General features: G+C 39.1%; 4 protein-coding genes across 5 annotated transcripts in view; 3 read left to right on the forward strand and 1 right to left on the reverse strand.

Moving 5' to 3' along the window:
• Positions 1-13,172: 13,172 nt before the first annotated feature.
• On the forward strand, positions 13,173-38,324 carry LOC141799470 (pleckstrin homology domain-containing family G member 4B-like). 2 transcript variants are annotated; one of them, XM_074681713.1, is made up of 25 exons: positions 13,173-13,516; positions 22,007-22,204; positions 22,391-24,662; positions 24,782-24,979; positions 26,095-26,215; positions 26,361-26,454; positions 26,696-26,782; positions 27,003-27,119; positions 27,243-27,341; positions 27,543-27,694; positions 28,101-28,239; positions 28,656-28,778; positions 28,872-29,069; positions 29,289-30,004; positions 30,615-31,061; positions 31,644-31,893; positions 32,289-32,378; positions 32,783-33,106; positions 33,187-33,357; positions 33,527-33,704; positions 33,797-33,913; positions 34,538-34,819; positions 35,802-36,040; positions 36,252-36,310; positions 36,706-38,324. In XM_074681713.1, exons 1-24 carry the CDS (start codon positions 13,514-13,516, stop codon positions 36,288-36,290), a joined length of 6,654 nt encoding a protein of 2,217 aa, XP_074537814.1. In that variant the 5' UTR covers positions 13,173-13,513; the 3' UTR covers positions 36,291-36,310; positions 36,706-38,324. The 2 variants fall into 2 exon arrangements, with proteins under 2 accessions (XP_074537814.1, XP_074537815.1); XM_074681714.1 differs by lacking the exons at positions 35,802-36,040; positions 36,252-36,310; positions 36,706-38,324 and having other exon boundaries at positions 34,563-34,681.
• Positions 38,325-39,104: 780 nt separating this feature from the next.
• Positions 39,105-46,860, forward strand: LOC141799347 (protein-glutamine gamma-glutamyltransferase 2-like). Its single transcript, XM_074681566.1, has 15 exons — positions 39,105-39,238; positions 39,625-39,810; positions 39,938-40,171; positions 40,403-40,521; positions 40,637-40,765; positions 41,839-42,007; positions 42,186-42,318; positions 42,660-42,763; positions 43,660-43,748; positions 44,096-44,249; positions 44,401-44,489; positions 45,191-45,374; positions 45,457-45,617; positions 46,011-46,147; positions 46,385-46,860. The coding sequence occupies exons 1-15, from the start codon at positions 39,229-39,231 to the stop codon at positions 46,530-46,532; spliced, it is 2,046 nt and encodes a 681-aa protein (XP_074537667.1). The 5' UTR covers positions 39,105-39,228; the 3' UTR covers positions 46,533-46,860.
• Positions 46,861-47,401: 541 nt separating this feature from the next.
• On the reverse strand, positions 47,402-52,800 carry rprd1b (regulation of nuclear pre-mRNA domain containing 1B). The gene is made up of 7 exons (XM_074682479.1): positions 52,093-52,800; positions 51,138-51,267; positions 50,631-50,764; positions 50,312-50,430; positions 49,955-50,081; positions 49,413-49,588; positions 47,402-48,982 (listed from the first exon to the last, which is right to left on the reverse strand). Exons 1-7 carry the CDS (start codon positions 52,241-52,243, stop codon positions 48,833-48,835), a joined length of 987 nt encoding a protein of 328 aa, XP_074538580.1. The 5' UTR covers positions 52,244-52,800; the 3' UTR covers positions 47,402-48,832.
• Positions 52,801-71,448: 18,648 nt separating this feature from the next.
• tas1r1 (taste receptor, type 1, member 1) overlaps positions 71,449-71,624 on the forward strand; it is a 5,965-nt gene continuing 5,789 nt past the window's right edge. Inside the window, exon 1 of the mRNA XM_074681923.1 lies at positions 71,449-71,624. This exon is cut by the window's right edge and continues 9 nt beyond it. Coding sequence (XP_074538024.1) covers positions 71,449-71,624 — 176 coding nt within the window.

The following is a 71,624-nucleotide window of genomic DNA, read 5'->3' on the forward strand; positions in this document are numbered from 1 at the left end:
GACTGGCTGGGGAGCAGTCCAGGGTGTAAGACAGTTGGGGAAGGCTCCAGCCGCCAACCAATAGAAGATGAACAGGAAAAGTTAAAATATGGCCAAACTCAGGTATGTTCAAGTTTTTTGTTTGTTTCTTTAAATAAGTTATGTCCAATCTTCTGTTTATGAGAATAGATCAAATGTGCATGTTTGTCACATGAAGGGAGGGAGCTAAAACCCAAGAGGTCTGTGACTTCAAACCTTCTCTATCTGTAGGGGAGAACAGGCTTAGTTGTCACACAGATTGGTTGCCACACTCATTAGATCTCACCACCAGGGGGTGCTGTCTCTCAAATTGTGGTATGGAATTGGGATCAGAGCCATAGACTGTAAAAAAAAATGGACGTCCGCTTGCTCCGCTCGAAGTGAGGTCTCCACAAAAACTGCTCCCTCTAGTGGCTGGCTGCAGTGTTGGCTAAAAAAATCAGTCCTTCCAGTCATTCCAGATGGGCTGTGGTCAAACTCTAAAAAATTAATACACCTCGTAGAAATGTTTCTCACGTCTGATTGTTGTGGTGATTTGAAGATATCATTTGGCTGTCTTGTATTCAAGTCCTCTTTTTTTCTGAAAAGTTTTGTTTTCATTAGTTATACAAGGTTAAAAACGAGGTTTTACGTAACGTTTAACGATGAATGACAGCTGCCATTCTCGTGTATTTTTTTCAGGGATTGTAAAATATGTCGGGAGGTAGAGTCAAGAAGTGATTTGACTCTCGAAAGGAAAAAATAAATAATATTTTTGTCACCCAGCTTCACTCACATTCTCCCAGAATCCCTCACAGTCTCTACTGCGCAGACTCTGGTTGCAAACTGCTACAATGGTGGCGCCTGTGACGGGGGAATTTTGGCTTCAAAACCGTACAATGATAAATGGCGGAGCCATGCTGTCCACTCTATATACAGTCTATGGTTGTTACACAACTGTTAGCCTTGATGCTAGCAGGCAATACTGGTTGGGGTTGGACGTCACATCTCTTTTGAGTTGGTTGTCACATTAATATGTTATATAGAGTGGGCTGGCCTAAAGATGTGTTGCCAGTTATGTTCCTTGCTCGTTTTGCGATAAGATACATTAAGTTATCAACTTGTCCATGCAATCAAAACTTTAAATTTAGTGTGACAACCAGCCAAGTGATAGGGTTGGTTGTAAAAAAAAAAAAGTGTCAGTGTCCTAGATAGTTATTTACCTTGTTTTCTGGGACATTTCAAGCCAACACCTTAAGAGACAGATGTATCAAATGATGTATTGAATGACTTTTTGATGATGAGCAATTCACACTGGAGTAAAAAGTGTGACAACTAACCCCATTGTCCCCAACAGCAGTTTCCAAACTCTATTAAAGGGGTTAAATACGGTTTAAGTGAGAGACTTCCTCTGTGCCCTCTGATATTATTGTAAGCTGCTCTCTATCTTCCCACGAGAAAGGAAGCAGTGATGTAAACAGCAGAGGCATGTGAAGCATCTTTATATGGTGCGTGCTTTGTCTCTGTGCTGGGGACGCTGCATGTCCGGCCTGTCTCAAAATGTCTGTTCGGTTCATAAAAGACTATAAGCTTGTTAAGATTCTTTTTTGCAATTATAATATAATTTTGAATGGGTTTTTGGTCAAGTTTTGCAAAAAAGATATCTAAAACATTTTATGGGCCTACTTTTATCTGACTTTAGGGGTAGTTTACATTTCTGAGTACAATTGAAAGGGGGCTGATATTAATTGTGTCTATTATCTTTTTTCTCTCTTACATAGAAAAAGAAGAAAGATGGAAGTTAAAGCTTTGTATTATACTCAGATGAAGTAGGCCTACTTAAATTTAATTCCATTATTCACTGAATTATCAGTTCGCTAGACAATAGTCCAATTCGCAGACTTTCCTTTTCTTTTCTTTTCTTTTCTTTTCTTTTCTTTTCTTTTCTTTTCTTTTCTTTTCTTTTCTTTTCTTTTCTTTTCTTTTCTTTTTGTTTTTTTTCCACCGCCCACTCAAACAGTCCATTGATTTCCATTCAGTCTGACCGCGCATGCCCGCCGCGCGCTCCCGCGGTAGGATCCGCGGATGGATCAAACTTCGGAGACTCTGCGGCACCAGGAGGACGCAGCACCTCCGACCCAAATCAAAGGGCGCGACTGGCTTCCTCAGCGGCTGCAGCTTTCCAGCTCCAACTCTGCTCATAATCTGGATTTGAGGAGCGACAAGCAAGGTAGCACACCACACTCATAAGTTTCAGTTTGTTAATGATGTGCCGAACAGGTTTGCTCTTTGAAACAAGGTACGCTGTGAGACTTTGCTGTTCATCAGATACTTCTGATGACGCGTTTTATTGGGAGCGAATACGGCAGATGAAAGGTATGGCTGACATGTGGCAAGTTGATGTCAAGCTAAAGCGGTCTGTCCGTTTTCTTGTCACTCTGATTGAGGGCGCGGGTGAATTAAACTCAGAAAGAAAGCAGTTACGGTTTTAACTGATGCTTCGTTACATGTTATACTTGTTACATGTGGTTCCATGATGCTGTCTATAGAACATGCAGTAGATGAAGGATCTGTGAGAAAATGCATGCTCAGAGAGACCCGTGTTTATTTTGACAGTGCTGTAACTGTAGAGGCGCATAAGCCTTTACATTATGCATGTACTGGCACTGCAGTATGTTAATGCTGCAGATCCACGATCAATACAGAGTCTTGCTTAGAGTGGAGAAGATGGTTTTCTTGAGACAATCTCCTTTATTCACCAGAGCAGTTAGTTAGCTGACAATATCTGATGTCAAGAAGTTTTTACTGCACTGTCACTGTGGCACTGCAGCATTCACACTTGTTTGTGTAAGAGAGGGAGCAGCCAAAGTCACAATAATAGCCAATTTACTTTCAACACACACACACACACACACACACACACACACACACACACACACACACACACACACACACACACACACACACATACACACACACCACCACCACCACCACCACCACCACCACCAGTTCATGTTTTTTTTTCCAATTAATATCAAGACTACAAATGAATCCATGAAGACATTCTTTTGATCAGAAGCCGAGGAAGTGATAATCTTCAAAAGTATGCACTCTGCTGACAGTCAGTTATATAAATGTAAGACTGATGATGCGATCAGATGAATTAAATGATTTAAGACTTATATTCCTTCAAATAATTTTTACTTATTCTCATCATTTTATGAAAAGGAATCTCGGCATCATATTTTGCCAAACTGTCTGTATCATAGAATCAGCTCGACAATTGTTGTGGCACATTTTCTTCTGACTAATACACACGAGACACAAGAGTTTGAGGTAAAGAAAACTTTTTTATCATCTCAGGAATAAAGTACACCAGCTGTAATTTTTCATCTTGAATTTTAGAATTATTTCATGATCAGATTCATTTTTGTCACTCACTTTGAATTGAAGATGACAGTATTAATTGCAGTCTAATAAGAATTAAGTGAGACAAGTGTTGTTCAGGTTGCTTTATATATGTTATATTTAACATTCTTTAAGTACTGGCTCCATCACAAGTCAAAAGGTATTTGAAAGTTGATTAATGGTAGAAAAAATGTATTGCACTCTAATTGGCCACTTTTTGTTATTCTACACCTAATGTTAAATGTTCCTCCTGTGGGACTCGAACACTTTGGCTGCAGTAACCAGCTGTTACTGTCTGTCTGTGGGACTGTGTCTTGCCTGCTTCCAGGGCTTCTTCTCTGCTGTGTGGCCCAGGTTATAAATAAGAGGCTGGAAGAGATTTTTTGCTTCTGTGTGTGTGTGTGTGTGTGTGTGTGTGTGTGTGTGTGTGTGTGTGTGTGTGTGTGTGTGTGTGTGTGTGTGTGTGTGTGTGTGTTGTTTAACCAGCTGCTTGGGGGTTTGTTTGTCTACCCTGAGTGCAGGTGTACTGGTTGGCCTCTAGATGTTGTTCTCGGGCCTGTTTTAGCTCTTTCCCCCTGACCGGCACCTACCACCCTGCTCTGGAATCTGTTTTGATGAACCAGCATCACCTGTCTCCTTTATGAAACTGTGTGAGACTATACATAACTTGTTTAAAGTGTAGATATGAGGAAATACAGTCCTTTGAAGGAGCATAATAATTTACAATACAGGACAGATTTATTTTTCCATTATATTCAAGAAATATCTTTTTTTTAATTGTTTTTTTTTACCATATGTTGCTGGGTATTTTTCTCCATTACATCAAATTTACGAATCATAAAAAAGGCAATCAGAAGTTGTATAGATAGGAGAATGTGATAGAATTGATTTATATTACTAAAACAAACTCAGATATAATATTTGAGGCTGTTTTCACCAACATTTTGAGGTTTTACTGTGATTTTCAACCCTGCTCTCTTAAGATTCATTACAGCTATGTGTGTATGTATGTTTGTGTGTATGTGTTTGTCAGCTTGTGTGTTTGAGTGTGTGTGCATGTGTGAATGTGTGTAGGTGTGTGAGAGAGTGTGTGTGTGTGTTCCCGTCTAGACAGAAAGGAGCATGGGAAAATGGCCCTGCCTTTGCGTGACAGACCACCAGAAGTGACAGTCATATATATAGATTCAAATATTGGCAATTATTCACAGTATAGAAAAAAAGTTTCTGGTATTCAAGTGCATATAGAGTACATTTTTAGTGACCAGTGTGAATTGTCCATAGTGTTAATAACATGAGTTTTGTCTTAAGTTGTACGTTCTTCTTGAGATAAAAATTCATAACAACAAGACACATGATGGAAAATTAACCTTCAATCACCTGAGAAATGACACAGATTAAGTCCATTAGACATCCAATCCAAAGATCAGTTTTATTTTATTACTTTTCTAAGTAAGAGTTTCATTTATTTCAGTCCAAGAAAGTGAAAAAACTCTCAATGATTTGTCTGAAGACATATGGCAGGCACGTTCGATTTATAGGAAGTGACTTTGTGCTGGTATGTTAACAATCTATGTCTACAAAAGCTTATCTCTGGTGCTGACTGATATTCAGTTTATCATTTTACACGACTTTTGAGATTTGGTCCAATTTTCCAGTTTTTCTAACAGTTTCTTTTTTGCTTTAATGGCTGAAGAAACATCATAAGCTTGAAAGTGTTATCAGTGTGTGTGTGTGTGTGTGTGTGTGTGTGTGTGTGTGTGTGTGTGTGTGTGTGTGTGTGTGTGTGTGTGTGTGTGTGTGTGTCTGGAGTCCTCACTAAGACCAAGAAAGTGGATCACATCAGTCCAGTTCTGAGGTCTTTACACTGGCTCCCTGTTTGTCAGAGGATAGACTTTAAAACACTCCTGTTGGTTTACAAAGCTCTGAATGGATTAGAGCCAAAATATTTCAAAGATGTTTTAATCCAGTATGAACCATCAGGACCACTTAGGTTGTCCGGATCAGGTCTGCTTTCAATCCCTAGATTCAGAACCAAACATGGAGAGGCAGCATTCAGCTTCTGTGCTCCAAATATCTGGAACAAACTGCCAGAAAATATCAAGTCTGCTGAAACGCTCTGCCCCTTTGAATCCAGGTTGAAGACTCATCTTTTTACAGCTGCCTTTAATTAGAGCATTTTAACAAATAATTTTAACAACTTTTTTAACCACACAACTCTGCTGCTCTGTACTGCGACTTTTGTGCTTATATCTCAAAATCTGCTTTAACTTTTTGTTTTGTTTTGTTTTATTGTATCATATAATTTTTAATCTGCTTTAACTGAATTTTGTTTCCTTTTAAAATGTTTTCTCAGTAAAGCACTTTGAATTGCCTTGCTAAAATGTGCTATATAAATGAACTTGCCTTATACCACTTAAATTTGCTCCTAAATTTGATTTGGCTGTACTAAAAAAAAAAAAAAAAAAAAAATCAGTATGCTGAACACCTGCCAAAAGTTTTGATCAGGTTAAGTTTACTTGTCTAAGACAAGATTAGCATTGTCTACATGAGTGTGCCTATGTCAGCATTCAGCAAAAAGCGGGCTGTGCGAAAGCAACTTCACAGAGCTGCCATCCTATTTTTTTTCCCCTCCATCCTGCTGTGAATTGACACTCAAAGCCACAACTTAATGTGGATTTTACAGGTGTCATTTTATTAGAGCCCAGGTATATGAATACATAAGTCTGACAGAAAGGTTCATAAGACTTAGGCCAGAACTTTTTCATTAGTAGAGAGGACTTTGTCACAGTAACATTTAGAGCCCGGCCGATTAATCAGGCCGATTATAAAAATTTTTGCTCCGCAGAGATTCTGTGTGTTAATTAATATAAGGCTACTACACAGCGTCTCACTTCATAACGCCACGCAGGATTATCCTGGGCTTATAAATTCACAAGTTATTGTTTTGGTTGAACTCATTTTTGAAAATGTTTCAATGTATTTTGTTGTAATTTTATTTATTGCATGTTTTGAAAGCAGCTACATTGTTACTTAAAATCTAGTTTAGTCCCATGCATTAAATGGAAGATGGAACTTTTCAATAGCTAGTCATAATTTGTGTTCATAAACAGTATTTATTCTGTGTATATAAATGAATTTATTACATATGTCAGCTGATATATCGAATGTTGGCCTATATATCAGATATCGGCTTCTTTTTGCCCCCAATATCGGTCTCGACATCGGCCCCAAAAATCCCATATCGGTCGGGCTCTAGTAACATTCTTCAAAAATCAAGCTACTTTAGATCTTATATTTTAGACAAACATAAACAAACAAGCAGACACTTTGAGAACATTGTTTTTTGAATATTGCAGGTTCTGAGTGTCCTAAACAGCTTGTGGTAATTTAGGTCCCGCAGGGTTAGCTTTAGAGGAGACTGTCTGGGGTCACACAGTGAGTTGGAAGGCCAAAATAGACATCACCCCTTCACTCCCCCACTGGGTCAATTTGTCACTCTTAACCCAGAGCTGTCACTGAAGAGCAAGTGTTGAATCACCCAGCCTTAATCTGGGTCAGTCTGGAGAAGACCTCAACTGTCCAAGGTTTGTTAAAGCTCCCTGTTGTGCCTCTGCTGGGTTCAGCATTAGTGAGGTATAATATTAGCAACCAGTGAGATACCGAACAGTTTTGTATGTCGCACGGCTGTCTGCACTTTTGCAAAGTGGGTCAGTAAAATGGTGCTCATTATTACGCAGTATCTTTGAAGTGTTGCTGTACCAATATTAGTTTGGATTCATTTCTACAAAGTTTAGAAACTGAGTTTTGTTCAATAGCTTATAGCCTGCGTAGAGACGCGGTGGGTCTGAATGTGGTTTGAATACAGTTATGGTTGAAATGTTCAGACTCTTGGTTAGGAAAAAAGCTCCAGTTAGAGACCTTATGACAAAAGTATTAAAAAAATTCAACCCAGAAACCAAAAAGGAAAAAAAAAAAACATTTTTTTTTTTTGTGGAGTGATCGTGAATTGTCAAATGAAGACCTTTGACCTCCACACACAGATTGTTTGAAAGGTACCATCTAGTGGCTTTTGGTGGAACTGCATCCTTAGGCATGTGCACTTTAAGTTGTCAAGTCCCAGCTGTGGTTTGTTGTCGCTTGGGTGAAAACCAGTGTGGTTACAGCAAAGTGTACTTCTATGACAGAGAAACTGTCAGTTTTTGGTCATATTTCTCACACAGGCTTCTGATTATAGATCGAGTGATATAGACAGTACAAGGTGAAAAGCTTAGGATAGAATCTGTGTCTTATTTTGCCATGAAGTTTGAGCTTTATTTTTTATATATATTTTTAATCTAACTATGCATTATGTTACTGATTTGTGTGTGTGACAGCAGGTCCTGCATGGTGCTGTATCCTATGTTTCCACCCATTTGAATAATACTTTTTCCATGCAACATGAAATAAACTGCTAAACAAACTGTCAATAATCTCAACTTCCTCTGTTGTCCCACTGGACTCATGTGTACTCACTTGTGAGAATGCCTCCGCGGCCATGTTAACTGCTTTACAGAATGGTAATGAGGTGCTAGCTGCTTAAGCCAGAGATTGGGACGATGCATTCTTCAAGTGCTGGGGATGCTGGAGACCAAAATAGAAGGCAAATATCCAATCCAGTTTCCATCCCTGGCTGGGATCAGAAGATACTAAACACTTTATTCCATCAGGTTTCTTGTAACAAAGTAAACCAACCCATAAATACACAAGGCCGTTTTAAATCTGTTGTAAGTCCGTGCAACAATGGCACCAGTGCTCTGGAGAATGCTGCAGTATTTATCCATCCAGAGTGGCAGGTCTGTATTTTTGGCTTTTTAACATGTATGGAGGTTTACACACAAACAATAGTAGGCTGACCTTAGATTCATGCTAGATATTTTTAAAAGGAAGTTATATTAAAATTATTATACCATATTGCCTTAAAATAAGTAAAATAAGTATGGCTGCTGAATTGTGTCCTTCCTATCACTAAAACTTCCACTAGGCGCTACCCAAGTAGCTGCCTGTTGCAGCAGCTCTCTCGTCTTTGTCCGTTTCTTGTAATTTTTTTTTGTCTCTTTTTCGTAATCTTTGTATTTGGAGTGGATCATCACTTTGTATGGTTCATTGTCGGTCACGGACACCAAACTTTTTGTGGCTTCGGCGATATTTTTGACTACTTTTCTCCTGTGTTTGTCTGGAGATCCCACATGTAACCATGGCTGCATTGTTTACACGTGAACTCAGCTGTTAGCAGCCTGTAGCATGTCAATGCTAACTAGTGTAGGGCTTGATGATTTCCCTCGAGCTGAGGAGGAGGAGGTGAGGACGACGTGCTGGTTCTCGGGTGTGAGCTGGGAGATGACAACGTGGACCTGTCCTTCCATCCATCGTTGTTGGGAACGTGGGATCCAGCTCCGGGGGATGGACGAGCTAGCCGTGCTAACCCAGAGGCATCGTGCTGTTCACGGACGTGGCTGACAGAGCTGACATCGGACGCCGGCGACACATCGGAGGAGCTTCGCCTGCTGTGAGCAGACAGGATCCAGGAGACAGAGACTGAACAGACTGCTGGGGAGGCTCAGTCCTGGACCCTGTGGAGGTGGAGACTGGCTGGGCTGGAGAGTGGTGGACGAGTGGTGGACGGGATGTCGTCATCTAATTTCTTATGGACCTTTTTGCACTTTCTATACTCTTTCTTACTTTTGTTTTCTTAAATGCTGCTGTGACTCCTGAATTTCCCCTCGGGGATAAATAAAGTATACTCTATTCTATTCTACTTTAGCCGTGCTGGTCTTGTGTCTTCACACACTGTTGTCACTGTTAACTGGCAAACATATGTTGACATCTTGAAGTCAGCTTGTAATTGCACGTTAGGAGTGTTGTGATGATTGCATGATCCTTTAGGAGCACTTTTGGTCATAGCAGCTTCAAAACTGCAGCTCCTTTGGACATGTGGCCTAAGGGAGGGACTTTAGTGAACCAACTGCGGGCTGATGAGATAGGGAGAAAGAGCTAATGAAGCTCAGTGTGCAAGGAGAGTTCATCCTGAACCTGACAGGATAGTACACATCACAGAGACTGGTCAGGGTGCCTTTGTTGACACCTTCCTGCCTTCTTGTACAATGAGTTCAAGTTGTTGTTGTTGACTTAGCCTTCAACATCCCAGATCTTGATCCATGAGCATCAGGATTTGCCCGTAAAGTAAGTCAAAGTCATGCAAGCTCCAGCTCAAAATGTACAGAACTTTTAGGATCTGCTGCAAGGGGATGTTTGGTATAACATTTTTAAAAACAAATAGACCACTGACACTCAAGTTTTGGTAGTCTGTCAGAAAAAGAATTAGTGCTATTTCAACCAAGTCTGTTTTTTCCACTGATTTAAGCTATTCCTTGTTCTAAGGTAAAATGATGTATGCAATTGTATAAAAATGCATTTTTTTCCAACATGTGGCCCACAGCCTATAAAAACATTTCTGTATTTGTATGTTATTTTTTTATTTTATTTTTTTGTTGTTGATTTTGCTCATTTATAACTTATATTCAGTAACAACCATGTTTATGTCTTACAACATGTTTACATTCAGTTCTCAATTCTAGTTTGATAGTTTCTTGTTAAAGGCCTACCTACCTACCTACACACACACACACACACACACACACACACACACACACACACACACACACACACACACACGTATTTTGATTGACTTGTTTGTGTTTTAAATCTGTTCAGAGTGTATTTTACAATGATGACCTGATTTGGGATTAGGTACAGTGTCCTTTTCATAATATGCAAAGAGAGATTGTTGTGGTGGTGCATGGTGTCGTGGGGTAGTCAGTGGGGCTGGATTTTCAGAGCGTGAGAGATAGAGAGATGAGGACAAGGGCGACAAGGCCTTGGCTGCGACCAGTTGAATCAAGGGATAGCCTCCTCTGGCGAGGACACGCTCCCTCTGCTTAAACCTTATACCACAGACGTGCTGTCACACACACAAACATGCGCCCACACAAACATTCAGTTTACTCATCCCCCCTCCCTTTGTGACTTTTGCACATTTGCCTTGCCTTGTCAGTGCATTAACAGGGCCGGGAGGATAACCAGATAGAGGGAGGAAGGGAGGGAAGAGGAGAGAGGGAAGGACACGAGGACGGCAATGCTAGCTCCAGTGGACGACTCACACAACATCAACACATATGTTTGCCTTCAGGCTTGTTCTCAACTGCAGAAGCCAAGGCAAAAGGCACACGACCGTCCAATATATTAAGAAAGAATTAGTTGATATGTGGCTGAGTGTAAATCAGCTGATTTCCCTCCTTATCATTTTGTGGTTTTGTTTCTCCTTAGAACATTTATTTTTACAGTCCCTGTTTTATGCTCCACATCAATGCAATTTTTTTTTAAATCAATCCTGATTTGCTGTAACAGTAGGTTTTCTTGATTTAACATGAAGATTTCAGCATCCATTGCCTACCTGATTTTCTGTATTGTTTAAAAATTCCTGTTGATTATCACTGTTGCACAAACTGCAATCCACATAGAACTCGAAATGGTTGTTTTGTGGTATAAATGTGGTTTTACAGCTTATTCCTAAAAAATAGACAAAATTAAATTCAACTCATAAATCCAATTAATTGTATTCATACTATAAAATACTGATGTTTAAAAAAAACTAAATTTTTTGATGCTGAAGAACTTTTGAAGAAGTGTATTAGTTTTTTTGAAAACACAGAGAGCGATATTGTACCTCACTGTCAATTTATACGTGGCTGTCACTGCGCTCACTTTGACACAACCAGGTCAAACGTACAGAGAGGAGATATTCTCGTAACCATTTTACAGGAGCTTCCATCAGTATAATGTTTCACATAGTGCGACTGCCTCTTCTGTTTTGAACTTTTCTTCTCCCTCTCACGTCTTCACCTCCTTCTCACCACCTGTTATATTTCACCACAACACGCCAAATATCATTTTGTTTGTTTTTTTCTAGATCAACTATTCAACGATGTTTTGTGGATTCAAGTTTGAGTCTAGAGCAAGAATAGATAATATCAGCATTACTTTAAAATATGAAATCCATAATTTTCTCTGGATATTGTTTGCATCATGTACTAATACCCGCTTTAATTTCCCCAAAACAGTTTACCTTCAGACCTCTTCTGAAAAAAGAATAGTCTTTTTTTCTGTTTTTTTTTTCTCATGTTTGTATCTGCCTCTTCATTTAGATAAACAAGTATTTTTTTCATTGAAAGCCATTTAGTAGCTTGAATGCCTTTTCGACTTTTACCCATAACTAACTCTTCCTGAAAAACACAAGAAAGGAAATTATTTATTGGGCAACAGTCAAGTTCTTAGAAAAGCTCAAATAAATTGAGGCTCCATTAATCCATTGATGACATTCTGTTTCCACTTCTGTTTGACACTTATTTTTCATGTAACAGTTATTTTACATTAATGCCATGAATACAACTCTTCTTTGTGTAGTTTTAGGCCATGTCCACACGAAGCCCTGTATTTGGGAAACTGCATATATTTTACACGTTTACGCCTGTCGTCCACACGAAACAGCTTTACATCACTGAAAACGATTTTTTCTGAAAACTCTGGCCAAAGTGAAGACTTTGGAAAGTCGCTGAGTTTTCAGTTCTCAAACGTCACAGCTGAATGACGGGGGCTCTTTCTGACACTGCCCATTATGGGTTTGACGTGATTGGAGCTGCACTCACCGGCGGATTTACCCACTGCGTGTGGACGAAAGTATGTTTTAAAACGAACGAGGGGGTGGATACTTGTTTTTGAAAATACCTGGCTACGTGTGGACATGGCCATAGTTGTGCACTCTTTTTCACCATTCAGACCCTTTTACATGAACCAAGCAGCATCTGAATTTTTACAGCAAAAATAAACATGTTTACAGCCTGGTACAAAAAAATAACTTCAGTTTGAATATCTGGGATATATTTTTTTAACTCACATTTCAGACTTCAGATGACAGGAGAACTTAGAAGTTTTGAAGATTTTAAGATCACATTTGCCCAATTGGAGGCACAGCTCAGCTGACTGACAGGCGGGCACCCAGTAGCTAATAGAGTGAACAATTTGCTTTAAAACTCAGTATCAGGAACAGATGGGGACTTCACAGATACTATCACACTATATCATAAAATGAAATATATACCCTGAGCCTGCCTGTCACTTAACCAGAAACACCCTCTAACATAATTATCAAAATGAAATTCACTCGATTTTAACCATTAACAGTTCATGCCTATCTCAGATGTTATCATCAAATCTCAAGGTCTCATTCGAAGAGACCAGTGCCAGCTTTTTGGTCAGAACTAAAATTCAACAGTTGAGCAAATTTGTGAAACAACAGGAATGATTCCAGGACATATAAAAACATCCCCTAAATCTGCATGCATAGTTAATTTATTTATTCTTTTATTTATTTATTTATTTTGGGCTTGCCAGGGCTTTTTGATACCAGGGATTATCTTTTTTGGCCTTACACTGAAATTATAACCACATTATTGATCCCCTGTGTTTGGTTGGTTGTGCATGTTTGCAAGTGTGAGTGTGTGTATGCAGTGTTGGGGGGCTCAGGGGGTGGGGGAGTGTAAGAAGATGCCACAGAGAAATACCCAAGAATTTTCACTTGCACATACTTGGATTTAATGCCACGCTTCTCTCGCTCTGTCTCCGTCTCTCGCCTCTCCTCATACCCCTCTCACTCAAACACGCGCCCAGCTCTTGAGTCACTGCGTGAGGGAGGGAGAGCACACACAGAAGGCAGAGCTGCAGATACAGAAGCAAAGAGAGCAGTAAATCAGAGACATGGCGTGAGAGGACACAGGATCACGAAACCAGCGACTCTGCGTCTTCAGGGGAACCTTACGAATGCTCATCCAGCTGGCTCCTGGTTGTCTTCACTTGCTCGGCTGTAAGCGTGCATCTGGCCAGAATGGATTTTATTTTGGTCAAACAGCCACGGAGCCGGCAGCGGCAGCTCTGCAGATTATTATAATTCCACCTGGATTATTGCAGCGACTTCTGCTGTTGTGATGAATGGAAATGAGAGCTTGCAGAAAAGAAAATGGTAATTTGAGAATACATTCTGTTTACTCTGACATGCTTTTATATTTTGGTCTTTGGTAATGTCTCTGTTGGATGATCTCCTTGGTCTTATGCAGTAACACAGTAATCAGTGAGTCATAATTAAACTTTAACTTACCTCAGTGTTTTTTTTTCTCACACTGAAAAATTCAAGGCACTAAAGAAACTTTGAATTAAAATTCATTTTTGTTTACTCACAGACGCTGTTTCTAACAGGGAGATAGATGTATTAATATCACTGCTAATCTGTGTAAAAGAGGCTGGATTTAAAGATTGAGCTAACTGGATTTCAGTATAGTATTTCTCTGTTATATTCTTCATCTCAGTGAAATGACAGTGTATGGTGTGAGCTTTTCAAGCTTAAGACGTTTATCTCATTGTCTTTAACATCATTTTGATTTAAAGGCAAATTACTGAACACAAGCTGTTTCTCCTGTACTAAAATCTTCAGATGACGAGCTGTTTGTCCGACAAACAAATGGAAATGCGACTTCATACTCTGAGAAAACTAAATGACATCATTAGCTACTTCTTAAATAGCCCTCAGTATGTGAAAACACTTTTATTCACGTTGTAGACTTGTTGTCACAGCTATTCTCTTTCTAAATTGTACTGCAGGCTTGTTTATTGCTCACTCACAAGGAGCCTTATATTACCGACCATGTTAGTGCTCTGACGGTGTGTGTGTGACATAGCTCCCATAGCTTCCTGTAGCCGCTGCTCTCAGCTGAAGTGTTTTGACTCAAGGTGAAGGTCTCAGGTTACAGAGCATTAAGGCAGATTTCACAAACCAGCCACTGTATCTGCCTCCTTCCTGGATTGCTGTTTACTGGTATGTGAGTAATGCAGGAGGCAGAACAGACCCAAAACATTAAGTGAGTGGAAATCATCTCTGTCTGACATTTTAGCATTAATGTAAAAGTCCAATTTATTTATTTAATTTTAATAATTTCTGCGTGGGGAGAATCTCAGCTGCGCATAGTGTTGAGACCATTTCTAAATCACTCCATGTAAGGCTGTGCTTTAGTTACAGTGAGGTTGTGTTGATCATATATAATGTAGATTCTGTTTGGCACTCATGTCTGGGAGGATGTTGTGTATGGAGATGAATTTTAAAAAGCCCGCCCAGCTTTCTCTAGATTCAATTTAGCTGTGAAATGCACATCTATATGTGTGTGCGTGTGTGTGTGTAGCTGTGATTTTTCAGCCAGTCTCCAGCATATTTGCCATCTCATTGAAGCCAGAGTCCATTAACCAGCTATTCCTGCTTTGGGAGTGACCTCAATGTTTGAGTATTTGTTCCTGTGTTGAGCAGGTTACACAGAGCATCCTTTTACTCTCAGCAGAAGGACTTCTTGTTCTGTTCTGGTGATTCAATGGAAATACGCAATAGTCAGCTCAACATTTCTGTTTGCAGAGCTACAAATCATCATTTTGCTTTCAGCTCAAGCTCTTTCCTTTACACTGCTTTGGTCGTGATCAAGGAGGCTTCTAGATTCAGTGTAGAAGCAAAACACTTCAATGACAGTTACTCTGGGCTGATGCGCTTTAAGACGTGTCTCTGAAACAGGGGTTCAGTGTGTTGGGTCAACAGCAATACTTTTTATTCTTTGTTTCTTTCTGGAAAAAAAAAGCTTTTATTCACCTGGAATTTAGTTGAGCTGCACTAATACTCTCAAAACTGTGTCTGAGCTAGCCTGATCATTTTCTGTTTCTGTCTACTTTGAGGCTTGAACAGGACACATTTTGTGAGTGGAGCTTACATACTAGAGTTATTGTGATGCAGGTCTGATGAGAAGGACTGAGTTAAGTTAATCTGTGTTGTCACTTGTTTTTCCCGTATCATAGTGATTGTTTCTGGTTGCTTGCTATTAAATCTTCCAGTATAAGTACCATTAAGCACAGCTGTGTGCTAATTACAGAGGAGTGTGTCAGTGAAAGCGAAGCCACACTTTGGTTTAATAACACTCCTCAAACGCACGGTGCAGATATGTCAACTCACTTGTGATGAGTTTAAGACGTGTCTAAAGTCCTGGCTCATTCATAATTCCCTGACGTGTTTTTAATGACTTAAACACAGGCTCTGCTGCTTCTTGACTGCTAGTTTACAGCCACCTTCAAACTGTCCTGCTGATCAAGGACGCCATGATGAGTGTTTGCCCTCCACAAGCCCAGATTTGCTGATCCCCGTGAAGCTACTAAATATACCGTCTGGCCATCATGGTGCCTCAGTGGTCATGCTCAAGAGCTCCTCAGCCTGTGTTTAAGTCAAACCTCAGAGTTATTTGGTTACTGCTTGTGCTGGGGAGTTAGTGTCCAGTTAGAAACCAACAAGATGTAGGAAGTGTATAAAGAGCAAGAGGTACATCTGACAATCAATGTTACAGCCTTTAGTTTTAAGTTTAAAAGGTTTAATAGGTATGGCACTGGTACATCTACAGCTCGTGTTTTTTCTTGCTGTGGATCATGAAGATATAAACAGCACAGATCAAAAATAGTTTGCTTTTAGATATTCAAAAAGGAACAGCAGTTATTATTTTGCCCCCACATCTTTGTCCTGATAAATTAGTGAAATGATATATATATGTATATTTAGTTCAAGTTTATTCTTAATATTTATTAGATAATTTCCTTCATTGCTGCTATGAAAACAGGAAGTAATGTTATGATACTGGAGAAGTCACCATGTCTGGTGTGATGCACTACTTGTCTCTGTCCATTGTTCTGTGATTTGTCACCGCATCGCTTGGGCGTCAGTGCTAATCTGTTCACTGGATAATTGGATTTTCCTCAGGTTTACAAAATGTTTTGGATTGTCTGTCACTGTCTGTTTTTCCTGGTCACGACTGTTTCTCATTGAAAAAGCTGTTATTTCACTGAATGGGTGACTAAAGCTAGCAACTCACCAAAGTGCATAATGCAGGATAAAATACACAAGTGTTTCCTCTAAAGAAAAAGAGAGTTAATGGAAAAATGCTCCCTGTGATAACTTGTTGACTTGTTCATAGTTCATACCTTAAAAGTCATAGTATCGTAAATGTATGTTCAAGCTTTCAAAGAGTATAAAGTGCTAGAGTTTCATATGTCTTTAGTAGGGATGGGAATCAAAACCAGTTCCTGTTGAGAATCGATAAGAAATGTTTCAATCCATTGATATCGTTAGCCTATGTACTTAACCATTCCCTTATCAATTCTTCACATTGTGCCAGAGCCATCAGGCCTTACTTCGATTAGTCTGCTGCAGCTATCTTAGCTTAGCAGTTAGATAACATTTCCCAAGAAAACTCTGATTCAGGATTTTCAGCTTGAAGTTTTGCTGAAGAACTGACTTCATAAAGAAATGTACATTACTCTCTCTCAGGAGATTTATATTCAGTACATTCAAAATGGTATAAATCACCTTATTTACCAAAATAACAAAACAGCACAAGCTTGATGCTAACGTACATGGGAAACTGCATTGATATGCTAGCAGTTAGCATACATCAGTATCACTTCAGCTTCAGAATAGAATTTCAACTTTCATCACAGAAACATATCACATCAACTCTTTGTAAAAAATACTGAGAATTTCAAATGTCTAAAGCTAACAGGCAATTGAAAGGCTCATGGCTGACTTCATAACTATGGAAAGCTTCCAAACAACTTAAACCATTGCTATAACAACTTTGAGACACTAGATGGCCTACTTGAATTATTAATATATTACAACACAGTACATTAATGTCACATTGTGTGCAATTTTTACCTGTTTCTGTATAATTTTGCCCAGAAATATCCAGACTCAGGGACCAATTACTTTTTATTCACTTACAGTATGAACTCAATAAATGTTGTTGACACGGAAAACCTTTAAAGCTACTTTTTGTACCAAGAAAATTCACAACAGGAATTGATAAGGGAATCGATACAGGATCAGATTGATAAGCAGAATCGATATGGGCATCGGTATTGACAAAATCTTATCAATTCCCATCCCAATTAACAAAGGACTGTTTGGACACAGCTGTCAGTTTGTAATATACCAGAAAACGAACACATTTCAGCCGAAGGAAAGAAATTTCTTCATATTTAAAAGTCTAGACTAATAAAACATAATCCTATCACTAACAGTGGATAACAAAATAATTAACCTCAACAAAATGCATAAAACAAAGCACTTATCACTTATAAATACAGTCATACTGCACATTAGATTAAACAGAAGAAACTCAGCTACAAACACTATCAAGTCATACTTTAACCAAAGTTTCTGTTTGTTTGAGTAATACTTGAGTCTGAGCTAGTGACATAAATACAAATACTGAAACCTCTGAACAAGTTTCACAAGTCTTCCCTTTAATATGACACCAGAATGATTCAAAGAGACCTTGTAGATGCAGAGATATACTCTTTTCAATTTGGGTTTGTCATTTTTTTTTTAGCAGAAACCCCCCGAAAAGACCAGGGCTTAAGAGGTTAAAAAAGATAGAAAACTCTTCTCCACATAACTTCTGGTGCTGCCTGAAGCTCTTCATTATGTGGACAACAGAAAAATCATTTTTAAGTAGACAGTATGATCCTGATGGGAGTTGGTGCATTTGAGTTCTTCTTTTTTTCTCTCCAAGATGCAAAACCATAAATAAAAACACAGGAAATGGATTCTTATCATGCTTATTTACAGACAGTATCAGTGTCTGGGGCTTTGAAGTGTAGCCAATTTGTATCATCTTTGCTTATGTGATTCAGACATTTCTCAAACATCTCATAAACATGAGGCACATACTTTTAGGAATGCATAACTGGACTCATAGTTAAAGAGGATGCACGTATTTTGCTGTTGAAGTGGGGAAAAAAATGCTTTACAACCACCCTTTTACTATCTGTTTTCTAATTCTTAATGTCTGCAGTTAATGAATTACTGATGAGTTTTTCTTTCCAGAGTTATTTTTTAATCTATTCATTTATTTTAGTTTGAGGTTTTTCCAAACTTTTAACTTTAATTGTAATTGATAAATGATTCTGAAAACAATAAAGCTGTCATCTGATGGCCCAGTGGGAGTTGCTTGCCAAGTTAATTATCTAAAACACTCAACATAGCTAAATTCTTGGGTAAGATCAGGCAGCTATTACCGCACATTGACCTCTCGCTAACGTATTTCAAACCACACTCTACCACATACTAAATAGCAAAACGATCTGCCAACACAATAAGTGGAGGTTAGCTTTTACTGGGCTGTGACTGTCCCGTAAGTATTTAATCATCCTGGATTCTTTTCTCACCGGGAATTATTTCGTTCTTGTCCAGGCAGGAACTTGTTTGACACCAGGAATGTACAGAGACTATTTCTGTTTCATAATGATACTAGACAGAGATATCCAAACTGTCCTGAGACATCTTATCCACCGTTATGCAAGTGTCGTCGTTTATTTCAGTGACTGAGTGAGAGAGATCGGAGTGTTTATATAGAGCACTGTGAGTCTACAGCAACAGTAATCTGGACAAAGCAGGTGGCCAGGTTTATACAGTTTACTCATACACATCATACTAAAGACAGACACGTTAATAAACACATAGATTTTACATGAAACAAGCACCCGGAATAGTCTTGTTGGAGTCTTGCTTCCCACATCTGACTCATTACTAAAGGGGCTACACTTACACTTCGACTATAATCAATATCTTTGGTTTGGCATTGAGTCCACATTCATGTTTATTTCTGACATTTTCAAGCTCTGTTTACCAAGAAACCCAGACCTCCCAGACTGTTCACATCGAAAAAAAAATGCAGACATTATTTAAGATTTAATGGAGAGAGGCCTCATGTCTTCAGGATGGTAGCACACTTCATTTAAAATTTACAGGCTGGAACAAAATTTTCTGTGTGCTTGGGCCAGCCACTGATGTTATTGACAACATTCCTGCACTAGTTTCCCCCTCTTCAATTTCCTTCATGATAAAACAATTCCCATCATTGTGATTTGTGCTGGAGGTGCAGCAGGGCTGACCTGAATGCTCTGAGTCATTGTGCTGTTCCAGAAATTGTGGGGGTTGCTGACTGACCTAGAGTCCAGCGTTTTCAGATCATAATGTAAGAGGATAAGACAGGAAGACTGGATGACCAATGTTGCTTGAGAGGAAAAAAAGAATACAGGCAAACACAAAAAAAAACAAACAAATAAACTGTTTTTCCCAGAGAATGAAAGAAAGTGAAAGCCTGTTTGTTAAGAAACGCAGATCCTGGATGTTAAGGCTCTTTGAAGCAGAGAGCAACAATTTTACTTTCCAGAGGTGCAGAAATGGAGATGTATAATGGATAGCAGAGCTTAACAGGCAGAGTTCATCAGAGAATTACAATTTAAAAACTCCCCTTTCTGTTTTTATCCCCCTTAATCCATATCTGTCTTCCCTTGTTGGAAACCCTTTGGTTTAGTGAAACCACTTGGATCAACAGATATGAGGCTGAAATGATCTGTGACCTAGCACTCTGCTAGAAAGGAAGTTCATTGACTTTCTCTTTATGTTCCAAATAATTCATTCAGTTCAAGACAGGGAGGTTTTGAAGAGAGCATTTTCCAGTTTAAGCTACCTCTTAAAGTAAACTGGGCATGTGCAAGGGAAGGGGAGATTGCAACATGCATGCTATGTGTCCACATTCACACATTAGGCTTCCTGATGGCATACACCTCCCCACAGAGCCTGAGCCATGCATATATACATTAACCCTGAGGTCTGCTGCTGTGGCCTTTCCTGAGCTAAATAAAGCAGGGCCTAAAAGAGGGTAGGCCCTGGGTTCAGGTCAAAGGGAATGTGAAACCATAAACCTGGAGGCTAGCTAGCCTTGAGACCAGTAATTACACACTTTGTTTACTTGGATGCTTTCTGTCAGGCAGGCTGGCTACATTAAATGACGAGCACGGAGTGTTTGTGTTTGTGTGGCTATTCTTTCAGAAGGTCGTAAGGTTGAGGACACAGCCTGTGTAATTTACAGTCAGCCCCCAATGAGATGAAAGTGACTGAGTCCATGTTTCCTGTTGTTTGGCTATTCTATTCCTTACAGAGGATTCCAATTAAATCATCTGAGACAAGTAATGACGAGCTGAAATATTAAACCCAGAAAAAATAACTGGAAATAGTTTCCATTATAATGTAAAAATTGGAATTAAAGTTGTTTTTTGTGTTTGTTTTTAAACATTTCCTTTCACCAGGTATTATTAGGCAAACAGCTCTTTGCCTTTCTTTCTGACAAGAGCTTTTTGCTACTTTATTTGAAATGTTGCCTCCCATGCACTTGTTTTTTTGCTGCATTACCAGTCAACAGGGTGTAAAAGTTTACATTTAGAAAGAACTTGTGTACATTCTGAAGAATTGTTTTGATAATAAACATTTAAATATTTTGCAGTTTAAATAACTTCTAACTTTAGTAATTCCATATACCCATTTTTTTCCTTTTACCCAAAATATTTCCGGTCTTATTCCACAGTAGGGCATGCAGGTTATTATTTAACACTGATACTAGATCGGTATAGGAACCAGAAAAGTTGAATCGTGCATCCCAAGTTATTATTGTCACAATAGAATTAGTTATTGTTAATTCTAATAAATGTGTTTAAAAACTAATGTATGCAGTATTCTCAAGTATGTTCTATCAAGTGACAAAGCTTTGGAAAGCCATTCTAATTGTAAACATTTGTACCCCACACGCAACACAGAGACAAAAGCACCTGTACAGAGAGTGTTAACAACAGAGAATTATACAAAACTAAAGTCAAATAATTGAGGAAGACTATTGCTAAAATTGTACCTGATAAACATGAAAAATAGAAAAAAAGACTTAAGTGAGCAGAGAGATTTAAAAAAATACAAGACTCGAGAAAATCAGAATCTCTGCTTCATGAAATAATTTCGTAGTGCAGCTTTTTTGCCAGTGCTCTTGTTGGCTTGTGTAGACAGGGGTAGTGTTGAATACTGTTCAGAATACTGTTCAAGTTTTCCCAAGATTTCTCAACAGTTGCGGAACCCAACCTTTCAAACCCTGTCATTTAAATGTTTTCATTAATATTATATCTATACAATAAAATTGTGGACGCGAATAACAAGAAATTGAAAGGTTTTGTTTCAAGCTTGTTCTTCAGCTTCTGTTTCTTTCATCAATATTTAATCTTTGTTAATAAAATATTAATCTGCCAAAGATGGTTGCAGACCTAGCAGAGGTATATCTTCATCTCAACTGGCTTGTTATTTTCTTTTGGGGCTAAGGAGTTAAATGTGATGGTTTTTAAAGAAATGCGATTTACGTTACACCCCATTCAGTGTGTTGAATTAATGGTTTTAAATCCAATCTTAGAAATTACTGACAACTTTGATGTGGATGATCAACTATTAATCCAAGTCCTACATTTCTGTTAATCACAAACAGATGGTGACACACCTACCTGGTGAATGATATTGCATGAACTAATAATGAATTTTTCGTTTTTCCTTACTCCTCAGAACCTTGATTCTTTGGAGGACTCGATCCAGAACCTGCTGTCAGTGCTGTATCCACCCTTTGAGGCCACTGCTCCCACTCTCCTCAGCCAGCTCTTCCAAGTCATTGAAAGTCGATACCAGGGAGATGCCCTTCGGTGCCTGCTGGACTTTCTGGTCCCGGCAAAGCACATTTTAGACACTGTGCAGCAGGCTGCATGTGTAAGTCACATTTTGTTATCCATGATATTTAATCTGTAAAGTGTCCACAGACATTCCCTGACTACATTTGTTGATTTAGAGTTTGATCTTGCTGGACATTATATTACAATAGAACGGACAAATATTTAATGTGATCTGATCTTATAAATTTCTCATCTCATCCTGGCATTCCTGTGCCCCCTTCAGGCTCCATACCCTGATGCTCTGTTCTTGTATGAGGGCTGGCCTCTTTGTTTACGTGACCAAGTTGTTGTGCACCTCGCTCCCATCAGCCCCCTACAGCTTCAGCCTGGCGACTTCTACCTCCAGGTGGCCCCATTCTGTGACCAATCAGCCCGTATCGTGGTCTGCAGCCTCCTGGAAGAGGAGGAGCTCATCATAGAAGTAGTTGAGGAGACTCCAATACCCGAAACTTCTTATCCTTGTATATTCAGCTGTGACTGGTTAGAGGAGATCAACCGAGGCCGCCATGGAACACCTCTCAGCCAATGCCTTCTTGCCACTGAGAGAGGTGTAGTGAGGTTACCATGGGAACAGGTGGCCTTGCCTAATTTAGTGGATGTGCCACTGTGTGCTGGGAGTAGCATGGCCTCGGTTCCTCCTGCACGTCCTCTTTTAGCTTCTTTGCTCCCTCTTCAAGCACCTCTTCCTCAGACCGATAGCTCTCCTTCTAATCTGTCTTTACCCGTTTCTCCCTTAAAAGAATCTGCACCCAAAGATTATCCTGTGACCATTAAAAATCCTATTTCAACCTCTTCTTCACATCCCTCTGCCTTCTCTGTGGAGACTAGAATATGTCCAGCAAAGCACGGCATTGCAGTCTCACTCTGCCTCGTGGATTCTAGGACTGCTTCTTCATCCAGGCTGGTCAAAGTACAAGCAACTGGATCAGAGCCCAAGACTACTGGGGTAACTCACAGCTGGGACAGCTGCTCAACTGAAAGTGGTCCAAATACAGCAACAAAAGCATGCACAACTTTAGGTCTTTGCTCTCCTGTAGCTGTAGATGATGACAAGTGTAAAGGTGATATAGAGCAAGACAAAAATACAGAAACAAATAGTAGATGGTCAGCGGGTCAAGTTCCTGCAGAGGGGGAATATATTGATATTCTGCAAGCAACTATGCTTTTCAGTAGAGCTCAGACAGTCAAGGAAGAAAAGGAGAAATTTGAGATGCAGATGCAATCAAATGTTAAAATCAAACCACACATGCAAAGATATCCACAAAAATGCACACAAATGCAACCACAAGCACCAATGCTGACATTCAGGTCAACACAAAGACAGCCAAGCGCACAGATGTCATCAGAAACGCAGACACAGGCACACTTGAAGTTTCCTGCAGAAACACAACTACAAAAGCTACAAAGTCCCTGTAGATCAGAGGCAGCTGCACCCACAAGGCTTGTTACATCCACAGAAGAGCGGACTCCTTTTGCTCCCCATCATTCCCAGTCCTGGTCCCATCACCCTCTCCCAAATACCCAGGATACCTCTCAGTGTATCCGCACTGTCCGATTCTCTGAAAAACCCTGCACCCCTTGCATGAGAAGGAGACAAGGTGGAAAGGGTTCAAGAGCTCAAGAGCTAAGGTGTCGATACAGAGACTCTTACCAGGCTGCTATCCAAAACCCTGTGACCTTTGGACAGAAGAAAGATAAAGACAATATATCAGCTGTGGTGGAGGAGGATGGTGAGTTCTCACAGTGTGATGACAGACTGAAACTGCAAGATACTAACATGAGGGATCCATGGTGTAATGTTCAGGGGAAGTGGTTTGACCCTGGGATTCAACACCAGTTTGCTTCATCTGCCAGTGGAGGCATATGTGAGGAGTCAGGGGAGAAGAATACTGCCCCCTGTTGGAAAGCAGGGGATACGACCACTCTTCCCTGTATTAATTACAGAGAAACTAACGTATTAAAGACTGGTACAATGCCTGAAAAGAAATCTGAAAGGATCGCTGTGCCATTCAGCCGTTTTCCCAGCGACAATGTGAATGGGTCAAACTTAGCATTAGGAACCAGTTTCAATACAACCAGAGCTCTTTCAAGCTCAAATGTCCCTCAACAGTCTGATGTTATCACTGCTGAACACCAAATGCTACCATCTGGTACTAGTCATGGTTCGGACACCAAAATGAACCTTAAACCTCATAAAAGACATCAGAGCAGGAATGAATCCATGGGAGCAGATCCAAGTGTTTTGAAGTCTCCGTCAGCTCCTGCTACCAGACCAGAATCCATGTCAGATGGCAGATGTTCCTCCCTCTCCACAGCTGTGGTAGACACTTCGGAGAAGTGTGAGCTAGTCATCGTTGAAGGTCAAAATTGTCGAAGGAGAGAAGCCAAAGACTTCTGTTCAGAGCTTCCTCAGCTGCATGTGGTGAAATGCAAACACAGCACAGCGTTTCGACTGGTGTCACCCAAGGTCAACAGGAAGAACAAAGTCAGCGCAGGTACAGAGGAATTATAAACAAAAATTGAGTTTAACCTTTATTTTTCAACCCTTTTAAACCATGATGTGAATGTTTACATCTAGATATCCACCCCAAAAAAATGTATCCAATTTCTACAGATGGTGCTCAGCAAGGGTTCATGACCACAACCAACGACCCCCAGATTACGAACCTGTCACAGACGCATAAACAGCTAGAAACAGAGACCTCAAATATCTCTCAGCCTGTCTCTGCTCGCCCAAGACCTGACCACCTCCACCTGGGATCCCCAGACCCCAAAGCCCACCCCCTTTATGTAGGCGTGGCTTCTCTCACAGGTAAGTCGATTGCTGGAACAGTATATGATTTTAAAAATAGTGCTGTCAGGCGATTAAAAAAAATTAATCTGATTAATTACAGGATTTGTAATTAATTAATCTAATTAATTACATTTTAATCTCATATCTGCTTAAGGTCCCAAAATAAAGAATTTGAATTCCAGGACATTAAAATTACATTAAAAGATATTAAAAAAACATTTAAAAATAAGGTGGGAATATATACAACACATTTTTTAGGTACCCTGAGGTATAAGGAACACACGAATAAAGTTTTATTTTTCTATCTTTACAAAATCTACACAGTCCTGCACCTAAGATAAGCTGATTTGATTTTTAGGACGTTTTTTGCTTCTGTCACATTTTTACTCACTGTGGACTCAATTTTCACTGCAAAATGAACTTCTATACTTCTATGAGGTCAGGAGAACCAGGGCTAAAGGCTAAAAACTGTGAGGAACTATGTACAAAACACTTAATTCAAGTCTTGGATCAAAGAAGAGTGAAGTATTTTCAGTTTTACATGCTCTGAACACGCAAACTGTTGCTGATTGGTGCAGAGCACCCCCAAGCTGAAACATGACACCAGGAAGATGGAAGCAAATTTCAAAGAATTCTTTAGATTTAGATACAGGACAAATATTGATCATTCAGGGCTTGTTTAATGCAGTAAAGAGTTTAGAATTATCTGTTTTTTACAGAATTGAGTTAGAGCAAACAGTTGATTTTCTGCAGATTTTCAAAAAGGACATGTGAAGACCGGGACCGTCGGAAATTTGAAAATCTGACGAGAACACCACTTTTTCCAAGTAGGACAAATGGTTTGTAAATGCCAGACATTTGAAAATAAGTGCGTCTTTAAACGCCACGCAGGTTTGGGATCCAAATTAATCTGCGTTAATTTTCATAACGCGTTAATTTGCGGTGTAATTATTTAATCTAATTAACGCGTTAAAATGACAGCCCTAATTAAAACACAAAAACAGAGTCATTATGTTTTCAAGCTTTTTTTCATTCCAGTAAAAATCCTAAATGTTTTGAAGTATCTTTTATTAACCTGTTTTCACAATGTACCTTCTTCATACTTTCAACTTCTCTTACTCTAACCCTCCTAGGCGGAAGAGACAGGACGGGCAGAGCCATAGTTGAGCTCTATGGAAACCACCAAGGATGGAAATCAGCTGTTACAAGCCAGGAGCTCTTCAAAATGCTGCTCTACTTTCACTCTATCACCAGGTTACATCTGCATGCCAAATAAAGAATGAATGAGGATTTTTTTTTTTTTTACCTCATTAGGTTTGAAACAGGCAAACTATATTCCAGCTCATGTTTATACTTGGGCTTTATGAATAATACATGATGTTTTTTTATCGATATCCAGGAGAGAAATCAGAGAAGCTGGAATGACGCTCATATTTGATGCAAGGAGGACAAACCCTCAACCACAGCTCTATAAGGCCTTGATGACACTTCAGGTTAAAACTTTCTGCATTACACTCAGCAAAGCAGTTTTTTCATGCTGAAGAGGCTTGCTCATGCTCATGCTGATGATGTTGCTAAATAATGAATACGCTCCTGAGTGGAAACAATAACCAACATCCTGAGGGGTTTGGTTATGTGGCAAAAAGTGCTTCCCTTCAGTTTTTTTGATTGAAGGTACAACTAGTTATAAAAAAAGATCTATGAATATGTTTTGAAAGTGTTTGATTGTTGCAGGAGCAGACTCACCATGCCATACACAGTTTTGTGCTGCTCATCAACAAGGACGTCAGCCCTCGGCCAGAGCACTGCCCAGGGATCCAGGTCTTCTTTTCACAATCTATTTCACTGCTTATGACATTGCACCATTTTCCCCAGGTTTTTATAAATATCATAATCCCTGAGAAGTGTCAATAACGAATAACCAAGACGTCACCTGTAATTCCCCAGTTTTCAGAAGCAATGTCAAATGAAAGAAAAGATTCAATTTAATTAAATGAGACGTTTTAAAAGCTAGTTGATTAACAATCTTTTCTTTAAGCAGACTGAAATGGTGACCTCAGTGAAAGCCTTGTTCAAGCATGTGGAGGTGACTCAGCTGAGCATCCACCTGGATGGCACACTGCCTCACAGTACCTGTGACTGGATGGAGCTGCACCAGGTGAGACTGTCCAACAAAGCATGACATGATTATCTGTCCTCCACTGCCTCTCCTTTTTCACTATCAGGTTGTTTCTATTTTCACTGCTCAATAATACTTATTTACATACCTTTTGTCCTCTAGAAACTTTTCCCATTTGTGTCTGATCTTCATGAGGCGTCCAGCCTCCTGTTGAGAGCGATCAGTAAGCAAGAGGAGCCACACAGGACAGACAGTGTGCAGGTACATTACTATCTGCTGGTTTCTTGTCATACTAAGTGGTTCTTTTGGCTCAGGTTTTACGGGATGTGACTTTAATCTAAAAAAGTTTCTTTGGCTTGATTAAAGTACAGTCACATCTACAAATACATTAGCATTAACACTAAAACTAGAATGAGTTCATTCATCATTTGCTGATCCTCAGAGTTTAGTTTTGTCTAAAAGACTGTACAGCAGTGCATTATGGACCAGAGGACACTGATGCAAGACGTTCTGGAGGACAGCCGATTGGTCAGCCTACAGAGGGAGGGCGGGGCAATGCTGGCAAGACTGAGGAAGGAGAGTGACCTCAAGTACCCTGACTGCGAAGACCTCAGGTACACACAAAATTAACAATTTATTACCATGTACACATCAGCCCAAGTACATTTTAACCACACACAGTCAGATATACTTATGAAGAAAAAAAAACAGGATTAAACACAAACTTTGCCACAAATAAAAATCATCTGGTAAAATATCTACTTTAAAACAACAACAAACTTTCAGGCTTGTTTTTACAGATTTTTTTCTGATTTTTGATCCCAAGTGCCGCAGTTTTAGGCTGTTGGAAGAAAGATGACTCGTCAAGTTTTTAATATTTAATACTTGAGCTCTGACCTTGTGCAGAAACTGAAAATCAAAAGTTTTTCCCTAGTTGTGAATGTGCGGCCTCATTTCTCATTCGGATCTTCATTTTTCTGATTTTCTTGAACTTTTTGTCTTCCCCCCCTTCACACACAGTGATGCTGTGGACTCAGTGACGAGCTTATACAACCTTGTGGAGGAAGAAGCTCATGTTCTTGTGCAGAGGTCCAACTTGTCGCTGGAGCATCTGAAGTATCTGCTGCAGCTCAGAGAAATGGAGGGGCACTTCTTGCAGGTTACCATTAAAACTCTATTCTAATGTTTGGATGAATGCAACTTACTTTCACAATAAGTTGTGTTTGTTAATTTTAGTAATGGAGCTATTGCAGGAGAGAAATCAAAATTCATTTGTAAATTGCAAGATTTAATAAATTAAAACCAAAAATAAGGGAAGGTGTTTAATTTGAGATAGTGTACACAAAGTGATACAGTTCAGTGTTTTGTGGGTAAAAGATTGTCTTGTGTTTTATAGTTTATGTTTCTGTTGGGGGCTGTTTCCTTGAGAGGCATTACTGATAAAAGACCTCATCATTTGTATTCATAAGAGGGAAAGGCTTATTTAAAGAAGATGACTTACAGAAATTAATCAAATTGTTTACAACGTTACCTTAAATGATAATGCATATATATTTACACTTTCTGACCCTGTAGATGCAACAGTGGTTCAATGTAGAGGGAGAGCAACACCTTCTGGATGCTGCATCAGTTGAAGAGTCTGGAGACAGAATGGAGCAGATCCTCAACAGCTTCACTGGTTTTCTTATCGAAGCAAACGTGAGACGATGTTTTCTTGTCGGTTCACTCTGTGTGCTGGTGTGTCCATGTCCGTGTCTGTCAACCTGTCTGGATTTCTCTCTCCCCCTGCAGGACCGGAGGCAGCATGCTATGACATTAGTGTCAGAGGCAGAGCGACTCCAGCAGTGCGGGTCCTCCTACCCAGAGACAGAGGTCTTTCGGACCCTAGTTTGCACCTTCAAGTCAAGCCTGGAGGACTTTCTCTGCAGGGCTGAGGCGTGTGGCAGGGAGCTGCAGACCATGGTCAACGTTTGTGATTTTTGTGAGCAGGTTGGTAATTCAAAGTTAAAGTTTTATGAGCAGAAATCAAATGATGATCTGATGTTTTAACCCCAGTTAATGTTTTTGCCTTAGCAACAATGAGGCACTTTTATTCTTAGTTCAGTTTTATGTATGTAATACTTTGTCTTCAATGTTCAAGTCAAAACAAATGGTATTTACTGTGTGAACTTTTGCTCTCATGTACAATGACATAATATCTCCAAACAGGCTACAGCTCTTGCCAATGAATGCATTGAGTTCCTGGACAGGAGTCCCTCCAGAAATCATTCAAAGAAAGGCCATGTGGAAACTTCAACACATATCAGTCAAACAGATGATCAGCCAGTGCATCAACAAAACCCCGAGTCCGGACCAGTCTCCGAATCCCTTTGCCCACCTCATGCCTATGCAGCACATTGCTCTGGCCCAACAGGGGTTAATATTTTCCTGCCAGACGATGACAGCTCTGCCTTACAGGCTCTCCATGACAGGTTCTTACAGTTTGACCCAGAGAGATTTCAGGAGGTGAAGGTCCAGGCTGGCTCGCTGCAGGGCTCGAAGGGGATGCAGGTCTGGAATGTAGCCTGGCTCAAATGTCAAGAGGCCAGGCAGCAGCTTCAGGAGAGGATGCAGGATGTTGCTGAAGCCTTCCAGCAAACAAATCCTGATAGCCAATGTGAACATTATGTTGATGTAGTGAGCACTAATGCCCAGACACTGCCCCCTGGAGGCCAGAGTCTGGTGGTACAAACAACACCTGGGCCTCGACACCCCCTGTGGGAGGGCATAATAACTGGATCTGTGGATTTAGGGAAGAGAAGACCTATAATCAGCAGCAGCAGCGCTAATTCAACACCTTTAGCCTGCTGTAACATCAAACCCGAGGACAGCAGTGATGCTGGGAACAGCCAGGGGTCAAAGGTCACACCACAGTCACCTAAAAGGTAATTTGTTTTGCAAGATTTTTTCACTTATATGCTTTCAAGTAAACCATCACAAATAAGTTGTTGGACTTTCTGATTTCATAACAGTGCCAAACAGTTATTTGAACTTGTCTCATCAAATTTGCTGGTATTTTGATAAAAGGAAGTTAGTAAACGGCTCATTAACTGTATGAAAAGAGGGATGGTGTATCCCACTATATGTGATTCTGCCAGTACATGTTTAATTTGCAGCTAAAAAAGCAAAGACCCCTCATGTTGGTTAAGTCTGACCTTGTAAAAAAAGCAGGTTAAATGGGGACATTAAGAAACAATCTGCAAGAAATTTACAAAAAAGCCACTGAATTTAGAATTTTACACAAGAATCCAAAATCATTTTATTAAACATTTGTCAGCATTTTTTTTTTTTTTTTTTTTTTTAACTTTTTTATCACAAATGTATGCACAAGAGTGTTCAAGTTAAAATGACTACCCAACCAGTGTGTGAGTTGGGCTCATATTGTAAAGGTTGTATGTCAGCTCTTTGAAACAAAGTTATGGAGCAAAGAAAAAGAAAAAAAATAATAATAAAAGTTCTGACAAACACTGGTGCATCAATGTCATTTAACCATAGGTCAGTAAGGAAAACAGAACGGGACGCCAGAAGGAGACAGGCCAGTAGAGCGAGGAGTGAGAGAGATGCTGCCGCCCTGTCTCAGTCTCACACCGTTGGATGCCAGTGGTTTCCATGGGGACGAGGTCTTAGAGTAAGGTCAGTGAGCCAGGACTCCTGCACCACAAGAGGGCCAACGGCAGAGTCGTCCAGTGCTCCAGAGCATCAGGTTCGATCCCCGACATCCTGCTCCCACCATGGTCAGCCATCTTGTCGGATTCTTCAGGAAGCCCAGAAGTTTCAGATCTCGCGTCACGGGAGCTTCTGCTCTGAGGACTCCTGCATGAGCGGCCAGGCCACTGCAGGAGCTGATGGGACTGTGTGCTGCAAACACTCCAGCCTTCCAGTCGGGAGATACGAGGGGATGTTTAATTTATCAAGTCCTCATGAGAGTGCCAGCAACGCCTTGTAAGTTCATTGCACTAGTGTAACTTGCTTGGGTCACAGATTGAAAAGCTAGGTCGAATTTATAGACATTTGCTTTTCAAAATGAAATTCAGTGATTCAACTTTGGATTTTTTTCTTAATGATGCAACTCAATTTATATTTGTTCCTCTTCATCTTTAATCATATTTAATATGGCCTCCTCTTCTATCTCTTAGCTTACAATGAAGTGCTGCAGGTATTGTTCCCTCTGATTTTCTTTGTACCTTTTTTTTAACCTTCAACATGGACTAAAAACTGAATATTGTTTAAAAAAAACAAAAACCTTTTTACTGTCACTGTCAAAGAACAAGGCGTCTTTGGATACATTTTTACAAAGTTTTAAATTGAAATTGATTAATTCAAGCTCAAAGGACATTTTGTGACTAAAAAAAGAGTCTTTGCTGATCCGTTAGTACATCTCTCCACCTTAAAATAATTAGACAGAAGTATTTAAGTGGGGATCGTGTTGATGGAGGGTGTGATCAGAGTGACCCATGTATCAAACTTTTATCCTGAACACATTTATTTGATATTAAGAGTTATTTTTCCTGTTTGGATTTCCAGGAGGTTGCAGCGTGTCCTGGAGGAGCTGGTGTTGACAGAGAGAGAATATGTACGTTCACTAGGTTACATCCTGACACACTACCACCCCCTGCTGGACAGACCAGACATTCCTCAGGACCTCAGAGGAAAGCGAGGTGTCATCTTTGGAAACCTGGAGAAGCTTTACGACTTCCACAGCCACTATTTTCTGCCAGAGTTAGAGGCCTGCCAGAGGGAACCTGCCATGGTGGCCCGCTGCTTCCTCAGACATGTGGGTAGTAACAGCTGTAAATAACATGGTACATCATTAATTCTGATTGGATATTGTGTATAATAAAACACAATGATTGACTTTTGATTTAAAATATCTTTTGTTTTCCCCTAATGTCTTTTTTTTGTTATTTTTGTCTAAAACGTCAAGTCAGTATCTTTATCATAGAAGTTGTTTTAAAGACACTCAGTTGATGTGAAACTGATTTTTAAATTTCTAGTTAAAATATCTCAAAGAAAGCTCATTGCATAGTCGCATCAAGCTGTGACCAGAAACAGGTGTGTGTGAATCAAATTATAGCATCACAATTGAAAACTGAGACTACGAGGGTCATTAACATATAACTGACTTTTTAATAACTTACACATTTTGATATGACTTATCTCTTTTTGCAGTGTGACAGTTTTGGCCTGTACGCTCTGTACAGCAAAAACAAGCCACAGTCTGATGCCCTGATTCTACACCATCGCCATGACATCTTCAAGGTCAGTCCAAGTTCCCTTTTGTGTCCTGTCTGCTTACAGCAGGTGAAGCTCTTTCAGTGTGGCGTTAGTGTCTGATGTTAGCTCCTTTAGCATGTCTGTGAATAGCATGATGCTGCTCTGTCTTCTGGTATTCCCTCTGTTGCTGGGTTAGCACAGCTAGCTCGTCCATCTTATTGGAGACAGATCTTACGTTCCCAATAACGATGGATGGAAGGACAGGTCCATGTCGTCACTTCTTAGCTCACATCTGAAAACCAGTACGTTGTCCTCACCCTCTTCTCCTCACCGTGTGGGAAATCATCAGGCCTTGCACCAGTTAGCATGGACATGCTAAAGGCTGCTAACAACTGATTTCACATGTACCCTATATGTACCCATATACCCTACTTTGTCTCCACCTGCAGAAGAAGCAGCAGGAGCTTGGGGACATGATGGACCTTTCATCTTACCTACTGAGGCCCATCCAAAGGATTAGCAAGTACAGCCTCCTGCTGCAGGACATGCTGGCCCTTGCTGGCTCATACAGGCCAAAAGACATCATTCAGGATACGCTGCACACCAGTGTGAGTGCACAAAATATATGCAGCCTGGGTGCCTATGTGCCGGATCTGACAAGTGGTGAAAGGGAGCGGGCAAAGGCTGAGATCCAAGGTGCTGTAGACCTGGTTCGGTTTCAGATGCGCCACGGCAATGATTTGCTTACCATGGACGCCATCCAGGAGTGTGATGTAAGATATTCAGATGACAGATAAGAAACTTGGTAAACAGTTGTGGTGTAATGTTGACTGTTAGTCTGCTGCTCTTTCAGGTTAATTTGAAGGAGCAGGGTCAGCTGGTTCGCCAGGATGAGTTCACCATTTTCTTTAAGAAGAAGAAATGTGTACGCCGTGTTTTTCTTTTTGAGGAGCTCATCCTCTTCAGCAAGACCAAGAAGACAGATATTGGCAATGATGTGTATGTCTACAAGCAGTCATTCAAGGTCTGTGCACGGACTTGCTTTATTATGTGGTTCTAACACTTTATTATAGATTGCCCTGTCATAGATATCAGTATAATCTGCAATGTATATCAGTGACGTTTCTGAGGTTGTTTTGCTTTTTTTCGTATTGGTAATTTCTGTGGATCTTTTTGTGTTTTTTTTCTTGCAGACAAGTGACATCGGGATGACACACAACTCAAGTGTGAGTGGTTTGTGTTTTGAGATCTGGTTCCGTCGTAGGAAGATTGAGGACACCTATACCCTAAGGGCGTCCAGCATGGAGGTGAAGAAAGCCTGGACCACTGACCTGGAGAGGATTCTGTGGGATCAAGCCACTCACAATAGAGGTTGCAACAACAACACAGCAACATATCCTTTTTCAAATTCAAGTGATTTACAAGTTAATAAAACTATATCATAAAATTACGGTATGTTACAGAGCTGCGATTACAGGAGAGGGTGTTTATGGGGATGGGCCGCAAACCATTCATGGACATTCAACCCAGTGATGCCGCCATCTGTGACCGAGCTGTCAGTTGTGCTCTTCCAGGGAAAAGTAAGGATCTGCATCCAGCTGAAATAATTTCTCAAGCATCTGTCAGCTCAACATTTTGCACATCAAACCAAGTTTAGAAGCATTTTTTAAATGAAATAATGGTTTCACATTCTATTTTATTATCTGAAAAGAGATGGAAAATCTAAAAGATCATTTTTATGATGAAACCAGTAGTGTGAAGGGACATTTTTCCATATGCTGACCAAAGCTGTGGTCAAGTTTATGTATTGATGGTAGATTTGTGAAATTATAATTTAAAAAAAAACAATCAGATTATTGATGAGGATAACCTTAGACATGCTTCCAGTCACACTAACAGCTGATGGCTTGTTCGGAACAATTCATGATGGATATGACAAAATCTGGTCCAAATAGTTTTGATCTTGGGGCAATTGTATTGACCCTTATTGTATCTTCATGTTGCATGTTAAGGACTTAAAGTAAAATCTCAAGACCAGTTTTCATATTTAATCTTTTTGTTATTGTAACTTACATACAAATTAATACGTCATAAATACAATATAGTGAAACATGTTTTTCAGAATCACTTGACAGCCATGCTTGTACCCCTGCTCACTGATTCAGCCCATTATTTTCTGATGTAATCTATCTGTGTGTCGTCAGTCCCTGTGGCCTGTTGTTCACACAGGGGCTTAGACTATCCACGGCCACACTCCATCGGCTCTGGTAGCACAGTCTCGACCACCGTCAGCCAGTCATCTTCCTCCTCCGGAAGAGGTTCTTTGCCCCCTGCTGGTTATGCTGGAAACCAGTCGCTGGGAATGGAATCGACTGCTGGCTGCTCCTCACCTGAAGGTGTGACTGACAATGAACTGAACATCCACCATCTCCGTCAGCATCATCTTCATCGTAACAATGAACTCTGGAAAAGTCATCACAATCTGGGTGATTTGATTTTTATCTTTTCGATTTTTACATGAATGAATATTTTGGGTTTTACTCAGAAGACAGAAGGGGGATATTCTATCATCATGGCACGGCATGGTACAGTTGTATCCAGGGCTTGACATTAACTTTTTTGCTCACCAGCCACTGTGGCTAGTGGTATCCCTGAGCTACTAGCCACTCAGTATTTTCACTGGTCACAATTTGTTGTTGGACAATTATGTTCAATATGATTAAAGCCGATGATGACATGCTTAAGTTTACTTAAAAAGAATTTACAACCTCTTTAAAAATAAATGAGCCCTATGCACACTCAAAACAAGACTACATCAATGTTAAAATCCACAGGTCCTTAATCAGGTATTCAGCTCTGATAAAGTTGTGTGTAACATTGTGCTCCTTTCATATGAAAATATGCAGTCTATTAAAACATAGTAATTAAAATAGTAGTTTGTTATTGCTTATAATAAAATGGTAAAAGGGATTAATTGAACTGATAAAAACTCAGCAAGAGACTCTGTCTACTTAAATATTTATTAACGATTGTAATCAGAAAATCATTTATTTTTTCATGAGAATGACAATGAAGGAGAGGTAAATTAAATTTCCTCAGAGCTTTCATCATCAGTCATCTTTTTGCTTGTCTCTCTACTCCATGTTTGAGATAAAATTCAACCCGCCAAAGTGGCCAGTGGGAGCGGCGGTGTTACCAGCCACTGCCGAAATCCACCTGCATCTGGCCGGTTGGCCGGTGTTAATATCAAGCCCTGGTTGTAAATAACCGAACCAACAAATGAACACACACTCTCACACACTGAATATCAAGGGATATTAAAAACAAGGGATTGCAGTGAATACTTTAAAAAATTATATGAAGTGGTTACGTTTTTTCTCAGGAAACTGTTTATATTTGCATGTGGTTTTGAAAGATTGGCTTTTGTGTGAAGTACCACAGTGATGTATTGTTGTGGTTGTGCTTCAGTGGACAGCACTGAATCATCTGGAGACTGCGTCAACCACTTCAGCAGCTCAGACCCCAGCTGTCTGTCTGCAATTGGAGGACAAGTGGACGAGTCCTCCTCATTCGTATCCCAGAGGTCTGTGCAGCGCCCACCACTTTCGCGGACCCCCAGTCTGAGTCAAAACGGCTCACCAGCAGGTACAAGAAGGAAACCAAGTGTTGGTCTCAAACCTCCACACCTGGCAAATACTCAGATACAGGTGAGGTGTAGCTTTCTTGTGTTGTAACTTTTGTTTAACCAGAAAACCAATTTTGTTTAATAATGTAGGAATAATAAAGGTTTGGTTTATTGAGTTTGTGTCAAAACTTAACCCTAGACTAAACCAGTGTTCAACCAGTTTACACACAAGATTATTTTACACTGACCCGTAGTTATTTGTTTTAAATCATGATCTTGATCATTTGTTGCAGAGCGATGACATTATAATTGGAAGATCTACGGAAGTTTAACACCTGCATCCCTGCTAAAGGTAATTTTTTAAAGTAATGTATCAATTTAAAAAAATGGTGCCTTCTTTTGGTAGCTGTTTCAGATTACTTTTTGACTTCATAAATTTGAGGCATTTTGGAAAGTTTGCTAGTTGATGAGAAAAGTCCATTTTTCATGTTTTACTTTTGACCTGAACTTAAGTAAAGACAGAGATTTTTAAAACAGCTTTTTTTCCAGAAAATTGTCAGCTTCTTTTTTGCTAGAGCACATTTTAGGTTTATCTTTTTTGTCCCTTATATTATTATTCAGGCTTTACCTTATTCATTTTTCCATTTATTTTGCATTTCAGCATATCAGTGCATGAAAGAGTTTAACAACAATAATAATAATAACAGAAACAATAATGTGACATTTTGTGTATTGAATATTTTGCAGATGATCAATCTTCTGGAGCTTTGCCTTGCTGGAGATCAGAACATTTTTTTCCAGATAATATGCTATTCAGGCTTAAAAAACTTGCCTTATGTTACCCCTGAGAAGGATTGTCTTCAAGAGGAGCGTGTCACATGTATTTAAAAATTGCCTGTTCTGTGCAGAGTTTAATTTTTTTATTTATTGTAAGCATTGATTGAAGTAGTGTTTTTTATTTATTTGTGTCATGGTAACAAAAAGCTGTTCTGAAACACTTGTGCCAGATAAGTATCTGTATTTTGGAGCTTACCACATGTACAGGAGAGCTTTTGTTTCCTGTGCCACAAGTGAGGTATATTTATTGTATGATGCGTCTTTTTTGTTCACCAGCTGTGCAGTTATAGGTAAGAAGCAGTTTTAAGTCACATCATTCTTCTTATAGCGGAGTAAAACTGTTTTGGTTACAGAGTGACCTTGGTAAGTTAACGCAGACCAAAGCACAGCTCAAGTCCTGAGCTTTCCACAGGTCACAAACCCAGTCCAGGTTACAGACTCTTAAAAGACACGTGGATAGAAATCTGAATTCTTTGTCAATAGAAATGGGAATTTTGTTACCAACGCTGTAAAAGATTCTAAATACTGTCTTTAGCTTTCTGTTTTCTTAGTTAAAGATTCACTGAATATTGTTACAGTAGTCTCATATGTACAGTTTAGTCCAAAGGAACAGACCACTTGCTTGGATGTTTTGACACCCTGGTTTGAATTGCTTGAATCCTGCATTAATTGCATTGTCCACATACTTCATACAGACACAGTGTATGACCTGCAGGTAAAAACCACTAACTGGTATTGAGGGTCCACTCTTGGTTCTGCACTGTTCCAACCTCAAGCTTCATACTCATTGACATGACATCACAGCAAAGAGTTGTTTGTTAGTATTTTAAAATACTTTATACGTCTTTTTCCATCTCAACCCCTGAACATTGTTTTTCAAAGGGTGTTGAGTACAACTATATGTCAGGATCTTGAGAAACAGAGATCAATAGATTGACTTGAAGGTCAAAAGGGGAAGTTCTGTGTTGTTTTTTAAAATCCACTAACTCCAGTGACACATTTAATCTTTTCTATTCTTTCTTGTTTTTTTTTTGGTAACTCACTTTTCCCAACGATTCTTTTTTTTTCTGCTGTAATCATTCAGTTTATTTATTTCATTTAAATGTGTCAAATGTTGCATGAGTTCTACCCCCTCTTTCTTTCTTTCTTTCTTTCTTTCTTTCTTTCTTTCTTTCTTTATTTCTTTATTTCTTTTGTTTTTTTTCATGTTCTTTCTTGCTTGTTTCATTTTAGTTTTTGAAAATTACTTTAAGAAACGATTCATTTCAGTGCCCCTCCTCTGGCCTCTGTGTAACCTTGAGATAATGACATGACAGGATGTTGTAACACGAGAATAGTGAAAGTCTGTGATGATGTTTCACTTCTTTTTTCCATAGATAAAGTTACTTAGAGAAGCAGATGTAGACACTGTTGCAAAAGTCTGCATATTAAGCAGGTGTAGGTTTAAGTTCAGTGTTGACTCACTGTTCTTTCATTTCCATGAAGCCAAAATACATTTACAGTATTTATTTACAATAAATATACAATGAACCCATTTTGTTGGACTGATTTTTCGTCTGTTTAGCTCTTTAGTTTCTTGTATCAGTACTGCAGATTGTTTTCTATCTTAAAACAATAAAAGAAAAGTTTGGTCAACTTGTGCTAAATGTGATGAATGTGTGTTTTCTCATTTATTTGATTATTTTGGGAGAAAAAATCTCTTGTTTGTACATCCATGATAGTAAAGAGTTCTCATTCAGTGTCTTCTTGAATTTTCTGACAAAATATTGAAGTGGGGCCTCAGATCAAATTCATACAGAAGGCTTCTTTGAGCCTAATTTGTGACAAGGACCCAAAATGTGAGAAAAAAAAAATAACAAAGCGTAAAATGTGATAACTGGTCAATAATGTAACAAATGATTAAAAATATACTATGTAATTGATATTTTCAAGAACCAGAATTTTGCATTGATTGTTCATTTGACACCAGCAGCACAAGACTACCTGTGTTTTGTAGCCTATTGTAGTATGTGGATTTAAATACAGGTTAAGGAATATTCAAAAGAATAAGTGTATTGTATAAAGTTTCTGAGTGAATTTATCAGGGAGAATCCGCCATCCGTTTCTATTGACCAGATTTTCTAAGAAGCCATTACTTTTCTCAGAAAAAAAGGGTGAAGACGTGCAGTAATGCTTTGTTGTAATTACTGCGAAGAAGTCAAGGATGGCTGCGTCAGTCAAATTAAGTGAGAAAGAGGAAGAAGTTGGGTGAGCCCATTCACCCGTCCAGAGTAAAACCATTGGCCCTTGAACAGATGGGCCGTAACGATCGGGTGTCACACGCTACAAATATCTCTGAGGAGCTGCACTGAGCGGGGTTCACTCCCGGTGAGTACAAGCAAAAGTCGGAGTGTCAGTTTCCAAAAGACGTGTGAGAAGGACTTCACTGCAGACATGAGCCAAGGTAAGGAGGGAGTGAAAGCTTTTTTTCTGTTATTTTAATCCAAAAAATTGACTTTCTTAGGTGTGAAGAAGAACCAAGGATTTAGTTTCCGTCAGTTACTTTAGGGGGCTGCGTGTTTTTAAAGTATCGTATTGATGGTCCGGTGCGAAATGTGATGAACAGGAATGGTGGGTGATATAAGATAGTGACACGGTAACACTGTTTTCAAAGGGAGAAGTCTGGGTGATTTCTTCATGATTTATGATACAAACAAAGTTTGTGGGCTGCAAGTTGATCAAGTAACTAGGTCAAATTCGATAACTTTATCAACTCGTCAAATGTTTCAGCCTGTTACTGTTAGCTGTTATTGAGTTAGTGTGACAGACTGCCTCTTCTCTTTCACTCAGTGTTGGAAATCGAGCAATGTGATCTGGACATTAAGAACAACAGCAGCAGCCACCACACAGAGCTGTTTGCAGAGGAGCGTTTGATTGTCAGGAGAGGACAACCCTTCAATGTCGTATTACATCTGAAAGCTGGCAGCAAGGAGTTCAAACCGGGGGACACAAGTTTCTCACTTATTGTTGAAACTGGTAAGTTTATTCTTGGAATATCATAAGGGGTTGTGTGAATGCATGCAAAAAATGTATGAAAGAGAATTTATGTTTCTCTCATCTTGTTTAAGGTTTACAGTAATGTTCCAATCTTCTCTTTCTCCAGGCCCATTACCCAGAAAGGAATCAGACACTAAGGTGTCCTTTGGCCTAAGTGACTCCATAGTAGACAGTGAGTGGAGTGCTGCTGCCACATATGATTCCTCTGGACACAAAGTGTCTGTATCTATCTGTTCCTCATCCAACGCTCCAATAGGAGTCTATTCCCTCACTATTGACCAGGAGGGACAGAAGACCAGTTTAGGAACGTTTACCCTGCTTTTTAATGCTTGGTGTCATAGTAAGTTCATTTTCAAATTCATTTTTATGGTATATTGATCCCATTATTCATAAATGGTTGTTGTTTTAAAATAATCCACAGTGTTAAAGCAGTTAAAAAGACATGAACAAAGTCATTGTCTATCATACAACACAGTCTTATAGAATTTAAAAGTTGTCAGGAATTTTTGCTTTTATGTGTGTATTGTTGTTGAGCAAAAACAGATGGATGCTCTTGTCAATTCACTTACAGAGGATGCTGTTTACATGCGCAGCGAGACAAAGAGGAAAGAGTATGTTTTGGAACAACATGGGCAGATTTTCAGGGGAACACATAAAAGAATCAAAGGAACACCCTGGAACTTTGGACAGGTACGCAAGCGGTTCATCAGTTCTCTACATTTTACACAACAATTTTGTGATATCTAAATACTTAATTCAATATGGCTTTTCATGTCCAGTTACACGTATCCCTTTTTTATTTCAGTTTGAATCAGGGATACTTGACATTTGTCTGAAGATCTTGGACGACAACCCAGAATTTGTGTCTGATGCCGACAAGGACTGCACTGCCAGGAGAAATCCCATCTATGTGACCAGGGTGCTCAGTGCCATGGTAGATCTATGCAAAGGCTTAATGAGGAGTCGATGCCAAGTGTATTCCACCCTATAGCCATTATGTAATCCTTGCAAACAAAGTTGACAATGGCGTCCCTACAGATTCTCAAGGGGTGCACCAGAACACCCTTCAGTGTGCCTCTTTGGAGCAAAACTCTTCTGCAGGCAAACTAATGCCATTCTTCTGAAGCGTTTTGTCTTCCCTGGGCAACTTTTGTCGTACAAAGCTAAAAAAAATAATCATTGAAGTCTCAGCATGCACAGTGATTGCTCTAAGCAGGTGGCCAGTTCTAAGCACTGCTGTAAATTAAAGGCTGTCAGTGTATTTTTACTGCGACCAGCCAGCTGATACAGAAATCCAAGTTGTTTTAACTAACTATACATGAACAAATCATCTGTTTGTGACTTTGATTAACTATATTTAGGTTATGTGACAAATGATTATACGTTCATTATTGTCATGTTTAACTGTCAAGAACCCCAATCTAAAAAAGCTAGTGTCACTTATTTAAGATTACCTTGTCAGGATTTGTTGTATTTTAAGTGTATATATGCCTGTGGCTCAAGAGGTAAAGTAGTTTTTCCTTTAATCAGAGCCTTTGAAGTCTAGTTCTGCCAGTCTGCGTGTGGAAGCGTCCTTGTGTAAGATGCTAAACCCCAAAATAGCCCCTCAGAGGCACGGTAGCGTGCATGATAGAGATAATATCCCTATTGGATAGTTGGCACCTTACATAGCTGCCCCCACCATCAGTGTGTGAATGGTTGAATTCAGAAGTACAAAACACTTTGTGCCTTCTAAAAAACAGTGAAAATGTTGTCTATTTACTGTTTCACCCCTGAATCTTTAGGATAATTTAAGGATAATTTAATATCAAAGAACTTAGCTTAAAAATAATTAACAAAAACAGAAAATCCTGGAAGCATACTTTGACCTGGAAATTATGCTTTCATGAGGGAATCTGAAAAGTTAAGATAAAAATAAGCATGCTCAGAATGATAACCTTAGTTTCTGTTTTTCTTTAAAAATTACAGTCTCCCTTCTTTCTGTTATCCCCCCCTCTGTGCCTCCAGATCAACAGCAATGACGACAGTGGAGTGCTCGTTGGAGAGTGGGAGGAGTTTTCTGGTGGAGTTCACCCAGGAACATGGATTGGCAGTGGGACAATTTTGCGTAAATGGGCAGAAAGTGGTCCAGTCCGCTATGGACAGTGTTGGGTCTTTGCTGCTGTGGCATGCACAGGTTAGAGTATCATCCAAGTCAACACTTTTTCATCCTAATCTAATGGCCTCAGAGCCATCTGCATCATGTGGTGTTTTGTGTGATGTCTTTATTGCTGGTCTTTGATGACAGATGCTATCTCAAGTGTGAGCGTCAGATAGCAGGCGTGGTGATGTGTGGACTCTCTTTACTCCTCCAGTGTCCCGTGCCCTGGGAATCCCATGTCGAGTGGTTACTAACTTTGGATCAGCTCATGATTCAGACGCTAACCTGCTGATTGAAAACCTGTATGATGAAAATGGGGAAAGACTCTCGAGTGGGGATTCTGTTTGGTGAGTTATCAAGTTATTACTCATGCAGTGTACAAATGACACATACTTTCTTTGCTACCAGTATTTTTATTTTATCAATTATACATTTGCAAAGTGTAACATAAGTTTGGGTCAAGTGTTAAAGTAAAAGAGATGGTGAAATGTAAATATAAAGAAGAAAAATATGTTTTTTTTAATGTTCAAATAATTGACAAACCGGACAGTGAAAGCCACTGTATGGATAAATATCTGCTTATTAACAAAGAATAAACCTACATATATTTATACTCACCATTTTTTTACAGATTTACAAAAGCTTTTGTGGGAGACAGCGTAAAGGAAAAAGTTTCCTTTTTTTTCAGGAACTTCCATGTTTGGGTGGACAGCTGGATGACCCGTCCTGATCTAGGATCAGAGTTTGATGGGTGGCAAACAAGTGACCCAACCCCACAGGAGACAAGTGATGGTAAAATTTAATTCTAACTCATATCTTGTATCTACAAAGACTTTAAAATGTTTTGTTGTTGTTGTAAAGAAGTCTTAAATTTACAGTTTTAAACTGAATTTTGTCAAGTTGCACAGTGTGGATAAAACAATGTAAACCTAAGTGTAGTTTCATCAAAACCGAAACAAAAATTAGTCATCAAAAAAACTGCATGCCAAGTCACAGGGTTTTACCACAGTGGCATGTGTCTGTTTCTGACATTGGCCACATGTTTTGTGCAAAGCATAACGTATGGCTTGTGGTTGATAAGTTGACTTAAACTATCGCAAGACACAGCACATGAAGAAGTTGTGTAACGCACATAGAAATGTATGCTTTGCTGTGGCGCGTGCTACATAACGTACATCTCTGTTGCTCAAGGGCTGGCTCGAGTCATCTGACCAATATATATTTTCCTGTAACAATTGTTTTACTGTTTGAGTACTCCTTTTTGCAACAACATATTTGTTGCAAGAAAGTGTTTGGGGTTTTTCATTTTTAACAGGTCACCCAGCTTACCATTACCAGTTAATTGTGTGAAATGTCTCTTTATATTACTGCTTAGATAACTGGTGTTTAAAGATAGATGGACTGCATTCATAAAGCCTTTTTTCTGGCTTTTGTTTTTTGACTCAAAGTATTTTTCCTTAGTATGTCAAATTCACCAATTGACACTGTGATGGTTTAGGCCGCTAGGTTGAGCATGCATTAGTTTTAGCTGAACTCTTGGGCCAGTTTTGGGGTTGAATAGGCAGACCTGGGACTGAACCTGCAACGCTCTAGTTGAAAAACAGCTGGATCCACCACTGAACCAGAGCTGACGTGTTACAGTGTGTAACATCTGCTCAAATTCCCCTCTTTGTATGATTTTCTGTCAGGTGTTTTCTGTTGCGGACCAGCTTCTTTGAGGGCCATAAAGGAAGGAGAGCTGACCAAGAAGTATGATGCTCCATTCATTTTTGCTGAGGTAAGTTCTTTTAATATCCATTTGTAAAACAATTAAAGAAAATTTACTGATATTCTACATATCCATCCTTTGTTTGGGCTTGGAGGCACTCATTAAAGTAAGGTTTAATATGTAACCCATCAAGCACTGACTGATTTTTTTTGGGGGTGTTCTGTGTATTTCCAAGAGGTGTCGGGATGGGTGAGATAGCTGAGTGGGATATGTGTCGGGACATGTGCTCCACAGGTTCCATGAGCAGCTTTTCATATATGATTTTTTACATTAAATAGCTATTTCTTGTACTGTCTTTTTAACTCAAATTTTAACTTTTGAATTGTTTTAAATAATCTCTTCCTTCGTGGGGGTAGGTTAATGCAGATGTTGTGGACTTGGTGCGCTTGAACAGTGGAGAGTTTGTCAAGTTCAGTGGATCGACTAAGTCTGTTGGGCGCTTTATCAGCACCAAAACTGTGGGCTCGGATGACCGACGTGACATCACACACCAGTACAAGTATGCTGAAGGTACAGATATAAGACTCAGAAGCTCAATAAACACAATGACACTTTTCAATGTACACTTGAAGTCTATGTTCTAAAAGTCTTCACTTGGTTAAAGACAAACACACACACGACCAAAACTGTTAAAATTCTGTTTGATTCTCACCATCAACAGGTTCAGAGGAGGAAAGGAGGGTGTATGAAAAGGCTCAACATCACAACAAGCTGCAACAGAAAGGAGAAGAGCCAGGGCTCCACATTAAGGTGTCATAGTACATGCATTTACATCATAAAGTGCTCTAAACACAACACTTTTTTAAAACATTTTTAGATGATGTAAATGATTTATGTGACCTTTATATGGCATGATGTGGGAAGAGCAAAAAATGTAACGATGCTTAATGCAAAGTGGAAAGAATGAGGAACAACTGTCATATGTTGCAAAATACCCAGCATTGGTTGAATAGAAACCCAGAATGATACAGATACATGACGAACTGGCCTGCAAAAACTGAAGTCTTAACAAGTTTTTATGTCTTGTTTTAGGTAAATAAATCTTATCAGACTTAATATGTGGCACATTTACCCCAAAAAGTCTAGAAAAATGTTTTAATTAAATAAGAGAAAAAATAAGATGTGGCTTGCTCTAAGTGAGTAAAAAAGAATCTTTCAGTAGGGTTAGAAAAGTTTGCTTGTCAAGTTTCTTGAAATAATAATAAGAAAAAAACTTAACCAGTAGATTTGTCTTGCCTCATGTGCAGATTATCTTACTCAGTTTAAGCAACTCAGGCCTAATTATTACTGTCATTTAATTTCTTCAGTAAAGATACTTTTGTATTTGTCTGGTCAATGTGGCTTATATTGAGTATGAGAAGATTATTTTAGTCGCAGTTGGACATAAAAAGTTCTTGGGTTACAGTTTGACAAAAATCTATTGTCAACGTATCATTTCACTTGTATTTCAGATCAAACTGGCTGATAACATGATTGTGGGCTCAGACTTTGAGGTGTACGCTATCCTCACCAACAACTGCATGGGCGCTAGTACCTGCACCTTCATGTTCTTTGCCAGAACAGCGACTTACAATGGAAGACAAGGAGAGAGCTGCGGGTTTGCTTCAGACAAAGTGGAGGTACCCCCTGGTGAAGGTCAGCTCTAAACTTTCTACCAACACATATTTTTTTCCATGCTGAACCTGTTTAATAATTTAATATACATTTGGTTTTCCAGAAAGGCGTATGTCACTCAAACTGGAGTATAACAACTATGGATCAGCAATCAATTCTGACAGGTTGATCCAGCTGTCAGCCATTGCCCTGGACAGGCAGACCATAAATTTTGCTAAAGCTGAGAAAACCATTGTTCTGGATGAGCCAGAGATACACATCAAGGTACTGTAGATAGACACATGCAAAAAATGAATTTGGAGGCAGCAAAATGCTCTGAAGTGTGTAACCATTGGAAATACTGCTTTGCTTTTAAGTCCTGTCAGTGAACAGACTTCAGTATGCACATATCAGACCAGAAGTCACACTAATATATACACTAAATATGGCTTCTGTGCTGCGGGGTTGAGTTTAAGTTTCTCGCTTTTTACTTTATTTGTATGACTTGTAAAGGTTGATGTTTTTCTGCCATTACAAAGATTTTTGCATCAATGAATATCCATCAGTTAAATGAGTTCAGTCACTTTGTAGTAGGTCGGTTCAGAAGGTTCCAGTGATATTATAAACCATTTCCTGTACACCTCTCTTTCTAACTGCACTAACTCTTTCTAACTGCAGTTGGAGGGCGATGCTAAACCCAATCAGCCTATGACGGCAGAGCTCAGCTTGTTGAACCCCTTACCAGAAACCCTGCAGGACTGTAGCTTCACAGTGGAGGCGGTCGGCATCAACAGTGGTAAACCCATAACAAAGGAGTAAGTCAACACCAGATATAAAATATTTCTATGTTCCTTGTTTCCCGTTGGGACTTTTTACTTCTGTTCTGTTCTTTTATTTGCAGTTATCATCACAGCAACAGTTACAAAGCTTAAGTCCTTTTGTATAATGAATACCAGTTTTGTACCTAATACCCATAAAGATAGTGAAAAGCAGATAGCCTCCTAATTAGATGATTGTGTTTATTAATTCATATGTGTTTATGACTCATTCAGGATTGGAGCTGTGGGACCCAAACAGGAAGCCAAGGCCAGCATCGAGTTCAGTCCCACCACTGCTGGCTCCAGCACAATGCTGGTAAACTTCAACAGCAACAAACTGCAGAACATCAAGAGCTCCATCGATGTTGTGGTGACGGAGTGAGCTGTGACCTTTTTTTCAACCTTTTAACTTTCACTCCTTTTAACCCTTTAACTTTCACTTTTTAAATGCAAGGTATATGAAGTCTATTCAATTTTTAAATAGTTTATATTTTTATTGCTGAAAATTGTGCTCTTTAACTTTATTACAGTTTCTATTGGGAATACAGGAAATTGCATTTTTTTATCTGCCTGTATTTAATTCAGTACAATGCACTTCTTTACTGCTAACAGTATTTCTCTAATTACTGATCCCCTTAAATTAAACATTATGTGCATACCTTCTATGATAAACCATAGTTAAATAAGAAAAACACAATATCATCTTGTATTTCTTGAAGAGCCAACAACAGTTTAGATATTTTGGAATATGTTGAGTCCTGAGAAGATTTTTTTCAAACAAGAGAACCTCAATTTCCTAATAAAAACAAAATGCTGGAAATAAAATGTCTTTTTGTTTGTTTGCTGTTTTGGGATTGGTTTGTGTATCTTCTGTGAAGGGAAAGGCTCTCAGAAGATAATCACTGTCAAAGCTTGGACTATTTTCATTATACTCTATAGGAAGCACAGAACTCAGACTTTATCATAAAGGAGGGAGGATAGGGAGCCTACTTTTATGTTTGTCAAAGTTTTAGCATGTGACAGACTTTAAACAGAGCAATTCAAACACATGTCTGATAATTTTACGTAGGTTTCCCCTCTTTTGACCTTTCTTTCCTATCCTTCCATCATTAGAGGACTCGCAGAACTCGCTGCAACATGAAGTTTTAACTGGATTTTTGGAACAATCTTGAGTCACCATTAATGTGTTATTGTGATATAGACACAAGACAACTAAAAGACCATTTCTTTATTTTTGAAGGCTTTTCATGAGGATTTCCATAATAAATGGGCTGATGCTTGCTTACATTTGAGAGTAAGGATGAATTGAGCAGTGAAAAGAAAGTATAGGATTAAATCTATTTTCCACAATTTGTGCTAAAAATAAATGAACAAAGGGAAAAGAGCAAAGGAAAAACCATGAATCAGACCTAGTCTGTCATTCAAATAGTGAAAAGAGATTAAAAAAAAAACAGATTAGAAAGGAATCCATCATGGCCCTTGTTCTCTTACACACACGCTGCATATGAGGTTCATGACTGACATCTTTTGGTTTGAAAAACATGACCCAGGAGATTCTCAGTGCAATGCTACTTGACTATTTCTGGCCGTGGACTTGTAAGTTTTTGAGAGATAAGAATATTTCACAAGTCATATCAACCAAATACTAAGCTTCTAAATGTACATTGACTTGCAGTGCATCATGGGAACATGAATGGTGTATCTCTTTTGGATGACAAAATAAAACACACTTCAGATAAAGCTCTATACGACATGAGGCTTACTGCTCTAGTCCACAGGGGCAGCAAACATCAAAACAAAATGCAAGCTTCTTGTAGTTTCTTCAAGAGAAGGCAGTTTTATTGGATAGAGATTTTGTTCAAGAACCATTTCCAAAAAACTGCAAGGATCTATTTTATAAAACTCAAACTCCAAGTACACACTCATCATCATCATCATCATCATGAGTCATAGCGTATTTCAATCATCTGTCCAAACAATAACATGAGAAAAGTAAGCTCTTTGAATTGAAGTAGTACTCTGCAAGTAATAAAAAAATTGTGAGCTGTGACAAAAGAAGGCTTTTTTCACTTTAAACCAGGCGCTGAAGCCATCAAACAAAACCTCAGTGATCACAGTTTTATCAAACATTAGTGAAATTTACTGTAACAGTACAAACAAATTCAAACCTCATGACCATAAAAGCCCTCAAAATGAAATCCAAAAAATTAAACTAATGAATGGTAAATTCTCTACACTGAGTAATAACAATGAGAGTACTCAGCTTACCTTTGCTTTCTGAATCTAAACGTACCACACAGATATATACTTTCAATGACACGTTACTCAAAACTATCACTGACATCTGTCTAAGTTTTGTATCTTTACATCCATCTTCAGCCTTCCCTCATCAGATTTCCAGCATTAAAATAAAATAAAAGCAAATAGAAAACAAATTCTCTTCACGCTGGTGGAGTAGAATCCTCTTCAGTTGAGCAAATGCTAGAAAAATCCTGGTCAGTAGAGTCTCCTCTGCAGTGTTTTCATCACCCCAAACTTCTCCCTGAAGGTCCTCTGTCTTGTTTTTTAGAGTTGACCACGTGTCCTCTTTTCAGAAACACAGCTAAAATATTTTGTTAATCAAACATGTTGCTGTTGTTTGGTGGAGAGGGGCAATGAAAGTACTTTGTCTGGGCAGACTTCTCAGTCTGTGGAGAACAGGTCCCCAGCAGAGGGGAGAGGGGCCAGACCCCCAGTCACATTGGGCAGGAGGGAGAGGTCAGGGAGACTCTGGATGTGGGATTTCAGCTCCTTCCTCACCTGGGTCACTCTTGCTAATTTCTGTTTGTACTCCTGCAAGTGACAAGATGACAAAGAATTTGCATTAGTTGAAAAAAGATCACTCATTGACGCACTAAGCTTTCATTCTTTAGGGGTGTGTTTTTATTTTTCATTTATCCTACGTGTTTGAACCCCATATTGTGCAGTTTGTGGCTTTTAATATAAAACAGGCACAAAAATATAATTTTGCAATTGAGCTGTATCAGTACACCTTCTTTATCTTTGGCTACTTCTGAGAGTAGACAGGCCCAGTAATCTTAATTAAAATGCAAATTAAAAAATAAAGAATGTACAATAGTCAAAGTTAAACCAGAGGGGTGGCCTTTAAACTTTGATAGAAAAGACTTAAAGCAAGACAATGTGAAATATTTCATTGCCCTAAGGACATGAGTCAGCTTTAGGTTTAATGTTGGTTAGGATATTTGTGTGAACGTCTCCTTGCCTCTAGTTTTTTCTCTCTTTCCATCAGCGCCTCCCGTTGGCTGCCGATGTATTCAGTCAGCATACGAGCCAGCTGCCTGCGGTCCTCAAGCTCTGCAGCCAGTCGGCCATTGTACTCTGCCAATAGTAAACAGGCTTCATCCACCGTCTTAGATAGCTTGTCAGCTGCATCCTTGTCTGGATAAGAGCAACAGAAGTTTGGTAAGGTCAGGAGATGATATTTAATCTTTAACACTCTTTGAAAATCAATCTAAACTAATAAAATGTGCCATCTATCTCAACTGAATGTAAATAAAATTTTAGCTTAAAAGTGTATCATATGTTCTTTGTTCTGAAAACTGCATTGTTTTGTTTACTGGCCTTACCTTATTTCCTTATTCAAGTTTGAACTGTTTGTGAGCATCTGCTTTAATTCCTCCACAGATTCATCATATTGATTCTCTAACTGCATTTTTCTTTCTTTTGATGACTCCTCACCACAAATCACGGTTATTACCGATAAATCGTGTTTCCTTCAAACCAATTTAAGGACCCAGATCTTACCAGTGATTTTCTCTAGCAGGGAAACATCTTGTACTTCCTGAGGTAGGGAGGCGATCTTCTGACGAACTGCAGCATCACCTGAAGCAGCGTTCTCCAAGTCCTGCAAGGCCTTTACAAGCTCCTCAGTCTGAGAATTACAGAGGTTTTACAGGAAATAGGGGAAGAAAGTAAGCAGATTCAAAGAGGTTGGGAACAACACAGGACAAAGCCCATGTGGCAGGGAAAAAGCAGCAGGTCAATGTAAAAGATGTTGGAAAGACAGATAAAGAATGAGAGCAGGGAGAAGAGAACTTGGTGAAATAATGCTGAAATGTTTATTTGTGAGGAATGTTTTTTTTTGGAGTTCATTCATCTTACTAGCTGAGTTGCAGAGATATCTGTAGTGTGAGGTGAATTATGGCTTCTGTAATCATCATCTTCATCCTCTTCCTCTTCCTGGACCTTCTGATAGGTTCGTTTCACTGGCTTCTTCTCCTCTGGAGAGAAGACATCCCAACAGAAAACATCAACACTACAGTGGTAAACTACATCAAATTTCAACTATTATTGCACCATTGAACTTTCAAACAATACACATTTATCTCCACAACGTACTGGACGGCTTATAACAAAACTACAAGCATCTCCATCAATACAATGAAGCAAGCATTCTTGATGCAGCCTTTAGTGATCCTACCTGAAGGCCTGGGACTGTTTGAATCTTCTATGGCCAGTTTGAGCTGTTGAATGAAATCTGCACGATAGAGGCTTCTCTCCTTCCAGATGTTTAACAGCCTCTCCATTGGCTTTTTACAGCTCTCATCTGCCTCCCTGTGAGGAACAGTACAGTGCAGTAGAAAAAGAAAGAACTTGAAAAAAACATAACTTTATAACATCTGAAAACAGGTGTAAAAATAAAAATAAATAATTCTTCTAAAGATTTTTTTCATATTCCTTGAAAAGTTTCTTAACGCCCAGGTGCATTTCTGTTTGACAGACAAGGACAAACCTGTTGAAAAACATGGCTGGCATCACACTAAAGAAGAGCATTTGTTTTATTTCAAAACAACTTTTCTGCACTTGGTTTGCCACCTTGATGACATTTTCCACAGCATCACATTCTTTTATTTTACTTCATTTTAACTGGGGTTAAATAACACACACACAGGCAGTGATAGTAGACAATAATGATAACAGACATAACCTTGCAACATGGGAGTAGGCATCAACGAGGACAGACTCAAAGTCTTTGGTGAACTCTGGTCCTTTCTTCTTGCTGTTCTGGATGACATCATTGGCCAGATACAGAAAGGTCAACTTTCTGCTGACCTTAGCTGGAGGAGACAAAACCAAATTTCTATTTTTAGAATATTTTTTTGTACATTATTTGGTTTATATATTATATAATACACCACTGTGTTTTACTTCAGTAACCAATTTTACACATTTTCAAGTATGTGCTGCATAGTCAGCAGCAGTCAATGTTAAATCGCAGTTTTGAGAGAGGTAGACATACATTTTAACTTTGCATGAATCCTGGCTCAATTCAGATCCAGTTGGGTTAACAAAATTAAAAAAAAAAAAAAAATTAAAAAACAAAAACAATGTTGAAAAAGAATTAATTCAATAAGAGCAGTTTTTTTTTTTTTTTTTTTTTTTTTTTACAAATTTCTGTCTTTCAAAGTGGTAGTAATATTTAGTTGATACAGTGTTGTGGCTTCATCTTTTTGTCTTTGAGGACACTTTTAACACACTAGTATGCATGTCTTATTGTCAGTATGTCTCAAATTGTTAGGCTTTTTGTTATCTGTGGGCTTCTGACTGGTATTCAGACAAACTTGAACACAAAAAAATCCATCTTGGTACGTTGTTATAGGCCTTGAATAATAAACAATAGATATATAAAATAGTTTAGATGCTTGTCTGCAAGATGAGTTAATCTTTGTATAGATATGCCTAAAACTCACACATAAAAGGCTGTCTGAAATACCTATATAAATATAATACCAATATAGACCAGCATTACAGACACTGTGCTCTCGTTCAATTTGTTGTATTTCGTTAAAAAAAAGTACATATTATCTATGTGCATCTATAGTCACTTAAAAAGTATGTTGCTTCACTGAGATTAACACTAACAAACCAGCAACAGCGCTCACCTTTTTTCAACTCTCTGTGCCACACTTTGACGATGAGCCCCGAGTGTTTACGGTGGTGGATGATCCACAGTGACAGAGTTTGGACGCTCTGTTGCGAACTGCTCAACTCCGTCAGCTTCTTCTCCAAAGCAGACTCCGAGAAGGATGACATACCGGTGTGCGTTCGTGTTTTCCCTGTGACTCAGCTGACCCCGAACCGCTCTAAAGCGACTGAGCTCAAACCTAATCTAAAGAAACTCGCACCGTCATCAATACTGAAGTTGCATCGCTTGCTTACACCCGTGCAGCATCAAGCTGTCCCTTTCCGAAATTTCCCACTGTTAATTCTTACCTTAACCGACTGAACTAGTGAGAAAATATGTTTCTTGAACCGGAAAAGTTTGAACTCGCTGTCATCCACGATTTCTTCGCTATCTGTCGTATTTGTTTACAGCAAAGGCTAACTTTAGCAAGCCGAGCTAAGCAGCCATCTGCAGCTCACTGCAAACCTGAACCAAGCCTGTGCAACAACTAAGCAACTACGGGTTTTACAAACAAAATTCTGTAATACGCGCGTACAATATTTCTAAATTACCCAAAGAGATTATACACAACTGCTGGCGAGTAACGCTGAAACTCACTGTTGATGTTTGCCTGTTTTAACTACTCAGACTCCATCGAAAAATGGCAGCCTGCACTTTCACCTCGACGTGTGTGTCGCGTACTAATGACGCAACGAGACGCTCAATCCCCAACAAGGTTAACAAAAGAAACATTTTGAGTTTACCTTGCGAAATGTTCTTTTTTGGCTTTTTAAAGCGTGATGCTTAAATTGAAAAGGAATAGAATCATAATAATCTCTTTATCAAACTTGCAAAGTTTTACATACACAAATGTAAATTTGCTAAAGAAAAACCTTTTCCTTTATATAAGAAATTGAATTGTACTTCAAATCAATGTCTGCTGCTAAAAATAAAGGAGCTGATAAAACCATAAGACTGCCCTGGTCAGGGGACATTCGTATAATCCGTTTTTCTGTCAATACCAATGAACAGAAAAAGCGTATTGACAGAAAAACAGATTATACTAATGTCCCCTGACCAAATGTGACGTCTCTTTTATAACATATTCAAAATAAACTATGACAGATTTGCAATTGATAACGAGATTAAGTTTATTTTTGTAAAAGAAATACTCTGTCACTTGAGACAAGAAAGTAAAAGCATATGTAAAATTGTGCAAAACTTAAATATTTCTTGAAGGTAGGCGACAATTATTTCACGAACGCGTTTATGTTCGTTTCGTCACTTTCGGTGAGTGACTCACGTGACGTGGCAGAAGGTCTCACAAGTAATTTACCGGAACTGGTTTGAAGGGAAGAAATGCCACAAGAATTCGTTTCGGTACCTCAAACAAACGGAACAACAAACAAACAAAGACACAAACATTATTCTATGTAAAAAAATATTTTTTAGTTTCAGTGTTAGTCTCGCTTCTTAGTTTTAGATATTCTGGTTCACACTCCTCACCAGTAGGTGGCGGAAATGCGCCATTTAATTGTTTGCACACCACAAATGAAGCCCAAAACAGATAAAGAAGGTTTGAATTATCTGACAGGCGGAAGTCCAATTCACTTTAAGTCGGCTTCTGACACTGTGCGGCGTTTGGATTCATGTGGCAACAAGAGGTAAAGTGGATCTCACTCATTCTCCATCTGGCAAGCTTCACTCCTCTTGGTGACTGTTTGGGTTTGGAGTCTCACCTTGCATTTGTCGACAGAAACGGAGATCAAGAGCGGAGCCGCGGGAACTCATCCAGACTAAACCTGATAGCGCAACGACGGCGGCTGAGCAACCAACGCATCTAATGGTAGGAAACATTTACTTTGTTTGTGGTTTGTTGAAACGCAGTGTTTGTGGGGCCGGCTGAGCCCTGTGTTTTCCCGCGTGTTGCTGGTTGCTCCGTTGCGGCCTGAGATGGCGCAAAGGACGCTCTTCGCTTATTTGATGCAATGTGTGCGTTTTCATTTATTCATTGCTGTGGATGTTGACTTTGCTGGGATTGCTTTTGATTTTACTTTGAATGTGGATTTGTGTGTTTTCCTGCTTGTTGCTGGCTGCTGCGCTGCGTTGTTTGGAGCTGCATTTGCCGCCTTGTAGGCTGATGCGCGTTCTGCTTATTTGAAGCAGAGCCTGTTTAATGTGCGTTTCTATTTATTCATTGCTGTGGATGTTGACTTTGCTGGGATTGCTTCTGATTTTGCTTAATGTGTATTTTGTATCATTTCCTGCTTGTTGCTGGTTGCTGCAGTGCTTGTTTATAGCTGTGTTTGCGGCAGGCTGACACGCGTTCTGCTTATTTGAAGCAGTGCCTGTTTAATGTGCGTTTCTATTTATTCATTGCTGTGGATGTGATCATGCTGGGATTGCTTTTGATTTTGCTTTGAATGTGGATTTTGTGTGTTTTCCTGCTTGTTGCTGGCTGCTGCGCTGCGTTGTTTGGAGCTGCATTTGCCGCCTTGTAGGCTGATGCGCGTTCTGCTTATTTGAAGCAGTGCCTGTTTAATGTGCGTTTCTATTTATTTATTGCTGTGGATGTCGACCATGCTGGGATTGCTTCTGATTTTGCTTTGAATGTGGATTTTGTGTGTTTTCCTGCTTGTTGATGGCTGCTGCGCTGCTGCGCAGCCTTGTAGGCTGACGCGCGCTCTTCTTATTTGAAACAATGCGTGTTTAATGTACGTTTTCATTCATTCATTGCTGTGGATGTTGATTTTGATGGGATTACTTTTGATTTTGCTTTGTATATGCCTTTGCTGTAATTTTGTTGGATTTTTCTTTGATGGTCATATGTTTGTGTTTGTGTAAAATGAATAAATCAAACGCAAGGGGAAAGCTGGAAACGGGAAAAAGACTGTCATTTCTACGGGGAAACGGGTGTCATTTCTACGGGAAAACGACTGCAAAAACGATCTGGATGAAATGAAGATCAGATGTCATCTTTCAAAGGGCTTATGAAAGATGATACGAATCTTCCAGAAGTGAAATTACATTTTAATGTACAGTCAACGCCTGGGCCTGCTCTATCATATGGACAGTATGCGCCCATATGATATAGCTCTTGAGCATGCAAGGGTCCTCCGCGATGGGAGTAGCCGGAAAAAAAATGTGTGTTTTCATCCTATCAGTGACTAAAAAGTGACTGCAATGCATTTTGTGTATTGTAATATGTTTGTCATGAAAAATCTGTTATAAAAATGTTCTTAATTTTACCTGACTCACTATCAGGTCAGATGTGTGAATGTGTGATGGGTTAAAAGAGGGCGTTGCTGAAGCATAACTGTGATCAGGGACAGGGTTCAAAATAAAAGTATCAGAAAAATTGTGGGAAAATGCGCCAGCCAGGCGACAGAAAATCTAGGACATTCAGAAGCTCAGTGGAGCGACAAAGGGAAAGAATGAAAAGAAAAAGATGAGAAAGACACAGCAGTGATTAAAAAAATGTCCTGCTTATGAACAGCTTCAAAAAAGCCAAACAAAACCAAAGTGAAGAGACAGAGGATGAGCACCTACCTAAAGATGGCCTGGACACTGCAACCACTGGATGCAGCTATGCACAGCTACAGAAAGCTAACGAAAATGTTACCCCGGAATCTACAGCAACAGAAACAGAGAAAGATGGAGTTGACGAGGATGACCAAGCAGTGGAAAGTAATACATCTTCAAGCTCACTGGATATGACAGGTGCAAGTCATATAGCCAGCATCCTGGAGGATGAAAAAGGCTGGCAAGACATGTTCCTTTATTAATGAGACACTGAACAGGCACCTTCACAATGAAGAAATGTTTCCACTGGGCTGGATAAAATATTCACCTTCCACAGGATCCATGTTTTACTTTGCCTGTAAAATGTTTTCTACTTGCAACAACATTTATTACTGGATATTGTGACTGGAAAGACTCACAGAAGGATGATTGAACATGAGATGAGTGGTGAGCACAGACAATGCATGTTTGCATTAATACACTAAACTGACAAACTGTGCACTGTGGGTGAACCTCTTGGGAGACAAATCTAAAAAGGATTCATGGAGGATGTTAAATTATGGCTAACACAGCTTGATAAAGCCACCAGCTGGACCTGATCTCTACACCAAGAAGGCCAGGATGCAATACTGCCATGTGACAACATATCACACCACAGCAGCAATAAGAATGGATCAATATGTTATATTTCATTAATGTTGTCTGCATGAGTTAAAGCTGTGTCTGAACTGGCTGCACTGATTCCTGGTCAATCTGTATTAATGAGCACATTTTCTCTGTGATTTGATGGCATGAAGTACTGACTGGAAACACTGAGAAGAGGATGATGGAACATGTGATGAGTGGTGAACACAGACAATGCGTGCTTATATTTGTAAACTGTAATATTAACTTTGGCACTGTGGATGTGTTTCTTGGGAGACAAATTAAAGGACTTTTTAAGGATGTTTAATTTTGGCTCACACAGCCTGATTAAGCCACCAGTAGGCCCAGTCTTTACACCATGAAAACCAGGATGCAATACTGCCATGTGACAGCATATCAAACCACAGCAGCAATGAGAATGGATCAAAATCTTATATTTCAGCAATGTTGTCCGCATGAGTTAGAGCTCGCTTCACTGATTGCTCGTCAATCATACACTTGAAGAACAGGAGGAGCAGCTATGAAAAAGGAAAGAACAGATTGACTTGAAGCAGACATGGCTGCATTGATGGAGAAGGAGACAATTTAAAGAGCTTCTGGATCTGGATTAATGAGCACATCTTTTATGTGATCTTATAGCATGAAGTACTGAATGGAAAAGAAGGATGATCTAACATGAGATGAGTGGCGAGCACTGACATTGAATGCTTGCATTAACACACCTCACTGAAACCTTGTCACTGTGGATGCATCTCTTGGGAGACAAATCAAAATACAAGGTATGTACTGGAGACATGTAATTGTTGTCATTAGGTTCTTAAGTGAAAGGGTGTTTCCTTTCAGGGGGGTTGATGAAGTTTTGCATTCTCATCACAATGGTTGTAACCTGGAGATGCTGGAGCTGATTTTAAATAAACTTTTTCAGAAGTGTGTGTTCATGGCAAAGGATACCACTTAGGAGCTTCTGGATCTGGATTAATGAGCACATCTTCTCTTTGATCTAATGGCATGGAGTACTAACTGGAAAGACTTTGAGAGAAGGATGATGGAACATGAGATGAGTGATGAGCTCAGACAATGCATGTTTGCATGAATTCACTTCCCTAAAACCCTGGGGACCGAGGATGTGTCTCTTGGAAGACAAATCAAAATAGGACTCATGGAGGATGTTCAGTGGAGGCTTCATTAAGGCTACATCAAAACAAAAACACTTCAACATATTCTGCGCAAGAAAAAGCTGTGTCAAAAATGGCTTCACGGATATTGCTCGTCAATCATTTACTTGAGGAACAGGAGGAGCAGCTATGAAAGGGTAAAGAACCGTTTTCACTTGAAGCAGACATGGCTGCATTCATGGTGAAAGAGACCATTTTAAAGAGCTACTGGATCTGGATTGATGAGCACAGCTTCTCTGCCATCTAATGGCATGGAGCACTGACTGGAAAGACTCAAAAGGATGATGGAACATGAGATGGATGATGAGCTCAGACAATGCATGTTTGCATAAACACACTGTACTAAAAACCTGTGCACTGTGGATGTGTCTTTTGGGAGACAAATTGAAATAGGATTCATGGAAGATGTTAAATTGAGGCTTCATTAAGGCTTCATCAAAACAAAAATACTTATGCAACATTGTCTGCACAACTTGAAGCTGTAGCTTGAATTGGCTTCACTGATTGTTAGTCACTCATGCACTTGAGGAACAGGTGGAGCAACTATGAAAATGGACAGATCCATTTTCGCTTAATGCAGACATGGCTGCATTCATGGGAGAGGATACCACTAAGGATCTTCTGGATCTGGATTAATGAGCACATTTTCTCTGTGATTTGATGGCATGAAGTACTAACTGAACCACTGAGAAAAGGATGACGAAACATGAGATAAGTGATGAGCACAGACAATGCATGTTTGCATAAATACACTGTACTTAAAACTTGGACACTAATGATGCATTTCTTTGGAGACGGACAAAATAGGATTCATGGAGGATGTTCAGTTGAGCCTTCATTAAGGCTTCATCAAACACAAATGCTGATGCCACTTTGTCTGCATGAGTTAAAGCTGTGGCTGAAATGGCTTCACTGATATCGCTTGTCAATCATGCACATGAGGAGCAGCTATGAAAAAGAAAAGAATGGATTGACTTGAAGCAGACATGGCTGCATTTATGGGAAAGGAGGCCATTCAAGAGCTTCTGGATTTGGAGTAATGAGCACATCTTTTCTGCAATCTGATGGCATGGAGTGATGACTGGATGCACCGAAAGAAGGATGATGGAACATGTGATGAGTGGTGAGAACAGACATTGATTGCTTGCATCCACACACCTCACTAAAAACCTGGGGACTGTGGATGCATCTCTTGGGAGACAAATCACAATACAAGGTAGGTACTGAAAGATGGAGACATGTTATTATCAGGTTCTTAAGTGTAAGAGGGTTTCTTTTCAGGTTGGATGATGAAGTTTTACAATCCCCGTACAATGGATATTACATGGGGAAACTGGAGCTGATTGGGATACAGATATAAAGGCTTCATCAAATACTTCAGCAACATTGTCTGCACAAGTTAAAGCTGTGGCTGAAATGTCTTCACTGATTGCTCGTCAATCATGCACTGGAGAAACAGGAGGAGCAGCTGTGAAAAAGAAAAGAATGGTTTGTTAAAGGAGACCATTAAAGACCTTCTGGATCTAGATTAATGAGCACATCTTCTCTGGATCTAATGGCATGGAACATTGACTGGAAAGACTCCAAAAAAATAGGATGATTGAACATGAGATGTGTGATGAGCACAGACAATGCGTGTTTGCATAAATATACTGTTCTTATATCTTGGGCACTGTGGATGCGTTTTTTTTTTTTTTGAGACCAATCAATGTAGATTTCATGGAGGATGTTCAATTATGGTTAACACAGCCTGATTAAGCCACCAGCAGGACCTGATCTCTACACCAAGAAGACAAGGATGAATTACTTCCTTGTGAGAGCTTATGAAACCACAGCAACAAAAAGAATGGATCAAAATCTTATATTTCACTAATGTTGTCTGCATGAGTTAAAGCTGTGGCTGAAAAGGCTTCACTGATTTCTTGTCAATCATGGACTTGAGGCACAGGAGGAGCTGCTGTGAAAAAAACAACTGTTTTGACTTTAAGCAGACATGCCTGCATTGATGGAGAAGGAGACCATTCAAGAGCTTCTGGATCTGGATTAATGAGCACATCTTCTCTGGATCTAATGGCATGGAACATTGACTGGAAAGACTCAGAAAAAGGATGATGGAACATGGGATGAGTGGTGAGAACAAAGAATGCATGCTTGCATTATCACACCTCACTGAAAACCTTGGCACTGTGGATGTGTTTCTCAGGAGACAAATCAAAGCAGATTCATGGAGGATGTTTATTTATGGCTTACAGCTTATAAAAGCATCAGCTGGACCTGATCTCTACACCAATAAGACTGGGATTAATTGCTGCCATGTGACAACATATCAAATCACAGCAGCAATAAGAATGGATGAAAATCTTATATTTCAGCAATGTTGTCTTCATGAGTTAAAGCTGTGGCTGAAATGGCTTCAGTGATTTCTTGTCAATCATGCACTTGAGGAACCAGAGGAGCTGCTGTGAAAAAGGAAAGAATGGTTTGACTTGAAGCAGACATGGCTGCATTCATGGAGAAGGAGACAAATTAAATAGCTTCTAGATCTGGATTAATGAGCACATCTTCTCTGTGATTTGATGGCATGAAGTACTAACTGAATCACTGAGAGAGGGATGATGGAACATGAGATGGGTGATGAGCTCAGACTATGCATGTTTGCATAAATACACTGGACTAAGAACTTAAGCACTAAGGATGCATCTCTTTGGAGACAGACAAAATCGGCTTGGAGGATGTTCCATTGAGCCTTCATTAAGGCTTCATCAAAACCAAATACTAATGCAACATTGTCTGCATGAGTTAAAGCTGTGGCTGAAATGGCTTCGCTGACATTGCTCGTCAATGATGCACATGAGGAACAGGATGAGGAGGAGCTATGAAAAAGAAAATAATGGTTTGACTTGAAGCAGACATGGCTGCATTCATGGGAAAGGAGACCATTCAAGAGCTTCTGGATCTGGATTAATGAGCACATCTTCTCTGCAATCTGATGGCATGGAGTGATGACTGGAAACACTTAGAGAAGAATGATGGAACATGAGATAAGTGGTGAGCACAGAAAATGCATGCTTGCATTAGTAGAAGGAACTAAAAACTCTGGATGCATCTCTTGGGAGACAAATCACAATACAAGGTAGGTACTGAAAGGTGGAGACATGTTATTATCAGGTTCCTAAGTGTAAGATTGTTTCTTTTCAGGTCGCATGATGAAGTTTTACAATCCCCTTACAACGGATATAACATGGGGAAACTGGAGCTGATTGGGATACAGATATAAAGGCTTCATCATAATCAAATACTTCAGCAACATTGTCTGCACAAGTTAAAGCTGTGGCTGAAATGTCTTCACTGATTGCTCATCAATCATGGACTTGAGGAACAGGAGGAGCAGCTGTGAAAAACAGAACTGTTTTGACTTGAAGATGACATGCCTGCATTGATGGAGAAGGAGACCATTTAAGAGCTTCTGGATCTAGATTAATGAGCACATCTTCTCTGGATCTAATGGCATGGAACATTGACTGGAAAGACTCAGAAAAAATGATGATGGAACATGGGATGAGTGGTGAGAACAAAGAATGCATGCTTGCATTAACACAACTCACTGAAATGGCTTCACTGATTGCTCGTCAATCATGCACTGGAGAAACAGGAGGAGCAGCTGTGAAAAAGGAAAGAATGGTTTGTTAAAGGAGACCATTTAAGACCTTCTGGATCTGGATTAATGAGCAGATCTTATCTGTTATCTGATGGCATGGAGTACTGACTGGATACACTCCAAAAATATGGGATGATGGAACATGAGATGTGTGATGGGCTCAGACAATGCTTGTTTGCATAAATATACTTCAATAAAAACGATGGATCCCTTGGGAGACTCTGGAACAGGAGGAGCAGCTAAAAAAAAGGGAAGAACCGTTTTGACTTGAAGCAGACATGGCTGCATTTATGGGAAAGGAGACCATTCAAGAGCTTCTGGATTTTGATTAATAAGCACATCTTCTCTGCAATCTGATGGCATGGAGTGATGACTGGAAACACTAAGAGAAGAATGATGGAACATGTGATAAGTGCTGAGCACAGATAATGCATGCTTGCATTAGTAGACTGTACTAAATACTGTGGATGCATCTCTTGGGAGACAAATCACAATACAAGGTAGGTACTGAAAGATGGAGACATGTTATTATCAGGTTCCTAAGTGTAAGAAAGTTTCTTTTCAGGTCGCATGATGAAGTTTTACAATCCCCTTACAATGGATATTACATGGGGAAACTGGAGCTGATTGGGATACAGATATTAAGGCTTCATCATAATCAAATACTTCAGCAACATTGTCTGCACAAGTTAAAGCTGTGGCTGAAGTGGCTTCACTGATTGCTCATCAGTCATGCACTGGAGAAACAGGAGGAGCAGCTGTGAAAAAGAAAAGAATGGTTTGTTAAAGGAGACCATTTAAGACCTTCTGGATCTGGATTAATGAGCAGATCTTATCTGTTATCTGATGGCATGGAGTACTGACTGGAAAGACTCCAAAAAAATAGGATGATTGAACATGAGATGTGTGATGAGCACAGACAATGCATGCTTGCATCAATATACTTCAATAAAAACTTGGGCACTGTGGATGCGTTTCTTAGGAGACAAATCAATGAAGGATTCATGGAGGAATGTTCAATTGTGGTTAACACAGCCTAAGCCACCAGCAGGACCCAATCTGTACACCAAGAAGACCAGGATGAATTACTTCCTTTTGACAGCAAATGAAACCACAGCAACGGAAAGAATTAGAGCTGCACGATTTGGGGAAAAGGTGCGATTTGCGATTAGGTGGAAAATATTGCGATTGCGATTGTGCTTGCGATTTAATGAAAAAGGTTGTGTCATGATGAGTCTACAGATTTGCTTGGTTATCATGGAGAAAAATCTGAATTGCATGTGCTGACATTGCGATTGCGATATCCTCTTTTGCGATTACGTAATTGCATGTGCTGACATTGCGATTGCGATTGCGATTGCGATTGCGATTGCGATAATCGTGCAGCCCTAGAAAGAATGGATCAAAATCTTAAATTTCACTAATGTTGTCTTCATGAATTAAAGTTGTGACAAAAATGGCTTCACTGGTTGCAAGTCACTCATGGACTTGAGGAACAGGAGGAGCAGCTATGAAAAACAGAACTGTTTTGACTTGAAGCAGACATGCCTGCATTGATGGAGAAGGAGACCTTTCAAGAGCTTCTGGATCTAGATTAATGAGCAGAACTTCTCTGGATCTAATGGCATGGAACATTGACTGGAAAGACTCAGAAAAAAGGATGATGGAACATGGGATGAGTGGTGAGAACAAAGAATGCATGCTTGCATTAACGCACTTCACTGAAATGGCTTCACTGATGGCTCGTCAATCATGCACTGGAGAAACAGGAGGAGCAGCTGTGAAAAAGGAAAGAATGGTTTTTTAAAGGAGACCATTTAAGACCTTCTGATTCTGGATTTATGAGCAGATCTTATCTGTTATCTGATGGCATGGAGTACTGGCTGGATAGACTCCAAAAATAAAGGATGATGGAACATGAGATGTGTGATGGGCTCAAATGCGTGTTTGCATAAATATACTTCAATAAAAACGATGGATCCCTTGGGAGACTCTGGAACAGGAGGAGCAGCTAAAAAAAAAGGGAAGAACCGTTTTGACTTGAAGCAGACATGGCTGCATTCATGGGAAAGGAGACCATTTTATGAGCTTCTGGATCTGGATTAATGAGCAGATCTTGTCTGCAATCTGGTAGTATGGAGTACTAACTGATGGATGTTGGATTCATGGAGGATGTTCAATTATGGTTAACACAGCCTGATTAAGCCACCAGCAGGCCCCGAGCTCTACACTGAGAAGACCAAGTCGCCGTACTGCTCTGTGACAACATATCAAACCACAGCAGCAATAAGAATGGATCAAATTCATTTATTTAAGCAACATTGTCTGCACAAGATAAAGCTGTGGCTGAAATGGCTTCACTGATTCCTCATCAAACATGCACTTGAGGAATAGGAGGAGCAGCTGTGAAAATGGAAAGAACCATTTCCAGTTGAAGCAGAGATGGCTCAATGATGGTGAAGAAAACCATATAAGACTTCTGGATCTGGAATAATGAGCATACCTTCTCTGCAATCGAATGGCATGGAGTACTGCCTGAAAACACTCTGAAAGAAAGATGATGGAACATGTGATGAGTGGTGAGCTTAGACAATGCATGTCTGCATTAACACACTTCACTAAAAACCTGGGGACTGTGGATGCATCTCTTTGGAGACAAATCAAAGTAAAAGGTAGGTACTAGAAATTTAGTTGCTTTCATCAGGTTCTTAAGTGAAAAGGGGACTTCCTCTTGGGTGGGATGATAAAGTTTTGCAATCTCTAACAATGGTTATTACCTGGGGACACTGAAGCTGATTTTAAATGAATGCTTTCAGAGGTGTGTTCATGGTGAAGGAGACCATGTTAGGAATTACTGGATCTGGATTAATGAGTACATCTTCTCTGCAATCTAATGGCATGAAGTACTAACTGGAAACACTCCGAAAGAAGGGTGATAGGGCATGTTATGAGTGATAATGATGATGATTGTCCGCACAAGTTAAAGCTGTGGCTGAAATGGCTTCACTAATTGCTCGTCAATCATGCACTTGAGAAACAGGAGGAGCAACTATGAAAAAGTAAAAAAACAGGAACAGTTTTGACTTGACGCAGACATTGATGTATTCATGGAAAAAGGAGCTTCTGGATCTGGTTTAATGAGCAGAACTTCTCTGCTATCTAATGGCATGGAATACTGATTGGTAATACGATGAGAGAAGGATGATGAAACATGGGATGAGCAGTGAGCACAGACAATGCATGCTTGCATTAATGCACCTCACTAAAACCCTGGGCACTGTGGATGTGTTTCTTAGGAGACAAATCGAAGAAGAACTAATTGGTAAACCCTTGACACTAAGAGGAATCGATGGTCAGATCCTTTCATGACCCCTTGGGAATCCTTGATTATGTGGTTTTTCAGCAAAAAAACAAACTCCAGGACTTGTGCTGGAAAGGTCTCGGATGGGATGACACTGTATCTGCAACATCAGCTGGACAGTGGTTTAACTGGTTAGAGGCACCACTCATCTTTGGAGAAGAAACCTTTGCTCTGCTGCATCATTTTGCAGATGCAAGCTAGCAGGGTTGTGGTGTTGTTACTTTCCAGCCTGTTACTACCCCTTGCATGGAATCAACTGGAGACACTGTGGCAGCTCTGATGGATAAACTGCAGAGAAAAGAGCTTGGATTACAGAATCAAGGCAGTGTTTTGGACTGATATCACATCTGTTCTAAAAAGAACCATCAAGAATAAAACTTCAGAGTTTTGTGTCTTGATGGGGGAAAAGTCAAGAAAAACCCGGAGTGTTCATGCTTTCAACCTTGCTATTGTACCAGTGAAGATGAAAACAAAGAAAGGTCACAAGATGGTGGAAACTTGTGCCTTTCTCAACCCTGGAAGTTCAGCATTCTTCTGTACACTGAGTCTGATGGATAGACTGAATCTATCTGGGAGAAACACAAGGATTCTTCTGCGTACCATGGGGAAAGAGAAAATTGTTGACAGTGGTATTGTTTCAGATTTGGAAGTTTCAGAACTGGACACTGATTGCTTCTGTGAAATGCCAGGTGTTTTCACTCAGCAAAGGATGCCTGTAAACAGGAGCAATGTGCCACAACAGGAAGGATTTAGAAAAATGGCAAACCAGTCTGCAGTGACTCTCAGTAGAATCTCACTGTGAAACTGGATGAACTACGGAATCAACAGCTCAAGATGGACTTCCCGGAAAGCTGCCAGGACAGGCTTTCGAGGGACGATCATAAATTTTTGAAAATGGCAAAAAAAAGGTCAAACTTCCCAATGGCCACTACAGTCTCAATTTGCCCTAAACAATGGCAAAATTGCAGAGGAACAAGTTTTTAACTGGAAGAGGAGGCCAACTGGCCAACTGGCTCTATCTGCTGGTGCCAGAAGTGAAGGTACGCTGCAATTGTTGGATCTGCTTGCTGGAGTGCTTGCAGGTCTGCAGGTAAGTGAACACAGGTAAGTGAACACAGGTAAGTGCTGGAAATCAATAAAAAGTGTGTATTTTAAAAATACACACTTTTTATTGATTTTCCTTTTTTTTAAAAAAAAATCACAATACAAAAACAGTTATCTTAAAAATAAAATAATAATTTACTTAACAAATAGACAAATGCCGTAAAAAAAATCTGGAGGTCACACTCTGTAAAAGAGACTATACACCACGTCTTGTAAGCTCACTGAGTCAAACTGCTAAACAGTAATAATCTGCGCATCCATAGCCTCCCACATTGCCTAATACATTTATTAAGGAATAAATCCTTAACTGTAACTGAGCAGCATCTCAAAACAAATAGAAAAGAGTAGCTTGAACCAAAAACTAAAGACAAAAAACCCCACTGTAAATGATAACGAAAGTAAAGCTCATCTAAGGTGATTTGAACCCTTCAACATCGGATGTGTTGGCAAAGACACATCACAGTCTGAAGGACGGTTATTTCTAAACGGTAAAAATTCCAACGGTTTGCGAAAGCTGAGACAGTTCCTGCAAATTCACACCAGAGTGCCAAGCAGATGGATGACTACTGAGGTTTCAGCATGATTCTGGGACCCAAAGGGACAAAAGGTAACACTAGATAGGATGAACTTCATGATGAATGAGGCTCTCGCTTTCTAGTTTTTACTTAGCACATTCAATAAATGTTACAATCCTCAGTAAATTAACTTTTTACTGCAGTGTAATGTAAATACGTTGATGAGTTTTATTACTGTTTTGTAAATACTTAATTGTTTTAGTCCAGAATTCTAAGCTTCTAAATGCTGCCTTGGTTCCACTATTCTGTCACAAAACTTTTGATATGTTTAACTTGATTCTGTTCAAAGTTTATTCATTTTCAGTAAAACATTTGAATTGTGTGCATTGCTTTAGTTGATATTTTATCCTGTAAAAATGTTATATCCTATTAATCCATGTTCTATGTTTTCTTTTCATTCCTGAAAACTTCATTTTCCCTTTATTTGTATCTGTTTGTTTGTCATTTCTATCCACTTTATATGTATTTGTATGTTTGTCTCGTCCGAGTTTGTCCCGTTCGCCAAGTACGTCTTGTCCTGTGTCCCCACTCATGGCCTGCACCTTGTCGTGGTGAGTGGGCTTTCAACTAAGACAGGCCACCTGTGTTGAAAAGCTTGTTACGTGTATTGTGTTATTAAAGGTAGGAGAAAGCTCACACAGCATTCATATTTCCAAGTTTTATTTGAATAGCCACAACAGAAACAAAGTCAGAACAAGACTAGTCAACAACAGCAAAACAAACACATGGTGAAGAAAGTGAGAAGCTGCAGTTTGATACCAAGTACCATATATGATTTGTAAACATCATGGCTACATAACTACTATTTTAATTTCATATGTCGTAATTATGGGATATATTGTATTATTCTGTAATACATAATTAACCTCTATATATAACCCTTAAAGTCATAAGACTATTATAAATTAAACATTGTAATATTTCTGAGTCTAGTCAACAACAAAAAGTTGAAAGGTTAATACATAAAAAACTAAGCTTGATAAGTTTGGATGATAACATCTTGAAATGTAATTATTTGTATTGAGTCACAGTTTCTGCTGCCATCTGCTGGTCAGTTTTTTGATAGTGCATCAAGCAGGTGCAGTCTGAAGTGAAGCACAGACCAGGGACTGGGCGGGAATCATGTAGCAGCAAAAATCTGAAGAAATATCATGTTAGAGACTTTCTGTTCTTTGGATCAAACATGCCCTTGATCAACACTTCCGTTGCTTTTTTAACTTGTGGTTTTGGTCTGTTTTTTTTTTTTGTTTTTTTTTTACTTAATACAGAGCAGTGCCTGATTTAGTCAAAGACAATACTTTTTAAGTAACATGAGTTGTTTCTTTCTTGTCATTTGATAGGATTGTGTGTTTGAATTAATTTGATTTGTTTTATTATCACTTACTGGCAGTTGTATTTTTTTATCTTTGAAGTCTGTATGTGAATTAGATTTAATTTATCCAACGTTATTAGCAGCAGAGCAGCTGTTCACTACTACGAGCTACTAACAAAATAAAATATTGAGTGAAATCATCATTTTTTTGTGTAAAAACGGTAAAAACAAAAAACGGACCTTTTTTTTGTCTTTTGAGCAAAATACAAAAACGAAAAAACAAGCCATTTCCTGTTTTTTCGTTTTTTGTACAAAACTGAAAAACAGCTTGATTTCCTGTTTCTGTTCGTGTCTTTTATACCCAGGAAACAGACTGATAAAACGTACCTTGGCCAGGCCCTATGTGTGTTTTAGTTTGTCTCTGTTAACTTGTACTTTGAATTTTGTGTGTTTACTTCTATCCCTTGTGTTGTTTGTTCGTGATAATATTGTTTCGTGGCATGTACTGTTAAATAAGGTTGTTACAAAAAAATAAAGTTAAAAGAAACGGAGCTTCACTTTGAAATATTATCATGATTTCCTGTAGCGTTTTCTTAGCGTCTATTCGTCCTTCTTACATTCCTGTGCTTGATAAATAGTCCATGACACCAAGTAAAGCTTGGCACTGACGCTTCACAATAGTTTTCATGGACAGTCCCCTGAATATTTAGCCTTAAAGCTAATCAACAATGTATAATCTCCGAACACTTCAAGTTTAAGTAAGGATTTACTGAAAACTCTGTGAGCGGAATGGTCACAGAAGGCCTAAGTCAATGTGTTTCCATTTTTAAAGAAAGCAGAATGAACTTCTCATTGTCCTAAAATAACAGTGTTCACTGGTTTGCCAAAAAGTTCTGAAAAATGTTTTAATTCCTCTCAACATACCTGTTAAAATACTGTCAACTTCCTATATTTTTATCCTATAACTTTGCCTTTCTTTCTTTTTTATTTTTTGAAAGCTCTCATGAAAACAAACTTTGCAGATATTGCAGAACAATGTATTATTGATTGTCAGAATCTTAGCTCTTTCTAAAAAAAAAAAAATCAGTTTTGACAAAAGAATCCAGGGATGCTAATTTAAGAACTGGTCCTCTGTACAGGGCTATATCTTTGGGATATTAGAGAAAGATAGTAAAAGGAAGCTGTATAGTTTTTCTGAAGCTATACACGGCTATTTGAACATTTTTGTTGTAGTCACAGCAACTATGATAATTTTATGTATTTCTATATTTTTAGCTATTTTAGGATTACTTTTTTTTCTTTGATCAGTTTTGCCCTCTATATGATTGTTTTTGTTTTAAAGCAGTGCAGCATAGATAAAATGCTTCAGATATTGGGATATTTATTCCTATTAACACTTTGGGACTTAATGATGAGTAGGGGGAAAGACACAAATTTTGAAAAAGGAAATTATCCATTTATCGCTCTGAACAGGCAATGTAGGGCAACTTAAACTTAAACGGTTATTTCTTACTATTTATTCTCTGAATGCCACTTATAATAAATATTGAAATCATGACATAGTTAAATGTCCACTGAGTTTAAGAAAAGAAAAGATCGTGATATGTGAAGCACATTAAGCATCACTTTAAGCTAAATATAAGTCTGATTTGTGGTTTTTTGTAAATAAAACACTCCAGTTCTATCTTTATATAAGGTATCTTAAATTGCAACATTATATTTTCTGTATATAAGATAAGATAGGAAAATAGCCAAACGGTCAAATAAAGAATCAAAGATAATGAGACTAAAATTAAAATGATTGAACTATGAAAATCTTGCGCCATCTCTTCTAGTGATAGTTTTATCACCAATAGAGTAATTATCAAAATAAGAAAAGACAGTTCAATAGGATGAGTACAAGCTTTGAGAAAAATCCTAATAGCTAAGAACAAGCACAGGAGTGAATTGTGACACTGACAATAACTGCAACACAATATCATGTAAAATAAGCAGCCTAAATGATCAGCATATTTGAATGGATACCATCATTAAAAGTATGAACAATAACTTGAAAATGGTAAAAACTCCATGATGCAAATATTTCCCTCATTTTTTTTTTTTTTGTGCTTGTACAAGCGTGATTTACATTTCTATTTGCCTCCATAATCTTGTGGCTGACAAAATGCACTTTATTCCTGTCAAAACAATGGGTTTGGTTCCTGGATGCGGGTGACTATCAGGCAAATTGCATGTTGCTACAACAGGTGTGTTTAACAAAATAAGCCTCAAATATCAGCCAAGATGCAAATACAGCCACACCTGCAGGGGTCCTGTTTTTATGGCAGACATTTAGTTACTGGTAAACAAGTGAGCGAGCACACTGGGTCTGTTTCACTCAAATGGGGTGATGTAATTGTTACTTTCAAAAATCCCCATTTTATTTATTTATCTTTATCATAAAATAAGATAAAATGTGGATTGTCTGGAAGAAAAATGAATATATAAACAAAAATAATAATAATTAAATAAACAAACAAAAAATGTCTTAAAATCCATGGTAAATTTCATGGTCATGTAGAAGAGAAAAAAGAGGGCTTGAACACTGCAGGGCTCAGATATCAATCAATCAATCAATCAATCTTTATTTGTATAGTGCCAAATCATAACAAATGTTATTTCAAGACACTTTACAAAAACATAGAAGAGGTGAACATAGAATTTTATTAGCAGAAACCCAACATCAAGACAAGATAAGGAGTCTTAGCTTATCTTAATCCACCATGAGTACAGGACTTTGCAGCATTTAGCAAGTTACAATGGCAAGGAAAAACTTCCCTTTAACGGGCAGAAACTTCGGACAGAACCAGACTCATGTTAGACAGACATCTGTCTCGATATACCAAACAAGATTTTCAATGTATCAGGTAAGCGACATTTCATGCACACTCTTGCTCTTCATCAGACAAGAGTACCTCAGTACTTAAATACACCTTGGCACAGTCACATGATCAGATAAGTCAAAGGGAAAAATTCACGCACCCAATTTCTACAACATCAGAGGGGAATATTGAGAAAAAGTTCAACTAGGTGTGATGAGATAAAATCCATGAAAACACAGGCTGGCAAAACATAGCATCAGTACAATTAACTGCAGAATCACATATCTACAATTCCAATTATTTACAACAACATATAGTACAATATATTACAATAGGTAGTGGAAATGCACACAAAACTGTTTGGAGATGCGCCTCTACCAGTATAAATTTAGTCCAATAAAGCCACAGTCATGTCACTGCTTCTACCACTTTAAGAATACATAACCATGGGAATTTGGAAACTAAACTATAGAAACAAACATTAAGAAAGGTATAAATAGTAGTTTGTAATCTTTGATTATAATAGCTTCTGACTTTTCCCATTTATTTTCAGCTTTTACAAGAGATAACTGGCAAAAACAAAAACCTTGATTCAGCAGACAGTACACGGGTTTATGTAACAAGTAACAATCCTCCACTAACTGCAGGCATCACAGAGGTTAGATGGTGGTGACTATGGCATGGTGTGAGCACCAAATCTGTTGCTTCACTTTGAAGAACAAATTATCAACAAAACAGTCACAATTCCTACATTAAAAAACTACACAGTCAGGCTTGTTTTTAAATTTTGATTAATCTGTATTTGTATAGCAATAAAGGCTTAACAAAAATCAGGTGCAGACTGAGCATCTAACTGTCTGTTTACTGTAGTGTGTCACTTGTTAAAGATTTATGGAACAAACACCAGGTTTTTCTGTCATGGCTTATTACATTTATGCAATTCATCTAAATGAGAGGGAAACTAGACAGTCACATAAACAAAACAGGCATGCAAATATATTTCACTCAACCGACACTCCCCAGAAAGATGCAAAAGTAGTGCTCTTATCTGTACCTCCCTCAGGGCACACTTTCCAAAGCTGGTCCTGATCCGATGTGAAAACCACACTCTGCTTCCACAGAGTAAGGGTAGAGTAAGGACATGCTTGGGGCTGTGTTTATTTCCTTAGGTTTGCTGATGGTACAGCCAACTGATGAGGCACTAGATTACCTGTCAAAAGGAGCAGGGATGCAGCTGGAAGGGGACTTCTCGATTGCTGGACTCTTCCCTCTACATTATAGTAATGGACAAAGTCCGGGACTGCCTGCTCTGGGTCA

The sequence above is a fragment of the Halichoeres trimaculatus genome, unplaced genomic scaffold (assembly GCF_033239565.1).
Source record: "Halichoeres trimaculatus isolate MK-OKI-2021-1 unplaced genomic scaffold, fHalTri1.1 fHalTri1_scaffold_11, whole genome shotgun sequence".
Lineage (NCBI taxonomy): Eukaryota > Metazoa > Chordata > Actinopteri > Labriformes > Labridae > Halichoeres > Halichoeres trimaculatus.

What these genes read in the sequence shown, in the direction of transcription:
- rprd1b (XM_074682479.1), bottom strand. Translation starts at nt 52,243, where the DNA reads ATGTCATCCTTCTCGGAGTCTGCTTTGGAGAAGAAGCTGACGGAGTTG. An exon ending in GCCTACTCCCATGTTGCAAG is followed by an intron (nt 50,765 to 51,137) that starts GTTATGTCTGTT and finishes TGTTCCTCACAG; the next exon opens with GGAGGCAGATGAGAGCTGTA. An exon ending in AAAGAGAGAAAAAACTAGAG is followed by an intron (nt 48,983 to 49,412) that starts GCAAGGAGACGT and finishes TGTCACTTGCAG; the next exon opens with GAGTACAAACAGAAATTAGC.
- LOC141799470 (XM_074681713.1), top strand. An exon ending in AGCACTGCCCAGGGATCCAG is followed by an intron (nt 26,783 to 27,002) that starts GTCTTCTTTTCA and finishes TTCTTTAAGCAG; the next exon opens with ACTGAAATGGTGACCTCAGT. An exon ending in CCTGACTGCGAAGACCTCAG is followed by an intron (nt 27,695 to 28,100) that starts GTACACACAAAA and finishes CTTCACACACAG; the next exon opens with TGATGCTGTGGACTCAGTGA.
- LOC141799347 (XM_074681566.1), top strand. An exon ending in AGCCAGAGATACACATCAAG is followed by an intron (nt 45,618 to 46,010) that starts GTACTGTAGATA and finishes TTCTAACTGCAG; the next exon opens with TTGGAGGGCGATGCTAAACC. An exon ending in GGTAAACCCATAACAAAGGA is followed by an intron (nt 46,148 to 46,384) that starts GTAAGTCAACAC and finishes TGACTCATTCAG; the next exon opens with GATTGGAGCTGTGGGACCCA.